This window comes from Saccostrea echinata, unplaced genomic scaffold, assembly GCF_033153115.1.
Source record: "Saccostrea echinata isolate AGI-Se365-2 ecotype Australia unplaced genomic scaffold, CSIRO_AGI_Sech_v1 ptg000001l, whole genome shotgun sequence".
NCBI classification, from domain to species: domain Eukaryota; kingdom Metazoa; phylum Mollusca; class Bivalvia; order Ostreida; family Ostreidae; genus Saccostrea; species Saccostrea echinata.
In genome coordinates, this window is record NW_026889750.1 from 17,490,064 (window position 1) to 17,562,152 (window position 72,089).

Below are 72,089 nucleotides of genomic sequence, written 5' to 3' on the forward strand. Positions count from 1 at the left end.
TCAGTTTGTAATATTATAATATCGATTTGAAACGCTCTTAATTGCAACATATAGGTCATAAAATTCTATCTAAAGCTTAAAAGAATACAAACTTCAAATCTGTGTCTATCTTAAGCAATTCTTTTAAAAAGAGGAGAAAACTTGACTTGTTATTATTTATTTCATCTTCTTGCACATTATCTTTCATATTTAAAAGGAGTTATATATCATAAAATCTCTCAACAATGTACAAGTGTTACAAAAATTATAACAAACAACAATGGAGTTATGTGTGTCGTTGTAGATCTTCTTTAGGAGACATTTAACCCTGTGTGGCCTTTGGCCCTCCACCTGCTCCACCACCCATCATACGCCTCAACATCATCATCTGCATCAAATCGTCCATGGCCATCATTTCCCCGCCTCCCAGCATCATCAATCCTAGTAAGTTATTTCCTCCGAACATTCCCCCTCCTGGGCCCATTACTGTGGATAAATCAGAACAAATACTCAGTATAGTGCTAAAACGTGAATTCACAGCAGATTTGTTGAGAAGTTCTTCTAACGCCTTGAAGGAGGTTTTCATCGATTTAATTTTTGTTACAGGGCAAAATATATCGCTATCATATATAGTTTTTGCAGTTATTTCAATCTTTCCATTTGGTTATTTGAAATAAAAAATATAGATGGAACTGCATATCAGATGTAATTTTCCCCAAAACTTATTTATTGGTAGCTGCGTTTTGTCGTAAGAGTTACCTCTAAAACTCCAAATTCAATGTGCTAGCAAGCAAGATTTATTCAAAATTGTTTGGACCAAAACATGCAATTACATGTATGAATACAATAAGATAAAAATAATAATAATTATAATAAAAAGACGATTTAGTGAATATGAGGGGTACTTGTTTATCAAAAGATACTTACATGACTTCATCATCATATAGTTCATCATAGTTTCTGAAAAAGAAATGTCATTACTAAAATACACAATGAACGACACAGCATGATACATTCATCTGTAATAAAGACTTAGGCCTTTGCATAGTATCTGTTTATTTGCATGTACGTTTCTTTCTGAATGCTTAATACAACCCAATAGATATGGTTCTAAATCAACGATTGAAGAGTTTCTATGCCTGAAAGTTCTCCTGAGATTCATGAATTTCTCAGCTCATCAACATGACCAAGTCAGTCCCCCAAGGAAAGAGAAGATTTTGTAAAGGTATATTCATTTCTAATAAAATAAAAACTTTTCCAAATGGGAGCTGATCATTGGTGACACAAATTTAATCATTTGACAAAGAAATCATCATAGTAAACTTGAATGTTTTTTAACCAGTAAAGAAGATTATAAAAGGTGTAACGAATTTTTAATGTATAACCAGTTTAGCCCATCCTCGAGGTCTGAACCCTGACAAGAAATTCACAGTTTTGGTTGACGGCAAACTGAGCATCATAACATTATAATCATGTTTAAAAAATTGTCTGCTATATGTCTCAGAGTAAAGATTTTCAGATCTAATAAGTTTTCAATATATGACAAATTTATAGACCCACAATGGGGTCTACGTCATGGGCATGAATTTCACTACTAGTAGATAGATAAGAGTTTATTACAGTTTGCTAGGTGGTAACCCAAGAGTAAAGAATACTACATATATTATAGAGTAAAGAATGTAAATTACTCAATCAAGGAAAATATTACAAGTAAACTTTCTATTTTTGTAAATTACAATCAATATCGGTATCACTCTATATACTGATGAGCGACTTTCTCCTAGAGTTACTATATCACTATAGGAGACCAAAGTGTTCATAGCACACCTGACATTCCAGATGACGGCTGTTGTCTTGAAGCCCCCCTGGATCTTGATCTCTGGCACCACGCACAACCAACCAGTAAAAGAGCAGCAATTAGAGCCAGAAAGGTCTTCATTGTAATCTAAAATCAATACCCAAATAAGAATAATGCCGATAGAAAATGATTATGGAGATCTTAATAGGAAATAGTTGCATTTGACATTAGTTCTTTGGGAAAAAAAAAACTTTTTATCTTCAAATCACTGTAATTTACAAGTGCAAATTACAGCATATGAATACATATTCAATGTCATCTAAATTCCTGTTTGCCGTTTAACCACAGTGCTTTGAATATTATATCAAATGTATATGATATTTTTCAAGTTTATAATTTCCCTCCTGAATGACCTCCATGTTATTTTTCAGATACACTCTTCAACGCCTGAACGTCAGCAAAAAAGAAATCAGATTTCAGATATTAATGACGTTGCCTCAAATTAAGGGATGATGAATACATTTTTATCATTTTATAGTGTATTCAGGTAAGGTTGTGACTCAAAGTAATGCAAGATTTGTTCGAAGTTTCGTTTAGGTTTTCTGCTCAACCAATATTTTAGAGTTGCACTAATTAAATGTTTGAAATAAGAAAAATCAGAGCGAATATTATACATGTACATATAATTGTTTTCCTCTTCCTAGAACTTTATTAAAATCATATTTTTGAATTGTTGGCGAGACTGCATAATTTAGTTTCTTCTAAATTAATAGGTGAAAAGTGACCTTCTTCTTTTTAAATCAATATCTAGAGATGCCGTGCTTCGTAAATGCATCAGAACTCCTTCCTACCAAATAATGAACAAATCTATCATAAATTCATATATTTATCGAGCATCAAAAGAAGTGATATGACGACACGTGATATAGTTCTGACAGTTAAATGATATGTTTGACTCGTACGTCACATAAATCTGTCCGTCTAGTTCTGTAGTATGCTCACTTTTATTTTCACAAAAATTATTTGGGATCAGGGAGGGAAAATAAGATAAACTTTATTTCTTTGAGCCCATTGGGTGTCTTAAATCTTAACTGAAGAACTGAAGAAAATTGTAATCTCTATGTATATCCATTAGAAAGACATTATAGGCCTATGCCAATATTTTTACGTACTGTTTTTTGACTACTTTAAGAATTATTTTAGATAATTGGTCGGTTATCATGAGAAACTAACAGATCTAGTTGGTTGACAGTTGCATAGTGCAAAAAATACTGGAGTCACAAGTTCTAGCGTCAGTTTACTGAATTTTGTTACTAATCCAAACTGATAGAAAAGAATATATCCACTGCTTTCTTTCTTTTTCTCTTATGAAAAAATACAACACCAAAAACATTTTAAAGGTAAAATACATGCAGCCATAACCAGAATTACGGGCATATCAGGTACTAATATTACACAAGAAATTATTTTGAAAACAATTCACTATCCGATACTGAGTATATCATTACATTCGTTTTTTTTTAATTATATTAAAATATAAAAATGATGTTTTAAAAAGTAAAAGACGATCCAGGACCAAGAAATAAAAGCTAGTAAAATACTTCAAGCAAGAATGAATTCAGACCTGCTAAACATTCAAAAGAAACAAAAATTGATGCATAGAAATTTTATTTAGCTCCATGGACCCTCGTGCCCATTAGAATGACTCAAATACAAAATCATGATTGTTGAACATTCTAACGCTTATCGGAGGAAAATACACGTTCTCAAAATTACCAGTATCCAGCGGAATTGTTTAGCGCTATAGTTTGAAAATTTATTTGAAAAATTGCAGACGGGATTATTCATCAGTAAATACCTAAATTTTAGACTGAAAAAGAAAGTTCTAAATATTTACCTGTCTAGTATAATGCAACAATGTAGGTCAGTTTTCAATCCTTTCTGATTTGACATATGATATGCACTTCGGTATATAAATAATATTTCCCTGCAATTAATATATGGAGGTATATTTTTATTTATCATTTATTACATTCCCTTGTCCGCTGTTTTGACACAAATCGCCCTGCTGTCAGGTGCGTGACGGATAACCATTCCTTCAACATGCGCAGGTCCATTTCAATAGGCTTGACCGTATTGGTCGGTTTTTCCTTTATTTGTGAGTGTGTATATATATTGTCCTGCGAAAGGTTACCGGTACTTGCTCGCACTGCTGATGAAAGTAGTACATCAAAACATAGGCAGGATTCATTAAACACTTTAGGCCGGAGAGCAACAAATATTTACGGCGTAGTAAAAAAAAAATATGCACGTGTATAATGTAGAAGTTTGCTAGAATATTAATATAACTTATAGTCTCAAAAAATGACCAAAGAAATATAAAAAAAAAGTTGCATAATGAGATACAAGTAGACATAAATATAAGACAGGGCGATAAATTAGATTTAGGCTGAGTTATGATGCATGGAATTGTTGGACTCGTTATGGTATACATCTAACTATATGCATACTCTAACTGCTACGCAGTCCTGCATCTTAATTACATGTAGATGTTAAGATGAAAGTAGAAAGAAGTATTTCTTCGTTTCATCGAATTTTTTTTATCGAGTTTTATACTACAGGGTGAACGAAAATACTTCATGAAAGAGAGCAATAATCCAATATATGCGTGCAATTAAGAATTATATGACTGTTCATTTAAATTGCATGATTTAATTAATACTCATTAATAATACGCACCATAACTGAATTATTGCTCTTATCAACTGGATTAATGATATCATTTCATTCAATATATACGTGCATCCATTCTTTAAGAGAGAGAGCATTTTAAATTAATAATGACATTTTTAACATATATCCGTCATTGAAAAATTATCTTTTATTGCTGCTCTCGTTGAAGAAAAATATATTTATGCGCATCAATTCTGATAAATTGAAATTTTGTTTATATTTCACTTTAACTTTATATCAATTGATATATATTAATTGCATTAAACAGATAAAGAAATGATTTATACCTAGCTTTAAAATTGATTTTGTGAACTATAAATCTACCGCTTTGAAGAACATCATCACTTCAATATATGAGATCAATGATTGAATTGTTTCGCGCATCAAATCAATTATTGCACGCAATAAATGAAATGATTTTCGCATCAAATCAATTATTGCATGCAAAAAATGAAAATTTTCGCATAAAATCAATTATTACACGCAATAAATGAAATATTTTTGCATCAAATCAATTATTGTTCACATCTATTTAATCGAAAAGCGTTTCAAATTTTTAATGTACTTATTTCAATTAATGAAAGCAATAATTGAGTTTATGCTACATGCATCTTCAAATATAAATGTAAAGATATCCTTAAATATTTACATTTCCAATGTCTTTGTCCAAGATAAAATTACAAATTGTAAAAACTCTTTATTTCTACATAAATCTACTGGTTCATCGATAGGCGCGGTTAAAAAAAAATCACGTGCGGGGCGGGACAAATAGAGACAGAAGCGGGGCTATTAGCACGGGAATTTGCAGAATCAGGAGCATGTAAATATAAGGAATAACTGTCAGATTTTTTGGATTCATGACGATGATCAATCGATTGGCTTGCGTGATAATTTTATGCATAAACGCCTTCGGCGTTTATGCAAATTATCACGCAAGCCACTCGATTGATCACATCATGAATCCAAAAAATTAGACAGTTATTCCTTAATTAAATTGCACTCAATATGCACGCAGATTATCAACTAAAAGAGAGCAGTAATTCAGAAACTGCACTCATTTACACATAGAATTATTGTGCTCTCCAGCTGTATAAATCATTTTGTATCAATTCAATTTTTGATAAATGTCATTAATTCAATTCGAAATTAACAATATTCAACAATTGCAAGCATCAATTTAGAATATTAATCAAATGCTTTCAATAATTTAATACATAATAGTTCAGAATATAATTGAAGGTATCATTGTTTATTTGAAAAGATCTTTGAGTTAATTCAGTACAATTTCTACACTGTATAAATTTAATGTGATATTTATAATGGACAAATGTGATTCTCATGATGATGATAGACTGTCAAATGAAACTGCAATTGTGTTCACTTTCAAACAATATAACAACGTCTCTATTTTACTGTAGTAACCAAAATGATATAAAATCCACTTATGATATACTGTAGCATACATGTATGTGAAGGTACATATATTTGCAAAAATAATATTATCATGTATGTGGATGAATTGTACTTATTCAAAACCAAACTCAGATCTTTGCTACCAACAAGTGATAGAAGTAATAGCACAATGGAATTTTATCTTTAAGAGTTTAAAAAGGTGAATATCTAATGTTACAATTGTATCATTTGTGGATGAAAATTTGAACTCTAATGCTACATTATATCACAAATGAATTTTATATCATTAAGAGTTACTGCCAGTTACTTCTTAAACATCTCATTTAAAGACCACTGTGTGAAGCATAGCACCTAAGCACTGGACAATATTTGTTGTCATCAATACATCGACATGTTCCTCAAGATGGCGTTTTGGATCCTAAAAAAATATATATGTAATACTTTAGTCACAGTGCATTCACAGGAATAATTAAAATTATATACAGAAATTATTTTTTTGCAAAATAAAAACTCTGAGGGTAGTTTGTGAGCTCATTTTTCAAAAACAGAGGCCCAGGGGCCTTAACGGTCACCTGAGTATAAAACAACAATCCATAGAGGATCCACAGAGCATAAAATAAACTGATAGAAGAAGCTTTTGTAAATCTTTGATCGTCCATTGTGGCCCCAGAGTCATGATTTGAACAAACTTGAATCTACAATGTATACTACCTGAGGATGTTTCCATGTAATTTTATCCAATAATGGCTTTGCTGTTCTTGAGAAAAGAATTTTTTCAAGATTTTTCCTTCATATTCCCATGTAAAACTTTGATCGTCCATTGTGGCCCCACCCTACCCCTGGGGGTTATGATTTTAACAAACTTGAGTATACACTACCTGAGGATGTTTCCATATAAGTTTCATCTTACCTGGTCCACTGGTTCTTGAGAAGAAGATTTTTAAAAGATACCATTAATTTTTCACTTATTCTTAATTATCTCCCCTTGCAAGAAGGCATGACCCTTCATTTGAAGACACTTGAATCACCTTAACTTAAAGATACTTTGTGGCAAGTTTAATGGAAATTGGCCCTGTGGTTCTTGAGAAGAAGTCGAAAATGTGAAAAGTTTACGCATGAGGCACACCCGCACGACGACGGATGAAAACAGATAGCAATATGCCATCTGAGTGACTCAGGTGACCTAAAAAAAATCTGTTTGCCTTTTCCATCCTAATACATGTATGATGGAAATATTTTCTGAGGTATGTACATTGTATCCAATTTTAGAATTACTTGTTAAAAACATAATTTACCCAGTAGATCTTAGGATATAGCCTCCCAAAATGCTCTTTTGACCAAAATATTTTTTAAAGAGTACATCAACTACATTCATACAAGTTGAAACACACCAATGGCACCTTTTATTATTCACCAACATTTGATAAACTTCACCTCAAATTTACAATGCTAAAAAAGGTTTTCTAATTAAAATTAATAATTCTAAAAAAGGTTTTCTAATTAAAATTAATAATTCTGGTCTTGTATCATTGATATTTTTTTTTTTGAAATCTATATGAAGATATTTATCCTTGGAAAATTTTTACTAACCAGGTCAAAATGTCTTTTGAAGCTTAGTAATAAGACTCAAAAAGCATCCAAAATACAAGATGCTTGTCTGACCTTTTAATCTTAAGACTGAAATGAACTTATGACTACAGTTCAGAGGGCATGTCGCTGCCTTGCAAAAAATAAAATCAAAATAAAAAAACATTTTGATGAGATCAATTACTGTCAAAAACCATACAAGCATATAGTCATCTGAATACTACAAAACAACACACTCAACGAAGTGCCAGGGATGACCAATTCTAATTCATTGTAAACATAATTTGTTATATCCATTAAGATCATAAAATGTCTTGGGAACTACAGGGAATGAAAATTATGTCACTGTAACTGTGAATTCATTACTGTATCTAATTCCTTTGCATTTATGTGGTCATAAAAGAAACATTCATGTTTTATAACATTTTGGTCTCTTTCTCCAATGAACTTGTAAAATTAAAATATGACAAACATGTAGTAAAACAACAATCTGATTGTTAATATTTACCAATTTTCCAACATTCTTAATTGCTAGTTGTTCCTGAGTCATTGTTTCCTCTTCTTCCAGAGCCTAGAAAAAAAATAGGAACAAAACAAAGATATAAAAGCATGAAAGAATTCTGTTGATTATTTACAGAGAAAAATTTTTACATGCTGAAATGCCAAATATCAAACAACTTCTTTCTACAATAGATGTACACGTATGCTTATATTTTCAATTATGAAATTTCAAAAACAATGGGAATTCTAAGATATGGATTTTGAGTCTATTCCAGTTATCTCATTTAAAGACAATAGAAATAATTGCAAATGATTTGTGTAAAATGTTTTTGACTAATACAGTTTTGTTTTGGGGGGGGGGGGGGGGGGGGGGTTGGCTTTATTTAAACATGTATGATAGGCCTACATACATGCATGACACAGTACAGGCAACAAAGACCAAGTGACAAAAACCAACCTTGTGGTAATTCTTTGCTAGTTCTAACATTTCTTTGACAGTCTTTTCATTATTGGTGCAGTGTGTTTTGTAATCTTCAAGAGATAACCCATCAACCCAGCTTTTCTTATGAAGATTCAGCAACATCTGTAAGAATGAATAAGAAACACTTTTTTTATTAATACATGAAGTTTACACATGTATGTGTAAAAAAAGCAAAAAATAAACAAACAAAAACTGTTTGATGACTTTCAAATTTAGATCTGAAAAGCTGATAAAATAACTTTAATATGTAGTTGAAAATAAATTCTTTGAAAGGTTGGGAAAAAATATATTGCATTTAAAGAACACATTATGTAGGGCAATATACACCTGTAAATAACTGCATGTCTGCATAAAAATATTTACCATAAAAAATTATAGTCTTATACTCTATCAATTATAGTTTTTTCAATACTTTTAAGTTTATCATATAGGTTTAGAACTTAAATTGATACCTTCTGTTCCAATTCGTTTTTTCTGTAATTGATAGCTATGGAATAATAGTGTCTGTTTAATCCATGTATTAATGCCTGAAAGTAAAACATAAAAATATACCAAGAAGCCTAAATGTAGAAAGATTGGCTTCAATTGCACAGGTTTTGTCTCACACATTTCACTTCACTTTTGGAGATATATTAGCCATAGCTGAAAGGATGAGTATAATTCTAACAAAATAATGCACAAAAGTCATGATTAATCTCATGATCTCATCAAAGTTCTATGAGGATAGTAAAAGCAAGAGAAATGACAGCTAAAATCTGCTACACAGCATATTTGTACCTTAGCTAAACAGAATTTAGCTACACTGTATTTTCCAAAAACAACTGTGCTCAGATTTTGACCCCAAATATTGAAGTGCATTATACATCTACATGAACAGATAGAGTAAAACATGCTTATAGCAAAATGCCAGAGATGATTTATTTCGATTTTCTTAAAACTTATTAGTTCATGATACATTTTATAACTACAGGGAATGAAAATTGCTGTATGCATGAATTCAGTAGTATGGTGTCTGCTGTAAAAAGGTTTTTCTGTATTTCAACAAATTTATTTTGCAAAAATCTGTAGAATACAAATTTAAGTAGAAGTGCACCATTCATGATTGCTAAACAAACCTGTATTGAGGGTTTCTGTAAATGTCCAAGATTTGATGTTGTTTGTCGAGGTTCCTGGCCTAGAACCATCATATTGGGGTTTATGAGTCGAAAAGCATCTATTACAACCTGAAAAGAGATAGCTACAATACCAGTCATTCTATCACAGTAATGCTAAGGAATGACTTCAGACATGGAGAGTAAGAATATTTATTATATAAAGACTTTTTGAACTTTTCTTTCAGGAGATTTTCAATTAACATATAACAGACCTTAGGCTTTTGTTTAGGAAAATTAAACTGATAGAATATTTGAAGTTGCAGTAAATATATACATCCTACAGACAACTGTCAGAAAAGTGTGTTGCTGATAATTATATTATAACATTTAATTACCATGGGACTATTTGGAACCTACAACATAAAATTGAAAAAAAATCCCTAACCATTGAATTCACTGCCCTCAAGAACATAAGATATTTACAATTGGTTTGTCTGTTGGATTAATGTTCTAAACTTAAAGTACTTAAGGAACAACTCAGAAAAGTCATCCACAAGAAAATTATGTGGCCAAATGAACTGATTGATAAGCAAATGGACTCTAAAAAGCTGTAACCAAATTCAATGACATTGCATGGTAGACCTCCACACAAGCATCAACAATCAACACACATTTATTATAACACACATACCTAAAAAAAACCTTATTGTAATGAAATTTGGAATGTTAACAGTTTGCTGAGTTGTCTTCTACAATGTAACAAGAGTGTTAGAAACTTAAAATTTATTCAGTAGTTTAATTTACCTTGCCCTTGACACTTTGGATTGGGTCCACTACAACAGCTACAGCTCTTTCAGACAAAGCCTCGAAGCTCTGTTGGGTGTTTATATCTACCCCTGATAACCAGCAACCAAAGCCAGGGTGAGAATGATACCAACCAACCACCATCTCTGGGCTACAATAAAAATATTAAAACACTAAATTCAAAGATTTTATAGCTCAGCTTGGCAAGTGTCTTCAGAAAAGACAAAGTCTCGCGGCAAGGAAATCCTCAATAATACCTATATTATATTCCAGTTAATTTTGAGAATTCATTGAATGAGGATGTATTTATATTTTATATGCATTCTGTAATTTTATATATATATATATATATATATATATTAGGGATGTCAATTTTACTAGGACAGCTTAGTCGAATAGTCGGTGGCTTTAGTCGAACGATAGTCGAGTACTCGTTGAAATTTAAATTAAGTTTTCATGTCATTTTTTCATATTTGTCTTATTTGTCTTTAACCGACTGCTAGCCTGTACAATATTTAATCTATGCTATCACCATTATATGACAAATTATTGAATCGTTAGCATTTATATTACGTAGTAATAAATATATGTATCCAATGTATTTGATTTTAAATATAATATTTACTGCACATTTTATCTATATACAGAACATCAAATGCTCGTATTTATCCTTTCTTTTCCTGCTGCTAGTACATGTACCCATTATTGATTTCTTACCTGAAGCCATTTGAATGCATCTTGTCAGTGACCCATGATTGTTAAACAATTAAAGCGTAACTCTTATAAAAACAAAGAGAGCTTGCAATAAATTTTAATTATGAGATTTTTCGCAAACAGTCAATACAATTTTAAAATGATTGATATTAAATCAGAAAAAGGACACCTTTAAATTATGCTCATAAATGTCACCCAGTTTACTTGTATTTACAAATATGTAACAGCTGTTTAATTATTCTTCATTAATTGATAGTTGCATTAGGCCAAACAAAAAAATATGTGTGGTTCCGGTTACACTTCCAAAAAAATTAGGGTAGGTAGGTAGGGATTTTTTTTTTTTGTTTTTTTTTTTTGTTTTTTTGTTTTTTTGACAAAATGATTTTCTTAATTTTTTCTAAATAATACTTATCACTGCTTTGCAAATGGCATTTAGATGTGGTGTGATAATATCCTAGTCAATATTGGTAGGGGACACCTACATGCTAGCTTGCTTTGGATTTAACACTATTAAACACTTGCACTATGTTTTGCAAGGAGGCCGTCATTGCTGAAACTAAAACTTAAACTGGAGCCATTGATGGAAATCGGGGGAAATTCCGGAAAAAATATGAAAATTGCCAAAAAAAAGTTTAGGGTCAGGGGTATAAAATAGGGAAGGTCGGGTAACCGGAACCACACATATTTTTTTATTTGGCCTTATAGAGATCTTCTTATGGAATTGCAGGTTGAAACTACAATTTGGATCTGACATCTATTAAAGTATGCCAATGCATGTTTGCCGAACAAAATAATCCTTTGAACAACAAACGAAGACTGGTTAAGCTTTTCCCTGAGTTTTACTCATGAGAACACTGAACACTGACACGTTAATAAATGAACTGAGCAGATTCAATTTTTACCTTGAATTTAAGATAACTATAGAGTAGCAAATTTTTTAATGAATAACCGACTAAAAAAATTTAGTCGATAGTTGGTATGATCGAATGATAGTCGAGTACTCGAATATTTGTTGACATCCCTAACATATATATATATATGTTATTATATATATATTTATTATTATATACGGTATATTCTATATTTACCGGCCTGTCTGTTTTAACATGTCCAACATTTTTGCTTGAAACACTGGATCCACAGCTTCAACACTCACACCCTATATAAAAAATGAATTCAAAGACCTTCATGAGCTTCATGATAATAAAATCTGGGAGACTACAATTCCTTACAATGGACTGGATTTTTTGAAATTCTTAAAAATGAATTCCTAATATTACTTCCATAATTTTCCTAAAAATAAAAATAGTATTAGAGGACATATTAGAGGTGTTTCTTTAATTTGTGTAAAACAGGCATAAGAATGTACTTTTATCTTGCAACATATACGTATATTTAAATGCATATGAAAAAGTACATACGGTCCCTGACTGCGGCATTGCAAAAACATCGATCACTCGCACTGTATAATCATCGACGAATTCCCCCAACATCAGTCCCATCACTTCCATAGGCACCCCAGCTCGACCATGCTTCAGCATCTGAACAATGGACATTCCTAATTTCCTCAATTTATTACTTATTACATTATGTCATTAATATATACACAATTTACTTGGCAAGGAATCAGAACAATACTTCAAAACAGGTAGATCCACAGATATAAACCTTCAAGGTAAACTTTATTTATAGTTCTCACTCTAACTAATTCAAGACAAATCATTTGAGTACAATGACCAAATAAGAAAATAAAAGGCTGGAATGTGGTGAATTGGCAAACACCTGAGACTCAAAGAAAAATTTCATATCACTAAAGAACCAAGTTGGAGTTTTGAAATTTGTTTGAGTTACCTTTAAAAGAGCTAGAGAGGAAATGTAAACTTGCTCAGCTGTATCCACTGTTGGCGCATCAGTAGGTGGTGCACCCTGAAAGGAGAAGAAGACATATATTAGTAAAATACAGTCAAACCTCTTTATTTCGATCTAGATGGGACCGAGAAAAATTTTCGAGATATCCGAGGATTCAAAATGTCGAGGGTAAAATACTTAAAGAATAAGTGGTTTGGACTTCCAATTCACTTCAACATATCATGGTATTCGAGATATTGGTGTTCAAGATACCGAAGTTCAACTGTATTTCAATAAAATTGAGATATAAATATACGGTATCCAGCTTTGATTTTGCTCCTCTTTTATGTTCCAGTATATATATAAATATACTTAAATAAAAGTGTAGGAGTCTACCAATCTTAAATTCTTTTGGACCAGATATATAGTTTTTGACATCATTGCCACAATCTGACAAATAATTTTTTTTTAAAACACCAAACTAAGTCTGAAGCACCTTATGAATCAAAGACAATGATTCCTCTTGTATATTGCACTCAGGCTGATCTGCCTTTTTGACAAAAAACAATTCAAAGATCTTTATTTCTTTCTTATAGATGAGTTCACAAAAAACAAGACTTTTGATTTTATCTGGACAAAGTCAACTTACACTGTATCAAAACTGAATGTTATATGAGAAATGGGCTTGGAAACAACAGGTATGAGGTCAGTTTCTTGTAATGATGCCGTGTTCAAAGTTTGAGGGTCAAGTTTTTAACAAAATCTTTATGGCATTCAAGTTTAATTTTTGGTATGATGAAAATTTTCACTTGATCATGTTGATAGACTATTTTCCAAATAAAGACAATGCCCTGTACAATTATTTTCTAAAATATAAAAAGTAAAATTGTGTTTCCCTTGCCAAAAAATAAATAAATAAATAAATAAAATTTATCCCCTCACAACGAAGTCAGAGAGGATATAGTAATGCACGCTTGTGTGTGTGTTGGGGGGGAGGGGGGAGGGGGTCGGTGAGTGGGTGTATAACAAAAGTTAAGCAAATAACAGCGTTTTTTTTTCCCATTCTATAACTGGTACCGGTAAACGATACCATTCACAATGCTAAAAAGCATTAATTTTTCCAAATTTTGAGACTAAAAATCCCAATTCAACTGCCAAGGAACAGACTATGATGACATCGTAATTCTTTTTCTTCCTCTTAAGAGATAAGTTGTAATATGACAGGACATGTGTTGTTGACAGCTTAGTCATGCTAGTGTGACTGTCGTACATTTTTGGCAACTTGAAAGCATGACAACGTTGAGAACAAGGGACATTAATATGTAAAACAATGAATACATGTTGATTATTCTTTAAAGCGTGAATTAATAGGTGATGAGGTTAGAATAAATGCAAAATAAATTTCATTTGCTGATATGACAGACAATTTCCGTTTGTTCTATTTCAACGTTATTTTTCCCAATTGGATTGGTACTGGACCCATTCACAATGGGTAGAAAAAATTACTGAATAATAATTCCGGTCAGGATTGACATGCCCTTTAACGAGGGGATGCTTTACTTTGCGGTCCCCTTGTTAATTTTTGTGTCTCTATAATTGTCATAATAGTGTGTAAATTGTGTACTTATTCTTTTAAAATTATAAAAATGAATTGAACACAGATTTATGAATTTACTTACCTTTTAATTACTTATATAATAAAGATGTTAGTATAATGATGATTAAAGTACATAAAGTACATACTTATAATTTCAAAGATATGTTAAAGAGTGCCCTCATGAAAACTTGTCACGACATACAATGATACAGTGCCCTTTTGATTCTTGGATTACCATTAGCTATGGAACATGATTTTTAAAAGCACTTCTTAATTTAAAAAGCAACACTTTATATTTAAGAGCCTTCAAAACCATTTCCAAAACAGTTTCATTTTTTGAAATTGGTTGAAAAATAAAAAAGTTATGATTATTTTTTGTTTTCATTTTTTCACATCTTGAAACAAAAAGTGTTGCCATTTTTTAAAAAAAATCAAAGAGACAAAACCTACTTAGCTACAATTCTTTATTTAATGCAAAGTGCTTTAAGACAATTATATAAACAAAAAATATATATTTGAATTGTTTTCCAGTGTATATAATCTCATGAAAAACAAATATTATATGGTTGCCAGAATTCGAAATGTGGTAACACTTTATCTTTTTCATTCTTTGCTTGATAAAAAGTATGAGAAATATCAATATCAAAAACTTAATATTTCTCCAGCTAGATTTCTTTGTAAATTCAGCATCAGAATTGCCAAAATAAATTTTTTTCTTAAAAATACCCCCCCCCCCCCCCCGAAAAAGGGAGGGGGTACATACACAATAAAAAATTAGGAATAGAATTCTTACTAGGGGGAACAAGATGTTTTTCACAAATAATGATTACTTTGATAAAGCGAAAGGATTAGGTTTAAAGTTATGAAACTTAATATACCATGATCAGAAATTCTGTAAGTGCATCGTAATTAAGCCTCAGCAAGTAAAATAGAAGTTAATAGATCCACAAATTTTTTACATACACATCAAACTCGCACACATTTTATTTTAGTATTAGAAAGTTACAAGAAAAGCTAAACTGGCTATACATAATAATTATTCAAGAGAGTATTGCATGAGGCACAAAATGAAGATATGTTTTATCGTCATCCATGAATTTATGTATTGGAATATTTATGTTAAAGAAGTTAAATGACCCAATTCTCAATCCCATTATTTCTCACTTAACCTACATATACATTACAGATGTTGTTTCTTTCAGTAAGATGTGATGTACAAAGTTCTGCTCGATTTCTTTTGGTTTCTCTAAATTTTATTTGAAGTATTGATGAATTATTTTTATGAAGTAAAACAAATTGATCTAGTTACAGATAACTTAACGTAGAACCTACGTCGTATTACGTCATACTGAGAAAATGAGTTTAGACTGTCTTTTTGGTGTTAGACCCATTATGACGTCATAATTAATTTAATGTTACTTTTTCCCGTACTTTCTTCAAGAATGTCTCATGTAATGAAGTTACACAACTGTGATAATGTGAATGACATGCAACTATTTTGAAGGAAATCAAAAATCCTAAGAAATCTAAATAGTACAATATCTTGATGAAAAGTGTCTGAGACAAAGATCTGTTAAAAATTGTGTGTAAATTTTGGAATGTCTATCATGAAATGACGTGCATTCTCTTTCATAATTATTTGTTAATTATTCATAATGGTTGGTGTATAATAATAATGTTTCCCGAAATTATTAACTTTTTAAATAAAAAAAAAATACATTTTTTGATAAATATTCACATTGTAAATCTGAACGTAACCCCAAAACAGTAATTTAATAATTAAATCCTGTGTAAGTGCAAAAAGGTCAACAAAAGAAGTATGGATAAATAGAGTGTTATCATTCGTTTGCGGGGAAAGGTATATATTTTAATCACTTTTTGTAATCATTTGGGTATGTTCTTCAGCATATTAAAGATTGAAAACATTCTGACAAAGACTTTTGAAAAATATTTACAAATTTAGGTGGTAAATTGACTCAAAAAATATTGAGCACATTTGCCTACATTCGTTGAAATGTGGACTTAATCTTTTATGTCAATTGAATAAAAAAGAATTTATTCTTGAATAATATTGCTTAATATGGTTCAGTTAAATAAAGTCTATAAACGACGATGTTTGAAGAAGTATTTTAGTGATTTATTATATTCTCTTTATTACCAGTACCCATAAAAATGGATAAAAATATGTAGTCGCTGTGTAAAATTATCCTTCCAAGTTGCACAGACTGCACTACATTTAATAACCAAGAAACATACCATATATCTTTAACTGATTGATAAGCGAGAGCTAATTTATCATTTTGAAAAGTTTGAAAATCTTTTGACAAAGACTTTTCCGACATAGGTTCTACCTTAAGGGTTGTTGAGTTGGCTTGGCTTGAAGGGGGAGGGGGTTAATGATAAAGGGAACTACCGAGTAAGTTATAGGCCATTTCTGTGAGTGTACCGGTGTATTTTGAAACTTTCGATCTCCAATTTTTAATACAATTATTTTAGCTTGTGAAAAGCAGACGGCACTGAAATGTGACGCTGAATATGACCCTCATCGTCGTACATCACCTTACAAAGTCAAAATAAACTAAATTGTTGAAAGCAAGATATTCACATGATGTTATGACCATTTGGCACCTCGCAATTTACTAAAATCCTACAAACCCCTCATGCTTTCGTTTTCCTTAATGACAGCAAAGGGCAAATAACCCTGTCAGGCAAAAATAGTCCATGTGATCAAACGTGATTTGGTGTTGAATACAAGGATTTAAAATTATTTTTAGATTGAATTCTCATAGAAAGTACTTTTCTGTTTTATTATAATCAGGTTTTCTTGGTGTATATTCTCAAATTCAATTTTTTCTCTTGAAACGAATATTTCATTATTATTTTTTTCCCGCCGAATTGATGCAAATTATTTATTTTCATCGATATACACTTGCAGTAATACTTCAAGAAGGTTTCCGAAAAACTTTTGCAACTGTACATTTCATCGTCTTACTGTATCAGTCCGTAACACACGACCACCCGATCGTTTATTTTTCACGCCATTTTTTGACAACACAAATTTAGCAAATATTAGAGTTATCGCCCGTTGCTTTTCCGTCACTATTACCATACCCTTTTTAGAGTCGAGATTTAACACTAAGCAGATGAAATTAGTTTCACTGAAGTTATTACCTGTCCTAAGCCTGGCATTCCACCGCTTAGACGAAGCAATCTGTCCATTTTTAAAGTTTATAATATATTGTCCAAGTAGAATTTTGGTGATATTTCGAAAACAATTTTTCTTTATCATGCACCACAGGATCTTCTTTGGCGAATGTAAAATACAGAATGATAAAGACGATGCAGAAATTTCCGGAAATGTTGACGAATAAGGGTACTGAACGTCTTCTTAATTAATGATTGACCAGTCACCTTAATGTTTACAATACCAGGGGCCCGTTTTACAAAAGAACTTACGACTAAGACCAAAAACTGTAGTTGATAGTAAACTTTTTACAAAATTAATTATTCTGTTTAAAATTGCTTTTGTAAACATATCTTACTGCATTCCTTTTAAAAAGATTAAAACCATTGTCAATATAATGTTAATTAGAAAGTTATATGCAAAATTAAATTTTGGTCTTAGTCGTAAGTTCTTTTGTAAAACGGGCCCCAGGAATTTTACGTATCAAAGATGTCTGACGACGTTTTTTTTTAATTCTAGGGTTTCACTGGCGGATCCAGTAATCTTGAAAAAGGGGAGGGAGGGGGGACCAGTTTGGGGTCGGGGTAGGGGCCCACGACCACACCAAAAAATTTTGATTTATTATATCTTATGTATATCTTGGACACAAAAGGGGGGCCTTGCCCCCTTCTGAATCCGCCAGTGGGTTTGCGAAGAGAAGTAGATGTAAGCGAAAGCGTATATCTACTTCTGTAAGGAGAATACATGAATCAACTCTAGATATACATAACTTACACCCTTTTGAAAATAGAGTTGGTCAGGGATTTTTATAAAATGTTTGGACTGATATTAAGATTTATGAATAATATAACGGTTAAAAAATTATTACAGACACAAGTCCCCGTGGAATGATCTTAAAAAATTGATATTTACAATCTATATATACACAGTGAAAATATGCAGAATTGTAATGCTCACTTCTCCGTCTAAGGAATTTAAAGCCTGTAAACATTTTCTTAGAATGTTTAATATCCTATGGTTGACATTTATTAGACTTACATAAGAATTAAACTGCAAATGTTACTTGATGTAAGTATAATTGACTCAGTTTGAAACTATAAAAGGATATATTTTCAATAGTCCATGCATCAAGAATCAAACTAAAAGGTTACTGAAAAAAAAAACATACACAAAGGAGATGGGTAAACAAGGTGTGCAGAATGCCTATAGCTTTAGATATATAAAAAAAATCATATTCAACCTGTGAATTTAGCATTTAGAGTAAAGTTGTCATTATTGAAATTCATGAAATTGTGATAAACAAAACTTTTCTGAGGAAAATTTTCTTGGCAAAAATTATTCTGTTATTAAAAAATAATGTGGTATTCGTGGGGTTAATCCTAGCAATAAAAATCCTGAGTATCATTTTCTTTCGAGACTAACACGCTAGCCATTACGCTACGCAGCTCCTGATTTGTGGCATTTAAATCATGTTTGTGATATGACCTTTGAAAGATACGAATGTTGTATCATAAAAATGTAATTTTAAGGTACAGTGGGTCTTTGCTCCATGTTTTCGTTAACCAAAAAAATTATATTTTTACGCAAACTTCGAGAATAATCCTTCAAAAAAAAAAAAAAAAAAAAAAAAAATGGTGTGAAGACCCACTCATGTCGAAAAATTGTCTAATTGTTTGAGAAAATGATCCTTTTTGCCCTTTCAAAGGCAAATAATTTCAATTTTTGTGAAATTTTTGCAAATTGAGGAGATTTTACATAAAGTATACTTTAATGTTCGATAAAATATCAAAGAAAATTTTGTTATAATTGAAATTTAATTTTTCACCTTCATATTTGTCGCACTATAGGCATTTTGCTCGCTTTGTTCGCCCAACTTCTTTAGACTTTTAAAAGAAATCATCATTTTGAATCAAACTATTTGTTTGGATTATATAGCCTTCTGGTGTTTTATTGTGTGAAAAACTACAATAGAGAAACTTTTTAATTTTATACCATGAAACGTACATTGACTTCAATGGCTTTGTCCTAACAAAAATTTACTATAGTTAACTATAGTTTACTATAGTGAAAACTTTGATACTTTAATTTACTATGAAACTTTACTCTGGAACTTTTTTTGAGATTTCAAAGCTTAAAATCTCTAAAATTCGATAACAGTAATGTAAAATTTGGAAATAATGTGTGAATATACCAATAGTATTTCAATTTAATATACAAAATGTGCAGGTATGAATTGAAGAACAAAAAATATAACGCTCTGAAATCCATAGTAAAAAAAACTTTGATTTACTATAGTGAATAAAAACTTTGATACTATAGTAAACTATAGTAAACTATAGTTTATATATAGTACTTTTTGTTAGGGTGTGGACATGACCTCCCCCCTCCTCCCCCCGAATAAACACCCCAGGTCCAATTAAGGATATTTCTAGTTGTCTTCTTTTACAAATTATTCTTCTAACACACATTTACAATGTATTCCATATACCCCACCCCCCCACCCCCACCCCAAAAAAATAACGTCGAATAAATACCCCAGGGGCCCGTTTCGACCAGTCGCAACTCTACGCCGTCGTGAACTCGGGACTAACCCGAAGATTTGGGCTTCATTAAAGAGTGGCTATCTTTAAGCCGGACTAAAGTTAGGCCAAAATTTTACGTCAGTACTCATGAGTAGGCGTAAGTTCGGGCGTAAACATAAAATAGAGACCTGTAATTAGTTACAAAAGATTTGTAACATGTACGTGTAACCAGGGACCTATATACTAATATTTAGGTCCTTGGTGTAACCTACACGTACACGTTTACTAGCCGTGAGCTAAAAATTACTTCAGCTACATGTACGCGTAACACCGGAAGTGCTTATAGCAGACGTCGAAACCTCAGGAAAGGGAGATTTGAGGTAAACAATAAACAAATTAACTTTTTAAGTCTTGAAATAAGTTATGAAAAGGGAAACTAGAAAATATTTCCGAATTTTAGAACAGCGGGAGTGGGGAAATGTTCTCTCTATAAAATTACTATGCCAAAAGGCTTTAGAGTTTGCAGAGATGTTGAAAATTGAGGGATTTCACTTCCTGTAATATTAGTCTTGTCCCATGATCCCTTGCACTTCGTTATTGGGTTGTCCCATGATCCCTTGCACTTCGTTATTGGGTTGTCCCATGATCCCTTGCACTTCGTTATTGGGGTCATGTAACGGCTGTATCCATGTTTAATGGCGGCGCCCATGACGCATCTGAACGTACGAAATTCATAGCCTGTGAAAAAGATTGGAATACCATCGAATAAACAATTTTTCACGTAAACTGCGTGTACGTATTGATTTTTCCGGTTTCTGGCTGTCTTTTTCTGTGTGTAGTAGGACGTGACAAGCCTTTGTTACTTAAATTACTTAGAAATAAATATGTAAACAAGTTTTGCTCTATATTTCGTAACAGTTCAAACAAGTGTTTAGAGGCGTAGCTTAGTTTTTCTTTCACCATGTAAAGATGTACTTTTGGATGCTTTTTAAATTTTCAGTGCCCAAATTTCCAAGACATTTCGATATAATATATTTTGAGGCTACACTACGTTCGAATTTTCTCCAACATGTTGTTGCTCGCGTGTATCGACATATATCTGACAGATACAATGTACACACTTACCATGCTTGCAGAAATACTCTGTGTGTGTAATGGAGGGGGGTGAGGTAGTATTATTAGCCTGGTTGTCTTTTTAGTTCTTTGGGACATTAACCAGTTGTTAACATTAACTAATTAATATGAGATAGAGATATGATCATGTTTGGCCTTTTTCTGACAAAAGAATTATACTTTGGACACCCTGGGGATCTTTTGAGTTCTTCTCAATACATGTTGCAGGCAGCAAGAAATGTTCAAGGCACTTTCATTGTTGTAGATGAAACCCATTGTGTTTTTGATTGCAAATTAATCACAAGTTGTGTTCATACTTTCATCAGCAAGAGAAAGCCTTTAGCAAGTAGGAGGACAGTGTTTTGAATGCCTGCAGATGTGTATAACCCATCCAACCACCCCCATTTTATTCATACATTTAAGAGAGCTACACACTGTAAAATATATTGTCGCCCGAGTGGCGCAGGGGTTAGAGCGTTTGTTCTAGAGTCGTGAAGTAAGGAGTTGATCCTTACATCGCGGGTTTGAATCCCACTGCGGGACGTGGAGACCGGTCCTTCGGATGAGACTGTATAAACCGAGGTCCTGTGTAGCAGTAGGTGCTGGCACAAAAAGATCCCTCACTGCTTAATGGCCCTGAGTGCCGAGTATAGGTCCAATATTTGCAGCCCTCCACCAGCAAGTGGTGGCATCTCCATATGAGTGAAAAATTCTCGAGAGGGACGTTAAACAACAAACAAACAAATACACTGTAAAATATAAACTCACATTTGTATGGCTTTGGAGTGGAGTTGGAAAGGCTGCTCATTCCTTCTATTATTCTGAACACATATGATTTTTCCCTTGCCATTTCATGTTCAGCATCCAAAAGAGGTTCATTATTTTAGAACTGAACCTTCTATTTTATTTCCAAAATTCCAATTTAAAACAATTAAAGAAACAAAATGCCACAGCAGAAAATTTGCTTTATTTTGAACACTATTGTGACTTTTAAGATTTGTCTAATATATTTTAGCTAAATCAAGCAATGGTGAATAGCATATAGCCAGTCTTGGTTCTCCAATACTGTTCATTTTTGTAATTAGAAATAGGGGGTGGCCAAAGACAAGTAAAATGATTGAACACTGATCCTAGCTGGCCCACTTTCTAATATGGAAGGTTTGAATGCAACTGCTTCTTTGCAATCCTTATATATTCATTTTTAAAATGAAAAAAAAACATACAGATTTAATACTTTATTACAGCTTATAGACAAGTTATAGATAAAGCTGCAACACCATTCTTCTTTCATGTGTCCTTACAGTAGTGACCAGTGATGACCTGGAGTAAATAGAAGGAAATCAGTATAAATACTCCTGATTTTAATGAATAAAATAAAATACACATGTTTTGAATCTCTTACCAAAACATATTACTTTTCATCCTGTAGATGATCTCAACATGATATCTTTATAATACAGTGTCCATGTTGATGTTTACAACCCGATAATTTACAATTAACACTCTAAGCATTTTATCGCTAATAATGCTTTTAAAAAAAAAACTGAGAGAAATTAATGACATCTTCAAACCAGAATAGAGAACAAGTGCCAAAATGAAAATGCATGTAAAACTGAAACAAAAATAAAGCTTTAATATTATGTAAAAAACAAGATGTGTTTGTGAAACACTATGAACCCGGCAGCAACAAAGTTCGAAAAAAGCTATTTTTAGCATATAGGTCACAGTCAAGGTCACAAGGTCATTGACCTTGGTGTCATTTAAAAGAGCTTAATTAGTGGAGTAAGCATACCCAATATGAAGTCTCTATCTCTCATGGTTCAAAAGTTATGGTGAAGGATAAAGTTGACAACAGACAGACAGGACAAAAACAATATGCGCCCCCAATCTATCGATCCGGGCGCATAAAAAAATTGAAATGCAAGGTAAAGTACATGTATTTTATAACAACACAAATGTACGTAATTTTCTCATAAATTAAGGAATACTTTAACATATTTGCAAAAGGATATCAAAATAAAACGAACATAGTTGCACTGAAATTCATCATTTATATGCACATACCAGTATAAAAATCTTTATTAAAATTCCAGTTACAGATGATCCACAGGGTTCATAAAGTTTTCGAGCAGAATCATTCCAAAATACATTGGCTCCAGTTTATGGCACTTCTTTGGCTTCAGGAATGAATATCTTCAGAAAGCATATTTTTCAGACTTTAATCCTATTACAAAAAATTAATGTCATCTTTTATGTAGTATGACACTATGTATTCCATTTTATGCTGTAGACAGGTATTTAATTTCTGAGTTTTAATTTATCTAAAAGTACAACAATAAGAGATAAAAAGAGTGCCTGAAAATGTTTTATTAGGGGTTGCAGTGGATTTGGGGGAACTCAGACTTGGTTCTTCTTATCAGTTATGGGGGTCTACATGCATTTTTTTCCTGAGAGATAGAGAGAGATCCTTTTCTGTTAATAATGCAATTCACGAATTCAGCTACAAGTATTTTCATATGAACAGAAACAGCTGAGAAAGGCAAGAATGCCTCAAATATTTGTTAAAAATGCTGATTGATTTAATCAGATTTTTGCTTGTTAACTTAAATGACATAATAAATTATCTTTGAGTATAAAATAATGTTAATAAAATTCGCTGCATGCATGTGTACTTTGGAACTGCCTAAAGTATGTCAATAAACGCGAGCAACGACATGTTGGAGAAAATTCGAACGTAGTGTGGCCCCAAAATGATTTATTTCGAAATGTCTTGGAAATTTGGGCACTGAAAATTTAAAAAGCATCCTAAAGTACTTCTTTACATGATAAAAGGAAAACTAAGCTACGCCTCTAAACACTTGTTTGAACTGTTACGAAATCTAGAGCAAAACTTGTTTACATTTTTATTTTTAAGTAATTTAAGTAACTAAAGCTTGTCACGTCCTAATAAACTCAGAAAAAGACAACCAGAGACCAGGAAAATCAATACTTACAAGCAGTTTATATGAAAAATTGTGTATTCGATGACTTTCCATTTTTTTCCACAGGCTACGAATTTCGCACGTTTAGATGCGTCATGGGCGCCGCCATTAAACATTGATACAGCCGTTACATGACCCCAATAACGAAGTGCAAGGGATCATGGGACAAGACTACCTGTAATATCTGCTCCTTCTCGCCATACTCTTCGTCAGTTCCAGATCTTTGAATAAAAAGTAAAGTATAGAATAGGAAACAAGAGGCCCATGGGCCGTAACGCTCACCTGAGTCACTTTGACCCTGCTATATATTCTTCAACAGCTGATTTTCCCCTTTAATTTCATATTGTGGAACAACATCTAGCCATACGAGAGCTATGATTTAATCTAAGTTGAATCCACAAAAGTATTTGGATGCTTCACTATCAAATATTTACAATAACAAATATTTTTCCTTAAGATTCTTTGCAAAGATCTCATGAACTACCATGGGATGAGTAAGAATATTTCCATTGTGATGTAATTGAAGTCAAAAAATAGTGCAATTTTTTTTCCAAAAATTATCGTTGAATGACAAAAATATGTTTGAAGTCATCAGAAAAATAATGTAAATATAAGGTATGAATTTAATTTTTGAGAATTCATGAGTACATGAACTACAAGGCTTCACGCCTGCATATTTATGATGAAGCGCTAACGCGCTTCATGAAATACAATGTATGCCTGCGTGAAGCGTCGTAGTTAATGTCCTCATGAATTCCCAAAAATTAAATTCATCTCTTAATACAATCAAAATGGTTCTGTTGTTTTGTATTTTTTCCCCTGTACACACGCATTATATAAAATTTTGATCTCTGATTTCGGCCCAACCCTAAATCCAAAGATCATAATTAATGCATATATTTAGTTTGTTTGCTCTTTAATATTATTGAGGGTGGTCTTGACACTCTTGAAAAAAATCTTTAGAACTATACAATGTATTAATCTCGTGAAAAACTCTGATCCCTTATAGTAGATCTTCTAATGTGGCCCAACCCTACCTCTTGAGGTCATGATTTCAACTTGAATCTATACACTACCCGTGGATGGGTCCATATAAATATGACTAATCATGGCTTTTCTGTTTCTGGGAAGATTTTAAAATATTTCCCCCTGTATATCCCTATGTAACAGTTTGATTGCTTATTTAAAAAAAATAGGAGTGGCAGGCGAGGAAGTCAAATACCAGCAAGAAATTGTAGACAGCTTAGTTTGGGGAGACGGAGGTGGGGGTGGGGGTCAAGGAGACAAGATGCAAACGATGTAGAGCACAAGAAAAGTGCGCGGCCATAAATCTATCCTGTCGAGATCGACAGCGCGCTGGCATCAGTTCTTTGGTTATCGTTAGATGTAACGGACATTGTACTTGGACGAGAAAAGGATAAGTAATTCAAAAAATCTAATCCCTTGGTTATGCATTTAAAAAAAAATCACTAAAACGTGTCATATGGTACTTGTAAGTAGATAGCTTCAAAATTCAGGTACATAATAAAATATACTAGAACGGTCGGTGGAGTTTGATTAGAGCAAGCAGATATGCGCACTGCATGTTATTGCTTATGCAAATCGGGAAGTTAATTATTATGAGCAAGTACATGTAAAGTTTAACGATATGTATTAATACCTATTATTTAGGGGGAAAGTTTTTGGTCATATTATGTACACAGGTACTCCCCCCCCCTTAATTTCGCTCTCTCTCTCTCTCTCTTCGAAAAATCACATATTAAAAAATCGCCCAAGGAAAAGAAAGTTGATTAACATATTTTGATTATTTTAATTTTCAATCAACTATTCGGGTTAAGATATTCAGTGCAAAGTTGATTTTTTTTATTAACGTCAGTTTCATACAAGCGCTTTTAAACACTTCCGGTATACTGAACAGTATTCTGAGTAGTGTTATGAGTAAAAACTGAAATGGCAGACAATCCTCTTCCAAATATTTCACTGATTTTGAATATTTCAAGACACGAATTACTCGTAAAAGGAGAAAAATGTTTCTTTGTGAGTATTTACTATATTAATTGATTGTTTTGCACGTGAAATGTATTTGTAACAGGGAGAGAGATTTGCTACATGCATGTGTTACTGTAATAGTAAGTTTAACGGTAAAGTTAAACATCATATCATACCAGCGGCCGATGGATTTATAAAGAATGCATGATTTAGTATAGATAAAGTAAGAAATTAGTCTATTTTTGTTGAAGTCATCCCTTAAGTTTTTTTTGTTTTTGTTTTTTGGTGTTTTTTGGGGAGGGGGGGCATTATACACTTACATAGATTTGACGAGGTGAGCTTTTGTAATTTGGCAAGATTATTGTCATTAAGCACTGCATGTACGCGTATTTATAAATTTTATAATGTATAATTTTATAAATAAAGTTTTATAAATTCGTTTATGTAACCCTGATCAATACAAATGAGAAAATAAGGTATAAGGCCTAATATCCAGAATTTAAAGTCGCTTGATCTGATTATAAATATCTAACTAAAAAAAATCTGTTCGTTCGTGAAAAATAATTCTTCTATAGAAAGTTTCCACTTTCGTTAAATTTTATTCTGAAAGTCGATGTGTTTTAAAAAGATTAATATCAAATTTTTAAAATTTTAAAAATATAATGTTGGGTCACACATACACATACACATACACACACACACACACACACACAAACAAAAGAGAAATCGAGAGAATGCAAACCTTACGCATGTGCAGTGTCTTTTTATGCAAATCGCACGATGGAACTCAAACGAACACGAGATAATCCAAAATAACTGGGCTTAAAGATAAGCCCAAACAGTGAAAAGAGACAGAAAGCAGTAAATTTATATAGGAGAGAACACAAGGGAGGACATGCGGGAATCGCCGGAGCTGAACTGCAATTCAGAACATAATACAATTTATGTCAAACAGTAATTTCACGTGTTTCTCAACTCAGGGTTTGTTTAGCTTTTCGAAATCACGTTGTCTTGCCCATTTAAATATCCATAGCGTGTTCGTTTTGTCAACATGGTTTTTGACAAAGATTTCTTTTATAATATTGTTTTTAACCGAAATAGAGCCAGTTAGATGATTGATTTCAATTTTTAAACATATTTTATGCATATATATATATATATATATATATATATATATATATATATATATATATATATATATATATATATATATATATATATATGTGTGTGTGTGTGTGTGTGTGTGTGTGTGTGTGTGAGGGTGTGTGTGTGTGTGTGTACTTTTATTGTGTAAGAAAAACATGCGTCTCAATCGGACCAAGTGGCTTTAACATCTGCTTATTTATATGAGATGTATATACATGTATTTTAGCATTCTACGGACATGAACAAAAACGTCTTAAAACGAATGCAAAAATTAAAAAATATCAAGTATGTTATCGTAATATATGGCATTTTTATAAACATGTTATATATAAAATGTTTTTTTATTGTTATTATGAACATATTAATAATGAGTATTGATGACTGAATGTTTTTTAAGACGAAAGTTTAGTTTTCAGCCAAATTATTTACACCCGACCTACGAAAGATCACTATATCGAAAAAAGGATTGTAAAATTGGATTAAGATACTTCATTATTTTAGTCACAGTCTACTAATCAGTTAACAATATTAATTGCAGAGCCGGTTTTATCTATTAGCCCAAGAGTTTTAAAAACACGCATTTGTATATACTTCCGGTACCATGAGCAGCGTACCGTGAACAGTATTCATAGTATATAAATGGCGGACAATTCTTTTCTAGATTGATATTTCTATAATTTCAGTGCTCCTAAAGATTTCTTGATACGGATTACTCATACAGAGGAGAAACATTGTTTTTTGTGAGTACTTTTGATGTAAAATGTTGCTTTTGCATGTGATATGTATTGCGTAACACGGAGAGGAATTTTTAAGTGGGTTTAACGGTAAAGTTAAACGAACAGTCATAAAGTGGCCAGTGGAAAGGATGATGTGCCAAAACTACGTTTTGCTGCTTCTTTTTGTACGACGAATTATATTTATTCTGCAACGATTTTAATAGTTTTCAAACAAGAATGAATAAATACGACGCCTTTTGAATAAGCTAAAAATAAATTTCAGTATCTATCCCTCTAATCATGCTTCTACAAATGCTATTCATTTTTTCTGATAAATTTAAAAAGGTATGCATGTTTAAAAATGAACCTGGGCGTGGCATTCATGTCCTATGAACATTGAACCCTGGGCGTGGCATTCATATCCTATGGACACATTTCAAGTTTTATCTATACCACGGAATTTTGAAATTGATTTCTATTTAAGCTACTGACTTTCTGGTTGAAATTGTCTATTCTTGTTAATATAATTTTGTTATCTATGTCATCTGTATAAACCTGGATGTGGAAACTAAATTCATATACCCTCTAATATTTTGTATAAGTGGATTCACATGCATTCCTTGGGGCATATAGTTTTTTTTTTCACATCTGTCTTTCATCTTTCTTTCCTTGTTCGTTAGTCTTTCCATTTGTCCGTCTGTCACACTTTGCTTTAAACTCTCCTCATTTTCTGTCAATTTATCTTACCAAATTCTTGAATGAATACTTTACACAACTTTATACCCAGATACGTCTCTGTGAGAGAATTTGAATCATACTTACTTAAGATATCATATGTAAATTTACTGTCTCAAAACAATGAGATTTAATTCATTTAGCTGCTAGTTTAAGCTAAGATAATTCTAGTTATAATAATAATAAAAAAAAAAAAAAAAACAGTACTATTTAAGATGAATGTCAATTAAAAATAAAAATTATCCTGATCTTTTTTCACTGGAATTTTTATTAACTGTTGTTTTTATTATAACTTAATCAAAGCATTTAGATTTCTCCTTTGACATCCTGACTCTGTTTTAACAGGAGGATGGTAACATTAAACGGGATCCCAATATGAGGAACAACTTCCATAATTGTCACCAGAGGGTGGGAAACAGGGCAGGGAATCAACTGCAGGCAAGTAGAGAAGAAACTGTAAGATTTGTGTGATAAATTCTGTCATGTCTGGATTTTGTTGACTCTTTCTCAGTTTAATTACTTGACATCTGGGTATTCTTATTATCAAGAAGAAGGAGCAGAAGAAGGACGAGGTTCATCATCCAGGGAGCCTAGCTCACAGAAATTTTTTTTTTCTTTTTTTGATTAATACCCTTGTCCTTTTTTCGGTCTCTTATCCACTGCCTACTCTTATATGACTAACGAGCTTCACTCCCTTCGACTAAACCCTCTCTTACACCCTTTCCTTAGCTAACTGTCCCCATTTGCTAACTTATTTTTCAACCAATTTTCCTTTTCTCTTTTTTAAAATAATGTTTTTGTTCTTAAGTTGTATATTTTCAGGAAGCCAGACGAGGGACAACACAAGAGACATAAGGCCGGCCAAAGATGAAGTTGTACCCATTGTCAAGCTATGAACAGAAATGAAGATTGGCCAAAGTGGTATGTAATATATACTGCATCTGTTAGAATTTTGATTTCCAGTTGTTTAAAATCCAACTTGATTAAAGCAGTTAGGTTTCTCTTTTGACTTCCTGACTCTCTATGTTAACAGGAGGATGGTTACACAAGCCTGGATCCCAATGTGAGGAACAACTTCCATGATTGTCAGCATGGGGTGGGGTGTAGGGCAGGGAATTATCTGCAGCCAGGCAGAGAAGAAAGGGTAAGATTCGTGTGATCAATCATGTCATGTCCAGATTTTGTTGGCTCTTTGTCAGTTTAATTACTTGACATCTGGGTATTTTTATTAGCAAGAAGAAGTTCAGGACCACCTGAAGGACGTGGTGAGGAGGAGTCTCTCTCTCATTCAACTGCAGCCATCATTGAAAAATGAGGTAAGATTTGGGCTCTTCTTCTTGCACTCTTTCCCCTTTGTTTACTTGTCAATTGATGTTGACCTAGTTGGGCTTTGAACTCTTGACTTCCAATTGACAGGATGCAGAATAGAAGGACCCATTCCAAGGAACAGAAGAAGGACCCAAGTCGTCATCCAGGGAACCTCACAGAGAAGTTTTTTTCCTTTTGATTAACAACTTAGCCTCTTTTTCTGTCTGCTATCCCCTATCTACTCTAAAATGACTAACTATCTCCATTCCCTTCCTCTACCCCTTCTTTTACTTCCTTTCCCTAGCTAACTGTCCCCGTTTGCTAACTTATTTTCCACTAATTTTTTTTATTCTGTTTTTGTGAATTTCTGTAATATTTGTAATTGATTGATTTATTACTAATCTTGTGTAAGTTGTATATTTTCAGGAAGCCAGACGAGGGACAACACAAGAGACATAAGGCCGGCCAAAGATGAAGTTGTACCCATTGTCAAGCTATGAACAGAAATGAAGATTGGCCAAAGTGGTATGTAATATATACTGCATCTGTTAGAATTTTGATTTCCAGTTGTTTAAAATCCAACTTGATTAAAGCAGTTAGGTTTCTCTTTTGACTTCCTGACTCTCTATGTTAACAGGAGGATGGTTACACAAGCCTGGATCCCAATGTGAGGAACAACTTCCATGATTGTCAGCATGGGGTGGGGTGTAGGGCAGGGAATTATCTGCAGCCAAGCAGAGAAGAAAGGGTAAGATTCGTGTGATCAATCATGTCATGTCCAGATTTTGTTGGCTCTTTGTCAGTTTAATTACTTGACATCTGGGTATTTTTATTAGCAAGAAAAAGTTCAGGACCACCTGGAGGACATGGTGAGGAGGAGTCTCTCTCTCATTCAGCAGCAGCCATCATTGAAAAATGAGGTAAGATTTGGGCTCTTCTTCTTGCACTCTTTCCCCTTTGTTTACTTGTCAATTGATGTTGACCTAGTTGGGCTTTGAACTCTTGACTTCCAATTGACAGGATGCAGAATAGAAGGACCCATTCCAAGGAACAGAAGAAGGACCCAAGTCGTCATCCAGGGAACCTCACAGAGAAGTTTTTTTTTCCTTTTGATTAACAACTTAGCCTCTTTTTCTGTCTGCTATCCCCTACCTACTCTAATATGACTATCTCCATTCCCTTCCTCTACCCCTTCTTTTACTTCCTTTCCCTAGCTAACTGTCCCCGTTTGCTAACTTTTTTTCCACTAATTTTTTTTATTCTGTTTTTGTGAATTTCTGTAATATTTGTAATTGATTGATTTATTACTAATCTTGTGTAAGTTGTATATTTTCAGGAAGCCAGACGAGGGACAACACAAGAGACATAAGGCCGGCCAAAGATGAAGGGGAAACCATTGTCAAGCTATGAACAGAAAAGAAGATTGGCCAAAGTGGTATGTAATATATACTGCATCTGTTAGAATTTTGATTTCCTGTTGTTTAAAATCCAACTTGATTAAAGCAGTTAGTTTTTCCTTTGACTTCCTGACTATGTTAACAGGAGGATGGATACACAAGCCTGGATCCCAATGGGAGGAACAACTTCCATGATTGTCAGCATGGGGTGGGGTGTAGGGCAGGGAATTATCTGCAGCCAAGCAGAGAAGAAAGGGTAAGATTCGTGTGATCAATCATGTCATGTCCAGATTTTGTTGGCTCTTTGTCAGTTTAATTACTTGACATCTGGGTAGTTTTATTAGCAAGAAAAAGTTCAGGACCACCTGGAGGACATGGTGAGTAGGAGTCTCTCTCTCATTCAGCTGCAGCCATCATTGAAAAATGAGGTAAGATTTGGGCTCTTCTTCTTGCACTCTTTCCCCTTTGTTTACTTGTCAATTGATGTTGACCTAGTTGGGCTTTGAACTCTTGACTTCCAATTGACAGGATGCAGAATAGAAGGACCCATTCCAAGGAACAGAAGAAGGACCCAAGTCGTCATCCAGGGAACCTCACAGAGAAGTTTTTTTCCTTTTGATTAACAACTTAGCCTCTTTTTCTGTCTGCTATCCCCTACCTACTCTAATATGACTATCTCCATTCCCTTCCTCTACCCCTTCTTTTACTTCCTTTCCCTAGCTAACTGTCCCCGTTTGCTAACTTATTTTCCACTAATTTTTTTTATTCTGTTTTTGTGAATTTCTGTAATATTTGTAATTGATTGATTTATTACTAATCTTGTGTAAGTTGTATATTTTCAGGAAGCCAGACGAGGGACAACACAAGAGACATAAGGCCGGCCAAAGATGAAGGGGAAGCCATTGTCAAGCTATGAACAGAAATGAAGATTGGCCAAAGTGGTATGTAATATATACTGCATCTGTTAGAATTTTGATTTCCTGTTGTTTAAAATCCAACTTGATTAAAGCAGTTAGGTTTCTCTTTTGACTTCCTGACTCTCTATGTTAACAGGAGGATGGTTACAAAAGCCTGGATCCCAATGTGAGGAACAACTTCCATGATTGTCAGCATGGGGTGGGGTGTAGGGCAGGGAATTATCTGCAGCCAAGCAGAGAAGAAAGGGTAAGATTCGTGTGATCAATCATGTCATGTCCAGATTTTGTTGGCTCTTTGTCAGTTTAATTACTTGACATCTGGGTATTTTTATTAGCAAGAAGAAGTTCAGGACCACCTGAAGGACGTGGTGAGGAGGAGTCTCTCTCTCATTCAGCAGCAGCCATCATTGAAAAATGAGGTAAGATTTGGGCTCTTCTTCTTGCACTCTTTCCCCTTTGTTTACTTGTCAATTGATGTTGACCTAGTTGGGCTTTGAACTCTTGACTTCCAATTGACAGGATGCAGAATAGAAGGACCCATTCCAAGGAACAGAAGAAGGACCCAAGTCGTCATCCAGGGAACCTCACAGAGAAGTTTTTTTTTTCCTTTTGATTAACAACTTAGCTTCTTTTTCTGTCTCCTATCCCCTACCTACTCTAATATGACTAACTATCTCCATTCCCTTCCTCTACCCCTTCTTTTACTTCCTTTCCTTAGCTAACTGTCCCCGTTTGCTAACTAAATATTTTTCCACTAATTTTTTTTTTATTCTGTTTTTGTGAATTTCTGTAATATTTGTAATTGATTGATTTATTACTAATCTTGTGTAAGTTGTATATTTTCAGGAAGCCAGACGAGGGACAACACAAGAGACATAAGGCCGGCCAAAGATGAAGTTGTACCCATTGTCAAGCTATGAACAGAAATGAAGATTGGCCAAAGTGGTATGTAATATATACTGCATCTGTTAGAATTTTGATTTCCAGTTGTTTAAAATCCAACTTGATTAAAGCAGTTAGGTTTCTCTTTTGACTTCCTGACTCTCTATGTTAACAGGAGGATGGTTACACAAGCCTGGATCCCAATGTGAGGAACAACTTCCATGATTGTCAGCATGGGGTGGGGTGTAGGGCAGGGAATTATCTGCAGCCAAGCAGAGAAGAAAGGGTAAGATTCGTGTGATCAATCATGTCATGTCCAGATTTTGTTGGCTCTTTGTCAGTTTAATTACTTGACATCTGGGTATTTTTATTAGCAAGAAAAAGTTCAGGACCACCTGGAGGACATGGTGAGGAGGAGTCTCTCTCTCATTCAGCAGCAGCCATCATTGAAAAATGAGGTAAGATTTGGGCTCTTCTTCTTGCACTCTTTCCCCTTTGTTTACTTGTCAATTGATGTTGACCTAGTTGGGCTTTGAACTCTTGACTTCCAATTGACAGGATGCAGAATAGAAGGACCCATTCCAAGGAACAGAAGAAGGACCCAAGTCGTCATCCAGGGAACCTCACAGAGAAGTTTTTTTTTCCTTTTGATTAACAACTTAGCCTCTTTTTCTGTCTGCTATCCCCTACCTACTCTAATATGACTATCTCCATTCCCTTCCTCTACCCCTTCTTTTACTTCCTTTCCCTAGCTAACTGTCCCCGTTTGCTAACTTTTTTTCCACTAATTTTTTTTATTCTGTTTTTGTGAATTTCTGTAATATTTGTAATTGATTGATTTATTACTAATCTTGTGTAAGTTGTATATTTTCAGGAAGCCAGACGAGGGACAACACAAGAGACATAAGGCCGGCCAAAGATGAAGTTGTACCCATTGTCAAGCTATGAACAGAAATGAAGATTGGCCAAAGTGGTATGTAATATATACTGCATCTGTTAGAATTTTGATTTCCTGTTGTTTAAAATCCAACTTGATTAAAGCAGTTAGTTTTTCCTTTGACTTCCTGACTATGTTAACAGGAGGATGGATACACAAGCCTGGATCCCAATGGGAGGAACAACTTCCATGATTGTCAGCATGGGGTGGGGTGTAGGGCAGGGAATTATCTGCAGCCAAGCAGAGAAGAAAGGGTAAGATTCGTGTGATCAATCATGTCATGTCCAGATTTTGTTGGCTCTTTGTCAGTTTAATTACTTGACATCTGGGTAGTTTTATTAGCAAGAAAAAGTTCAGGACCACCTGGAGGACATGATGAGGAGGAGTCTCTCTCTCATTCAGCTGCAGCCATCATTGAAAAATGAGGTAAGATTTGGGCTCTTCTTCTTGCACTCTTTCCCCTTTGTTTACTTGTCAATTGATGTTGACCTAGTTGGGCTTTGAACTCTTGACTTCCAATTGACAGGATGCAGAATAGAAGGACCCATTCCAAGGAACAGAAGAAGGACCCAAGTCGTCATCCAGGGAACCTCACAGAGAAGTTTTTTTCCTTTTGATTAACAACTTAGCCTCTTTTTCTGTCTGCTATCCCCTACCTACTCTAATATGACTATCTCCATTCCCTTCCTCTACCCCTTCTTTTACTTCCTTTCCCTAGCTAACTGTCCCCGTTTGCTAACTTATTTTCCACTAATTTTTTTTATTCTGTTTTTGTGAATTTCTGTAATATTTGTAATTGATTGATTTATTACTAATCTTGTGTAAGTTGTATATTTTCAGGAAGCCAGACGAGGGACAACACAAGAGACATAAGGCCGGCCAAAGATGAAGGGGAAGCCATTGTCAAGCTATGAACAGAAATGAAGATTGGCCAAAGTGGTATGTAATATATACTGCATCTGTTAGAATTTTGATTTCCTGTTGTTTAAAATCCAACTTGATTAAAGCAGTTAGGTTTCTCCTTTGACTTCCTGACTCTCTATGTTAACAGGAGGATGGTTACAAAAGCCTGGATCCCAATGTGAGGAACAACTTCCATGATTGTCAGCATGGGGTGGGGTGTAGGGTAGGGAATTATCTGCAGCCAAGCAGAGAAGAAAGGGTAAGATTCGTGTGATCAATCATGTCATGTCCAGATTTTGTTGGCTCTTTGTCAATTTAATTACTTGACATCTGGGTATTTTTATTAGCAAGAAGAAGTTCAGGACCACCTGAAGGACGTGGTGAGGAGGAGTCTCTCTCTCATTCAGCAGCAGCCATCATTGAAAAATGAGGTAAGATTTGGGCTCTTCTTCTTGCACTCTTTCCCCTTTGTTTACTTGTCAATTGATGTTGACCTAGTTGGGCTTTGAACTCTTGACTTCCAATTGACAGGATGCAGAATAGAAGGACCCATTCCAAGGAACAGAAGAAGGACCCAAGTCGTCATCCAGGGAACCTCACAGAGAAGTTTTTTTTTCCTTTTGATTAACAACTTAGCCTCTTTTTCTGTCTCTTATCCCCTACCTACTCTAATATGACTAACTATCTCCATTCCCTTCCTCTACCCCTTCTTTTACTTCCTTTCCCTAGCTAACTGTCCCCGTTTGCTAACTTTTTTTCCACTAATTTTTTTTATTCTGTTTTTGTGAATTTCTGTAATATTTGTAATTGATTGATTTATTACTAATCTTGTGTAAGTTGTATATTTTCAGGAAGCCAGACGAGGGACAACACAAGAGACATAAGGCCGGCCAAAGATGAAGGGGAAGCCATTGTCAAGCTATTAACAGAAATGAAGATTGGCCAAAGTGGTATGTAATATATACTGCATCTGTTAGAATTTTGATTTCCTGTTGTTTAAAATCCAACTTGATTAAAGCAGTTAGGTTTCTCTTTTGACTTCCTGACTCTCTATGTTAACAGGAGGATGGTTACAAAAGCCTGGATCCCAATGTGAGGAACAACTTCCATGATTGTCAGCATGGGGTGGGGTGTAGGGCAGGGAATTATCTGCAGCCAAGCAGAGAAGAAAGGGTAAGATTCGTGTGATCAATCATGTCATGTCCAGATTTTGTTGGCTCTTTGTCAGTTTAATTACTTGACATCTGGGTATTTTTATTAGCAAGAAGAAGTTCAGGACCACCTGAAGGACGTGGTGAGGAGGAGTCTCTCTCTCATTCAGCAGCAGCCATCATTGAAAAATGAGGTAAGATTTGGGCTCTTCTTCTTCCACTCTTTCCCCTTTGTTTACTTGTCAATTGATGTTGACCTAGTTGGGCTTTGAACTCTTGACTTCCAATTGACAGGATGCAGAATAGAAGGACCCATTCCAAGGAACAGAAGAAGGACCCAAGTCGTCATCCAGGGAACCTCACAGAGAAGTTTTTTTTTCCTTTTGATTAACAACTTAGCCTCTTTTTCTGTCTCTTATCCCCTACCTACTCTAATATGACTAACTATCTCCATTCCCTTCCTCTACCCCTTCTTTTACTTCCTTTCCCTAGCTAACTGTCCCCGTTTGCTAACTTATTTTCCACTAATTTTTTTTATTCTGTTTTTGTGAATTTCTGTAATATTTGTAATTGATTGATTTATTACTAATCTTGTGTAAGTTGTATATTTTCAGGAAGCCAGACGAGGGACAACACAAGAGACATAAGGCCGGCCAAAGATGAAGTTGTACCCATTGTCAAGCTATGAACAGAAATGAAGATTGGCCAAAGTGGTATGTAATATATACTGCATCTGTTAGAATTTGATTTCCTGTTGTTTAAAATCCAACTTGATTAAAGCAATTAGTTTTTTCTTTGACTTCCTGACTATGTTAACAGGAGGATGGTTACAAAAGCCTGTATCCCAATATGAGGAACAACTTCCATGATTGTCAGCATGGGGTGGGGTGTAGGGCAGGGAATTATCTGCAGCCAAGCAGAGAAGAAAGGGTAAGATTCCTGTGATCAATCATGTCATGTCCAGATTTTGTTGGCTCTTTGTCAGTTTAATTACTTGACATCTGGGTATTTTTATTAGCAAGAAGAAGTTCAGGACCACCTGAAGGACGTGGTGAGGAGGAGTCTCTCTCTCATTCAACTGCAGCCATCATTGAAAAATGAGGTAAGATTTGGGCTCTTCTTCTTGCACTCTTTCCCCTTTGTTTACTTGTCAATTGATGTTGACCTAGTTGGGCTTTGAACTCTTGACTTCCAAGACAGGATGCAGAAGGGAAGGACCCATCCTAAAGAGCAGAAGATGGACCCAGGTTATCATCCAGCGGGCCTCAGAGAGAAGCTTTTTTTATTGATTGTCCTTTCTCTTATTCTGTCTCCTATCCCCTACCTACTCAAAATGACAGCTATTTTCATCCGTTTTCTTCCTGTCTCTCTGTGTTACCAGGATGATGGTTACGAAAGCCTGGAACCCATTGTGAGAAACAACTTTCTTGTTTGTGAGAAGGGTGAAACCAGGGAGCCAAGCATAGAAGAGAGGTTAAGATTCGTCCAATAATGTCAGCCCTTTATATTTACTGGGCTTTTTCTTTGAGATGAAGGCTTCAAATTCCTATGATATCTTGATATTTTTTATTAGTTGGAGGTGGATAAGGATCACCTGAAGCACATTGTGAGGAGGAGTCTGTCTCCTATTCACCTGCTGCTATGTATGGAAGATACAGTAAGATTCAGACTCTGTTTCTTGCATGTTTTCATGATATTCTTGTCAGTTGATGCTTACCTTCATGCAGGTGAATGTCAGATTATGTTACTTAAATTTTCTTATTTGTTGTGTTGAATCACTGTTAATCTTCTGGCACTGTTTTATTTTTTCCAGGCACTTGGAAGTGGAACACATGAGGACTGACCAACAGAAGAATAGGAGTCCATTGTAAAGATATGATCAATAGCCAACAGTGGCCAAGGAGGTAAAACTCTGCATTTGTTGTACTTTTTTTATATTTGTTTTCAATGTTACTTATCAAAGCAGGATACATGTACTTCTATGACCTCCTGACTTTCTTTGTCAAAAAATTTTCTTAAACAAGTCTCAATCCAAGGTGAAGTTCATCTTCCTCATTTGTCAGGAGGTCTGGAGAGCCAGGATTAAATGCAGGCATGACAGCCAATCAATGAGCAAACTCTGATTCAATATAACTGAATTTCTTTTGCTTATTATCTTTTGATGGAGATGATGATCTTTCGTCAATTATCTTAAATAAGCATTGCAATCAAGGCAGACCTCTATGACGAGGTGAAGAGGTTATCATCACCTTCTAGGAAATGCATCGTGAGCTTGGATGAACTGCTGCCAACTGCTGAAGTACTGGTAAGGAAAATGTATAATGTTAACAATCAGCAAACTATTTTTTGTCGATTTATAAATTAAAATACCGTTCAATTTCGTTTACAATTTTTCTTTTTAAACAGACAAAGAGTAAGGCTGCCCTTGATCTCAAGATGAAGAAGAGACCCTTAACAAGCAGCAAAAGTGAGGAGATATCATAGATCAATCAGACAAGCCAAGAAGTGACAGTAAGATAAATGTCTGAACAATGCACTCTTTATATTTCTATTATTTTCCCACTCTGTTCAGAAACTTATAGCTGAACATGACTCGTAAATAGCATATGCCATTTTCGATAACACTATCTACGATATCAGCACCGGGGTATACCATTCACATTCGTTACACATAACTGCTTTACTGTCAGGGGTATCGGCGTGGAAAGTCGACATGTGTACGTGCAGGTTATCTTACGTTACCTTACGTTACCTTTGTTTACATTTTATTGCAGTAACGTGTATTTGTGTTTGTTTGTATACTGCACTGATCTGTGGAACTGTTGTAAGTTTCTTTGGTATCTTACTCTCCTGCATTAGTTATTTTTGTCGCTACCGAGTGCTATGTAGAATACGTCCGTCTACACTGGTGACGACTGATTACACTGAACAGTGACTAAGTGAGCGGCTTTATATAGGGGCCCTAAGATATAGCAACTGAACAATCGAATATGGCGGACAAATTCCTTTTACGAATCATGTTCAGCTTTAATTTAGGTTAAATTTAAATCAGGTTGTCAGCTTTGGGATATCATTACCTGTAATCATTGTAATAAAACCTAGGGTATAGGGTAATTACTTTATCATGCATCCTTGTTTCTTTTATTCTCACTTGTCAAGGTTGAATTGCTGACCACAATTTATATATAGAATAATAACCACCTTTTGGTTCACTTTAATTAATAAAATGAATTGTGAAATTCATGGCTCCAGGATTAGGATTCTGGTGTTAGGGCAGAGACTTGTTATGGAAATATCACTATCTGGTTGAAGTTGTCAAAATATAAAAAATGTGTTATCTTTGGGCACCACATCTACGAACATAATGTATATTGTCCTCTTCATCCCATGAAGTATTTACACCAATCAACTGAAAGAGCTCAATATTGTTTCATTGCAAACAATATAAATTAATTTATATGGCTTCATTGATAAGGGGTGCATTCAAGATTGTAGCAAATACATAGCTCTACCTAGCCTCTATGATCTTGAGCAATGTGCTAGCATATCCATAACTAGCATTAAATCATACAGTGCGTTCGATACGACCTAGCATATCTAACCTAGCAGCTAAGCTAGCTGCTACAATCCTGAATGCAAGCCTGATATTGAAAATGCCTGTACTCTTTGAACATGGAAATAAAGAGCAAGGGTGCCTCTAAATTGTGAAATTGATAGCACAAGGGTCAAGGGTGCTGGTTCTAGGTCGGGATGCTACTTATCATGTAATGAATATAGTTAAAATACATCAATTCTTTGGATTTTTCTCCTCTGTTCTATAGCAATTATCAGGCAAACGAAGTTCATACTTGTATTAAATAAGATTGTTTAAACTAAATTTGTAAAATTCATGACCAGCGAGACAGGTTCAGTTGCAAGTGCTTCATTGACTATGCACAGGGAAAGTTCTACTCTACTTTGAGAGTAGTTATACGCCTTTGATTATTCACCAATAATAATAATGTAAGTGATAGTCACTTGATTTACTTAAGATAGTAAATAGATAAACATCAGGAAAAAATCCTAATATTTCATTGAACAGGTGAGGCGTGATAAACAGGATTACACAGGGTTTGATATGAATAGTTTATTCTTTCATGTAGAAGCTAAGTACCGTTGTTAACAAATTAAAGATGATAGTGAAAATTAGGAATGTAAATAGTACTTGCATTAACAGTTCCAATGTGATACACAGTTTACATGCTACCCACATTGACCTGTGTAACATCGTGCTTTGATTCTGAACTATTGGAAAAACAAATTTTATAAATAGATGTCATCGTCATCTGATTATTAAAGATAAGCTTGTCAGAAACTTTTCAGAAATCAGGTTAACTATTTTATTCTTCCTTGATCACCCTATTTCTGTTATTTTTGAGCATTAATTCTTCCTTTTTCACTTTTATTTGCTTTATTATATAATTATTAAATTGCTATTCTATGGACTCTTTACAAAGTTGAATTATACTCAGGTGACCGTTAAGGCCCTTCGATCTTTTCTTCCAAGATTACACTATTGTGTGATTTGGAAATTTTTATGATATAAATGATATTGTAAACTTTTACCTTGTTCATTTAAATATTAGAGCTTCCCCGTATGAAATTTAGAGGCGTATTACGCCTGGACTTTTTGCAAATCCTGGCGTACAAGAGATGTATTCTTAAAAATACGGTTCATTTTCAGGCGTACACGTATTTTTGCCAGAAATACGTCTCCTTTTCTCCTGGCGTAAATTCTTAATCCAGGCGTATTTTTTTCTTAGTCTCTTTCGCATAGGGAAATAAAAACTTAGAAAATTTCAAAAGGCGTATTTTTGGAAATCCTGGTGGATTTTCTGACTTAGTCCTTATTATTAAGAGAGCTAGATAAAAATTTTACTTAGACAACTTCATTCTCCTTTATGTAACTATTGAGTTGCTTTTGTGATACATGTATTAAAATTAACCCCCAAAAAAGTATTTACTCCACATGTAAACATTGATTACATTACAATATTGCCTTTGTTGTATTCATTGTATTTATTAAAGCAATTAATTTTAGTAAATTATACTATTTAATCTTAGATTACTGTGCCATCCCTGATTCCCAAATTTAAAAAAATGTTTAATATTATTTCTCTTAACTAAGATGATTTTATTTCTAACAAACTTAGTATATTCTTTCATTAATGTTTTAGTGGCTTAATATAAAATAGCATTTAATTAAATGAATATTTAAGTCCTTAGTTTTAACAAAGCACTATAGCTGATGCTAAAAATAATTTTTCAATCAGTAATTGCATGATCAATGTCTCTATAATAAAACAAAATATAGATGGTATATTCAGATAATATTACATTACCATCTACTTTCTCTTCCCTTAGAGTCTAACCAGTTGGGATTAGGCTAATTACTTACAGATGTGTTGAGCATGTTTAGGAACGACTTATCTGTAATGTTGTAAACCTTTCTAAGAACGGCTTATCAATTTATAACTGGTTTCTCTAGGCAGTTCTATTATCCACCCTAATCTTTAAAATAAAAGTATAATTCATATAGAGAAAACATCTTGTGTAAACATAAATGAATTTTTGTTGTTGTATTCTTTAACAATACAGAATTCTTTTTTCATCAAATTTACATAATGTACTGATTAGATCTCTCGGAAATGATAAAACCGTTTAGGTAACAAGGGGGTTATAAACAACAGCAATATTTACATCCAAGTATTTGCGCCAATTTTAAACCACCAGGAAGGTCATGCCAGGAACAAAGAGATTGGAGAAAGCGGCAACGAAGCACAGATGGTGAAGAAGAGGTGATTATTTTGAAATGCATTGCATAACATTAGATTTTTTTTACCTAAAAAAATAAGACAGATGCATTTGCTTGATTTGCAGAGCCAGATGTTCATGATTGAAATGGGTCAGTATGACATTGAGTATGTTCTTATGTTTTTCTTTCTCCAGATCATAATCCATAGGATAAATCTGAGTTGGGCGATCAATTGAATGATGAAATAGTCCATAAATACTTGAATTTGAGTGAAGAAAAGATCTTGCGAGAGTCAAATGACCAGAATTGCATATTTTCCATAGATGCATGCCAATGAACTGCAGCTGTTGAGTGTAGCATCAGGAATGAAGTGTTTTTTCAATGCCAGGAGTTATAAAACATGAAAAACATCTTTTTCTGAATATTTCTATGAAAATGTGATTGGAGAATATAATAAGAAATGTGAATGACAAAACTGCTTGTGAATTGCATCTTTTGTGCCAAATAAGGAGTACAGAGAATGGCAGGATTAATCGGCATGATTCTCAATAAAGTGATTTCACTGTGATTATTGGAATGTTGCAACTGCTGACTAAACTAATATGTCAATTAATCTTGTAGGTTAAAATACTGTGAAACAGGAAAAGTTAATGTAAATCTAACATGTGATGTGACTGTGATTTGAAACAGTAAATGTTCGATTCTGATTTTTAATCATTTCTCAGTATGATTAAGTATTAATAAAATAAAAATTGTGTATGATTGTAAGCTTAATTTGTCTGATCTTTTTTGTATGTGTTTATATGCACTTAGACTCCTAGTAATCTATGTACTAAAGTACTTTTATTTATATATATATGTTGCTTGTAATCCCCATAGCTGTGATAATATTTAATTTGAAATGAATATTTAAGGCAGGCGTATTTTTTATACAGGCGTATTTATTTTACGGGTGTATTTATTTTACGGGCGTATTTTTTTTTACGGGTATGCTTGAAATCTAGGTGTAATTCTATTGTTAAAATTTCCAGGCGTATTTTGAATTTCCAGGCGTACTCATTTACATATTTCGGCTAAAAATACGGTAGGATTACGCCTCTTGTACGCCCGTATTTCACTTTATACGCCTGCTTTTATGTATTCATTTTAATGGAGAATCCACCAGGATTTTAAGATTATAATACGCCTGGATATTTTTTGAAAATACGTGACTAAAATTTCGTACGGGTCCTTGCCTTAATGAAAGTAGAACTCCATTCTTTCATGAATGATGGAAAAGCACTATTAATTATTCTGTTATCTCAACCATCAACCATTTATCGGTGATCACTGTTATCAAAGCTCTACAATGCAATACTGGAGTCTTTTTGGCATCATTTTTCACAAGTAACTGTTTTTATGCCTTTTCCGTATCAGTTTGCCTCCCCAGTGTTAAATACTTTCTGATGCCCCTGATTTACATAAGATTTCCATTAATAATGATAACAGTTGAACTGAATAAAATTTAATGCATAAAACGTGAAAAATATAACAATAGCGCTGCATTTATATACATGTTACACAAATACATGTACCATTGTAGTTGCTCCTACATTTTAAATTTCTATTTGGTAGGTTGAGGGGAAAAATTATTATTTTATAAAAACAGCTGATAAGGAGCTTTACAACCTGGCGGACAAACTCTTCCAAACGGTGGATGGGACATTCAGGTATGGATAACAACTTCATTTAGGTATACTATCCTTTTTGGTGCTGGCTGAGTTGATTGTGAAATTTATTTCAATCTTACACATTGACAGGAAATTAAGAAAAAGGAACTTGTAAGGCAATCCATGCGGAATAAAGAGGATGCATTGTTTTACTGTGCCTACAGAAGACAGAAAGCAAAGGAGATGTATATATTACTTTTTTTTAAAATGGACACATACAATAAATGAACTTACAGAATCTAATATCTAATCGACGATGCTGCATGAGCAAACGTTGCATAAATTACTACAAAACTTCATCTGTCCTTCATAGCTGTATATGTAACATTCATCACCCAAATCAAGAAATCACCCCATCCGACACCATCATAAGTAATTGAGTGACTTCTGAGGTACATAGATCATGCACTAGCTACTGAATTAAAAGAATTCTCAGGGCTTCACTTCAAATTTTTGCCATAAGGAGTGTGTGTCAATGAAGCTGAACAACAAAGACCAGAGATGTTATATACTTTTCAGCAGTGTAAATAAGAATGAAGAATAATCAAGGTGACTCAGTTTTTCCTGATAATCGGAATGTTGTGTGAAAAACAGTTCATATTACTTCTGTGATATATTTTATGGAATTACTCATGAAAGAACAGACTGGAAAACAAAGGCTCGCTCAAGTCATCAACAGAAGTACCTTTAGAGTAAAAGATCAACTACTGACCAAGATTAATTAGGTTAACTGTTATAATATCTGAAATTGAGACCACCTGTGTTTAATAAGAATCATTTAAGAAAGTAGTCAATCATTTTCGAAGTTAATTAACACCAACTTCACACCAAAAGTAATGAGCTCTAATTGATATACATTTTTCTCCTTCACTTTTTCCTTTTTTAAGTTTATTGAACTAAGTTGACCTAAAATTGTTATTACACTTGTATACAACTGTATGTGTCTTATACATCGTTTTTTTTTTCTTTTTGAACAATTCTTTTAATTTTATACATGTATAAAGATGTTTTAAGATGTTATTTAAGCTTAAAAGCAAGGGAGGTATTTTGATCAGTGCATTTCTGAATATTTATACTTAACAGAAACTATTTTCAGTTCACTGAATTTCAAAGATATCCTTAGATTGTTTCTATACTTAGGTATGTCTTTGTATCTATATGAGTTTTTTTTTTCTTTAATTATTTAAGCTTAAAAGCGGGGGCCATTTTTTAATCAGTGCTTGTCTTCCTATTAAAGCTTAAAAGCAAAGGATGTATTTTGATCAGTTCTGGTCCGAATATTTAAGCTTAATAGCAAGGGAGGCTTTTCAATCAGTTCTTGTATAAATATTTTAGATTTAAATCAAGGAGGGTGTTTAGTGCTTTTCTGATTATTCACATGTACATTTAAATTCGAGGGAGGTACTTAGTGCATGCCTGAATATTTAGACTTAAAAATGAGGGAGTCTTTAGGCTTGAGTCATGTCAGTTTAAATGCTGTGGAGGTATTCATTGCTCCCCTGAATATTTATGTTTACAAACGAAGGAGGTATTTAGTTCTTGCCTGAATATATAAGCTTAATGCGAGGGAGTTATTTTGTGCTTGCTGAATATTAAAGCTTAAATGTCAGGAAGGCATTTAGTGCTTGTATGAATATTTAAGCTCAAAAGCAAGGGAGGTTTTTGTTGCTTGTCTGAATACTTAAGCTTAAAAGCAAGGAGGTATTTAATATTTGCCTGAACATTTAATATTTAAGGCGAGGGAGGTATTTTTTGCTTAATATTTAAGTTTTAAAATGAGGAAGGTACTGAGTATTTGCCTGTATATCTAAGATTAGAAGTGAGGGAGGCATTCAGTGCTTGTCTTAATATTTAAGCTAAAAAGCGATGGAGATATTTTTTTATTTTGCTTACCTGAATATTTAAGCTTACAAATGAGGGAAATACTTTGTGCTTGCCTGAGTATTTAAGTTTATAGGTGAGGGAGATATATAGTGCTTGTTTTAATATTTAAGTCATAAAGCAAGGGGAGTTTAAGTGCTTGCCTGAATATTTAAACTTAAAAAGGAGGGAGGTATTTGATGTTTTTTGTGAATATTCAAGTTTAAAGACAGGAAGTATTTTTGCTTATCTGGATATTAAAGCTGAAAACCTAGGAAAGTAGCTAGTACTTGTCTGAATATTTAAGTTTAAAAGCGAGGGAGTATTTTGTGCTTGCTTGAATACTAAAGCTTAAAAGCTAGAGACGCATTTTGTCTTTCTTTTTTGTAGATTAAAGTGAAGAATTTTTTTCAGTAGTTCCTTGCATTGAAAGATATTTTTTTTTAAAATTTCTCTCTTTTTCTATGTAGTTTTCTATGTAGTTTTTTTCTTTTAGGTATGGTGTGTAAAAAGACTGACCAGTCCCCATCCTCTCTTTTTTCAGAGGAAAAAGATGGCAGGAGATATCTCAAAGGCTATAAAAATCCCCCCTCTGTACCTCAATTTAACTGTGAACATTGAAATTTTGACTTCTTTTTGAATAAATAGAAGTCTCCCTCGTATAGATTTTTACTTAGACAGCATGTCTTTTTTTTAATTGCATTTTTTTAAAAGTATTATCATATACTGGGTAATTTCTGTCCCTCAAATTGTTTGCAATTTCCCCCTGCTTTTTCAGTTCAATTTAAATGGCAATTTGATATTTCGATATCTTTATTTTTCCAAAACTGCAAAATTCTACAAAAATTGAATAAGTGAAAATTGTGAAGATAACGAACAGTGATCGATCTCATAAAAACCTACAAACAGCACAAATCTATGAACTGGGCATAAAACACTGAACCTCGGAAATTCAATTCCAAAGGTGGAATCAGGTGCCTAGAAGGAGTAAACATCCCCTGTTGACCGGTCACACTCGCCGTGAGCCCTATGCATTATTCCATAGCCGGAATATTCCATAGTCAACTTCAGTCAAAAAAGGCATGACAATTTTAATGAAATATATCAGTCAAAATAAACACAGAAATTACCCAATATATGGTATTTTTTAAGTAAGATATTCTTTCTTTCTCTCTCTTTTTTCAATGTTTTTTTTTTTCTTTTTGTAAAGCGTATTTCTATTCATTAATATTTTTTGCCAAGCTTAATGAAGCATTCCTTTTGTCTGCTATACATTTAAAGATTTTTAATACATGTAATGATTTTTTAAAGTTTTTTAATCTCCCTCAATTAAAGTTGTTTTTCTTTCAGTGGTGTGTTGTACAAAGGACTGATCAGTCCCCTTCCTCTCTTTTTTCAGAGGAACAGGATGTCAGGAGATATCTCAAAGGCTATACCAATCCCACTTCTGTACCTCAATTTAACTATGAACATTGAAAAGTTTGTTTTCGTTCTTAATGAGATGAAGACTGTCTCACACAGATTTTTACCTTGCACATCATTTGAAATATATTTTCTTAATTTTCTTAAAGTAATATACAATATATCTGTGACTTAAATCGTTTGCAATTCCTTGTGTTTTCTACATTTTCATTTCTTTTCAAACAACAATACTATATACTAAAGTAACCGCATTATTCTTGAAAAAAGCACACTGAAATTTCCGTTATAGTTTTTTTTAGGTATACTTTGTTTTTATTTTCTTCTGACTTTCCTATTTTATGATAAGATTTCAATTTTTTAAAACTTCTGTCTTCAAATAAAATTAAAATATTCCTTTAAAAGAATGTCTTTTTAGATATTCTTTCTTTTTCTCTCTTTTTGTAAAATTAAATGAATAATATCTCCTGTCTTTCCTCTAGATTAAAAGTTTTTTGTAAGGTTCTCTCCCTCCCTCCCAATGAAACACTCAATTTTCTTTTACCTTTTTTTTTATTTTAGGTTAAGATTTAAAAAAAAAAACTCTGTCTTAATTAAGCTTAATTGTTCCTTTTCTTTCAAGAATGTTTTGTTAGATATTCTATCTTTCTTTTTTCTTTCTCTTATTTTTTTAATGTAAAGTTAAATAAAGCATTCTTTATTCTTCTGTCTCTCCTCCATTTTAAAAGTTTTTTTCGTAAGTCAGATACTTTTTTTTTCTTTCAAGCATTTTTTAAATTTTGCTCTTATTCTTCTTTCTCTTATTTATTTATTTTGTAAAGCTTAATTAAGCATTTTCTCTCTTTTGTCTTTTTTTTTTAAATTGCATAGTTCTTTTTTATCACTTAACATTTTAAGTTAGTGTTTTTCCCTTTTCAAGAATGTTTTGTAAAAAGAAAGACTTGTCTGGCCCCTTCCTCTCGTTTTTAGAAGAGCAAGAAGTTATGAGATATCTCTCAGGTATAAAAACCTCCCTCTCTATAATCTTATAGCTATGAACATTGAAAAGTTTTGCTTTTTTCTGAGTAAAGGAAGTCAACCTCGCACAATCTTTTTTTTTTTTAGAGAGCACATCCTATGAAGTATACTTTCTTTCTTTTTTTTTTCTTTTCTAATTTTATCATATAATGGGTAACTTCTGTGGCTTAAATTGTTTGTACTTTTTTCCCTATCTTCAATTCCATTCAAGCAGCAATACTGTTAAAACTAACAAAACCTAACAATTGGAATGAAATATATCATTAAAAATAAACACAGAAATTACCCAAAATATGGTATTTTTAAAGTAATATACCGGGTATTTTCTCCTTCTTTCTTTCTCTCTTATATTTTTGTAGAGCTAAAGAAGCATTTTTTTTTTTTTATTTCTTTTTAAAGTCAAGAATTTTTCTTTTCTTTTTTTTTTAAATTTCTTAATCAAATTTATTGTCTTTGTTTTCCATCAATGATATTTTGCTTAATATTTTATATCTCTTCTTTCTTTCCCTTATTTCTACTCATTTACTTAATATTTTTTAAAGACGAATGAATCATTCATTTTTTTTTATCCGTTTCAAAAGTTTGAAGTACATGTTATGATTCTTCAAGTTTTTTTTACTTTAAGTTGTTTTTCTTTCAATGAGGTGTTGTATAAAGGACTGATCAGTCCCCTTCCTCTCTTTTTTTTTTCTAGAAGGACAATATGACAGGAAATATTTCCCAGCCTCCCGATGCAACCTCCCTCAATACCTTATTATAGCTATAATCATTGGTATTTTTTCCCCTCTCTCTTATTTTTAAAAGTTAAATGAGGCATTCTTTTTTTTTTATTCTGACTTCCTTTTTTATGTTAAGAATTCATTTTTTTGGTTATTTCTGTCTTAATAAAATCTAAATATCCCTTTTTTAAAGAATGTTTTGTTAGATATTCTCTCTCTCTCTCTCATAAAATGAAAGATTTTTTTTCTGTCCTTCCTCCACTAAACTATTTTTTGAAATATCTCTCTCTCTCTCTCTCTCGATCGATCGATAAATGAAACACTCAATTAACTTCTAACTTTTCTTTTTTATACGTTAAGATTTAAAAAAAAATTATTGTCTTAATTAAGTTTAATTGTTCCTTTCCTTTCAAGGATGTTTAGTTAGATAATTTATCTTTCTTCTTTCTTTCTCTTATTATTATTTTTTTTAATTTTAATGTGAAGTTTAAACAAGGAATCTTTTTTCTTATCTCTGTCTATCATTTTAAAAGTATTTTTGTAAGTTGGGTACTTCTCTCTCACGATTTTTGTTCTTTGTTCACTCTTCATTCAATTTTTATTGGATCTCTTAATTAAGTTAAAAGTTTTTTCTTTCAAGCATATATTTTTTTTCTCTTTTTTCTCTCTTTTGCTCTCTTTTTTCTTTCTCTTCTTTATTTATTTGGTAAAGCTTAATTAAGCATTTTTTTTCTATTTCTTTTTGTATTTTTGAATAACATAGTTCTTTTTTTTTCGTTTTCTCTTTTAAGTTAGCTGGTGATTTCCCCTTTAAAAGGATGTTTTGTAAAAGAGACTGGTCAGCCCCTCCCTTTGATTTTTTTTCAGAAGAACAAGATGGTATGAGATATCTCCCATGTGTAAAAACCTCCCTTTACACCTTATAGCTATGAACATTGAAAAGTTTGCTTTCTATCTGAATAAAAAGAAGTCACCCTTGCACATTTTTTTTAAAGAGCACATCATTTTAAGCATATATATATATATATTTTTTTAAAAAACAATTTTATCATATAATGGGTAACTTCTGTGGCTCAAATTGTTTGTACTATTTTCCGTATTTTCAATTTCATGCAAGCAGCATTACTCTTGCTGTGACTTTTAAACTGCAAAATTCTACAAAAATTGAATAAATGAAAACGGTGAAGAAAACGAACAGTGATTGATCTCATATAAAAATGTACAAACAATACAAATCTGTGAACCGAGCATAAAACACAGATCCTCGGAAACGCCAAAGGTGGAATCAGGTGCCTAGGAGGAGTAAACATTCCCTTTCGACCGGTCATACCCGCCGTGAGGCCTATGTGTATTGATCAAATATACAGAATATTCCGTAGTGAAATTTAGTATAAAAACAACTAATAAATAAACTAACCAATTCGTATAAAATATCTGTCAAAATAAACACAGAAATTGCCCAGTATATGGTATTTTAAAGAAAGACATTCTTTCTTTCTTCTTCCTTTCTCTCATTTTTTTTGGCAAAGCTTAACGAAGCATTTTTTTTCCTTTTCTTTTTCTAATGAAGAATTCTTTTTTTTTTCCATTCCTTATCATGTTCATTGTTCTTTTCTTTTAAATGATATTTTGATTGATATTTTATTTCTCATCTTTCCTTCTCTTATTTCTACTTATTTACTTGATATCTTTTATAGCTAAATGCAGCATTTCTTCTTTTATCCGTTTTAATAGTTTGAAGTATATATAATGATTTTTCAAGTTTTTTATGCTACCTAAATTTAAGTTGTTTTTCTTTCAATGATGTGTTGTAAAAAGGACTTCTTTTTCAGAGAAACAAGATGGTATGAGATATCTCAAAGGCTATAAAAACCTCCCTCTGTACCTCAATTTAGCTATGAACATTGAAAAGTTTGCTCTCTTTCTGAATAAAAAGAAGTCACCCTCGCAAAGATTTTTATTTAGAGAGCACATCATTTGAAGTATATTTTATTATTTTAAACATTTTTTTCATATAATGGGTAATTTCTGTGGCTCAAATTGTTTGTACTTTTTTCAGTATTTTCAATTTCTTGCAATACTCTTTAGCTGTGATTTTAAGACTGCAAAATTCTGGAAAAATTGAATAAATGAAAATGGTGAAGAAAACGAACAGTGATTGATCTCATATAAAAGTATACAAACAATACAAATCTGTGAACCGGGCACAAAACACAGATCCTCGGAAACACCAAAGGTGGAATCAGGTGCCTAGGTGGAGTAAACATTCCCTTTCGACAGATCATACCCGCCGAGAGACCTATGTGTATTGATCAAATTGACGGAATATTCCGTAGCCAAATTTAGTGTAAAAACAAAAACCTACCAATTTGGTATGAAATATCTGTTCAAAATAAACACAGAAATTACCCAATATATGGTATTTTAAAGGAAGATGTTCTTTTTGTCTTCTTCCTTTCTCTCATTTTTCTTTTCTTTTTTTTTTTTTTTTTTTTGCAAAGCTTAACGAAGCATTTTTTTCTTCCTTTCTTTTTCATGTGAAGAATTCTTTTTTTATCCGTTCCTTATCATTTTCATTGTCCTTTTCCTTTAAATGATATTTTGATTGATATTTTATATCTCATCTTTCTTTCGATAATTTTTACTTGTTTACTTAAGAGCTGGGTACGTTAAGACCGATTTACGGCCCTGTAAAATCGGCAAAAATTAAACGCACGTTTACATTCTATCAATTGTATCAAATAACTGTTAAGGTTTCCCTGTGTGTGAAATAGGAATAAATTTTTCTCAACTCACGTGCCCTTTCATTTATATAACGTTCAAAACCGGTCTAATATTCCGGAATTCCCCTATTTTGGACGTTTTTCTCCTCTTCAAGTCTATATTTCGATATGGCCGCATCCGAGTATGTATGCGAAACTTTGCAGAAAGAACAAATACACTACAATTTTTAATATTTAAGAGAAAAAATAACCTTACAAAAGTGCGGCCACATCCGTTTTGACAAAAAATTGAAGTAAAAAATGCTGCATTTTTGGATGGACGTCACCTGTTCTCCACAATAAAATCTATATTTTTAAAGAAATTAATTGTTCAATCTATATCTGAGGGGTTTATTATTTTTTTTATTGTCTTTTAAATTCAATTCTGCATTTGAAAAAAATTAATTTAATTTAATACAATTATTTATGAAAATGAAAACCATAATTATGAATTTTTCTCAGTGAAATTTACTATGGGACATTACATGTAAATTAGTGACGCAATGCATTGAAAAAAATGACGTCACAGAGAGCAATCATGTTGAAAATATGTACTTGAAACAATTTCTTCAGTCTTCGCAACTATGATAAATATTCAATCAATATTTACAGCGTGAAAAAGTAATTTAACGACATAAGTTGGGATGGTTCAGACAATCAATTTACATTTAACACTACATGTACCTCCAATTAAAATGCGCGTCTCCTTCATAGTGGACATTGACTTTATTTGACTTTAAGAAAAGATTATTTTTAACATTTTTGTTGGGAATCATCAGCTTTTTTAAGCATGTTTTATTCGTTTTTAATTTATATATGTCTGGGATTCATGAATGTCAAAAGACAATAGCTAACTTTTTTGGGGGGGGGGGGTTAGATTGGAAGCTTGGATTACATGTATAACAGACATCATTTGAACATTTCTTTTCAAAACTTATCCTTGTCACTGTATTGTTGCAGATTTTTATTTGACAAAATTAATTATATCAGAAAGGATTCTTGTGTTTTATCGCATAATCAGAATGTGTTTTATATAGCCTATGACAAAATACTTCTAAATCTGCCACTGCCGGCCTACATTTACTTATTGAAGGTCAGCAGCTGGGAATGGAAAAGTTCTTACATGTATTTACACTTATTAATTATATATACATTTATCATGCTGATCGGAATATTGACATCAGTGTTTTCAAGTAAAATTGAGTTTAATTTATAATTTACAAAGAGTTTTAGATAATTATGTTGACCAAGTTTATAATGCTTAAAAAACGTATACAGTGGTGTACGCTTTCGGTATTTTCTATGAAAATTTAAGTGAAACATGATACAATCAACCTTTTTTATTGTCCATAAATAAAGATTATCTGTTCCCATGCAGTTCTGTAAGAAATACAAACACGATCTTGCATTACTTGTGGACAAGACACCCCCTTTCCGCTCCATATAATCGATGGTTTAACTCGTTATTTTTTTTTTCTTCAGAAATTGTTTTCCTAATACATTTTAAGGCATTCCAAGTCTTGAAATGAAAAAAAAGAAAAAAAAAAGATTACTCTTTAGATATTTATCTGTATAAAAAAAAATGTACATGTTAACTACATGTACACTACTGTGAATCTTGAAGTAATTAAGCGAGTATTTTTAAAGGATTTTATCCAGATTATCCATAAAATAATAGTACCCGGTAATATATTTCATAGGAAAGATGTTTAGTATTCCAATAGATGTTCATCGGGACTGGAGAAGCGTCCTGTCCAATATCACCTCTGTGAAAACGGCCTTGCACATTATCGCTAAATTTTAAAGATTCAACGTCCGTCTGTGTTGATAATCCGTTCCAGAAAAAAAAACGAATTAAAAGTATTTTATTGTTACTACAAGGACAAATGCACAAGGAAATGCCCCAGAGAGTTAATGTATGCAAAGCAAGTGATAAAATTATCATTGTCACCGAAATAATTATATCAGATACATGTATCTACGGCTGTGTAACATGTAAACATAGGGAGGAGTTCTAAAGAAAATCTTTATCTATTTTAATGCAGTTTTTGTCTTAGTAGATGACGTGATGTATCGTCTTGCAATTCATGTCAGCAGTTTGTTAGGTATATTTTTTAAGATTTTTTTTTATCAGACACTTACATGAAAAAGAAACATAATCAAGCTAGTGATATAATCCGGGAATGGCAAGGATAACTCTATAAAGAAGCACTGTGACGTGTTTTGCGTATTGTTCCCACAAGTAACAAAATAACATAAGATTTCGTATAATTTGATAACTGAACTAGAAATAAAATCTCTATGTAGCTTATAAAAAGGGACGTGAAAGTGAATTTTGATTCTTCTATGTGAGTGTTCAGTTATTCTGCTTTTCAATTATTTGTATTTTGTCTCTATGTAAATAGAAGGGGGGAGGTTTACTGATAATCAAATTATACATGTACTGTAATGAGTATCAATAAAAAAATTATATCAAGAATTTGATTTAAAACTAAATACATCCCTTTCCAATTTCCTTTGGCTCCCCACTGGACTGTGACCGTTGATCGATCTTTTACTGATCGATATCAATGCAAGTGTCTGCCGTTTCATGCTGCATTGCTTTGAAGACGACATGCGCATATTTTCATAGCTGACGCGGATAAACTCTATATGCAAATCATACATATAATATTATATCCTTATTTTTTTTAACTTTTAGTTTTAGGGAATTATGCCCGTTAGAGTGTACTACAGGCTTCTGAATCCCTTTCCTGTCGAATTCACTATGCAGATTTAGGCATATAATTTTCGATTTTGTGAATCAAGTAATGAATATGTACATGCAAAGTAATGTGTTTGTTTCTAAAATTAAATTATTAGCATTGGCTATATAAAATATTTTGTTCATCGTAAAACTGATCTAAACAAATCGCACACCCTTTTTTAAGCCTTCGGAGATTCAGGGTTTTTATTTGAAGCAAAATTTTTAAAGGTCTGTAACGCAAGTTATGATAAGACCATTCCAAGTTTTTTTATGTGCTTTGTACGCGGACAAATGAGTTTTGAGGTTATGAAATTAAAAAGAAACACAAATTAAAATTGATAAATACAAATCTTTGAAACGCAAACACAAAGTTAGCTCAAATTAAAATCAACAAATACGAATCTCTGAAATGCATTTTACTCTTCTGGGATTGACATCTCTCTTTTTTAAGTGGTGTATTAATTTTTTGTATTTCAAAAAACTAGTAGTTAAACTAAGTTTTATGGCGAGGAGAGGTCTTAAATGATAATAAGAAATTCTAGAACTGTTCTGAAAATGCTGCGTTTTTCCCCTTTTGGTTTGTGTGTTTTCTCGGATAGGAAGATAGGTTAGGACGGACGCTCAACAAAGAAAAAACTTGGAATGGCCTCATTAATCAGGACTCATATAACCGGTCTCCTCTTGTGGTTTTAACATAGAAAGTAATTGTGTGTATGTTGGGGATTGTTCCTGGTTAGGGTATTTTACATGAACCGTGCAGTAAAGCGGATCCACTGGAATGAATACAATGTAAATAACGATCTATAAAAGAAATCCTATCATCAGAGAAAATTTTTTAACGCAGTTTAAGACACCTCGTAACCCCGTAAGAGTGAGTAATTTATACGTTTATCAAAAAAAAAAAAAAAATAGAAAATACGAAATTAATAGCGCTGCAATTTGTTGGAATGGAAAAGGGGAGCGATGTTGATGGCTTTTTCATTGCCAAAAATCCAATTTTGACAACTTTATATGGGACGTTCCAATTTTCTTTTTAATACTGATTCATGTATCTTTAATAATTTTAATGTAACTTCATAGACAATGCGGAAAATGATTGAAGAAATCATTAGGACATTTTTACATTAAAAAAAAAATGATAAATTTGATACGAGCACAATTTCAAAAGAAGTACTACCTTGTCTCGTCTGTATGGATGAATCAAGCTTCATTACTTGTCTGATGAAATTGTTTGTAATAAAATTATATTTCCTTTAAATTATTTTACTCCTTCCAGCTATCAAAGATACATTACGATGAATTGAAATAAAAGTTCAAAATTGTTTTCTGGAACATAAGGCAGGTTAAAGTAAATAGTTTCCAGTTCAGAGAATTGACAGATTTCTTTTAACGTAACGTTAAAATCAGTAACGCCGTGATGACGTTATCACGTCAAAATTTGTAATTTCTAAAGAAAACTCCCCATTTTTCTAGACCTCTGATGGAAAAACGGTTTGTGATAATTAAAAAAAATAAAATGATTTTGAAAGGACACATCGTCGGCTTGTTTGTAAAAAACTGAAATCAAATTTGGAGACAGGGCCGCTCTGTTATACTTAACGTACCCAGTTCTTTTTTTTTTTTAGCTAAATGGAGCATTTCTTTGTATTTTATCCGTTTTAAAAGTTTGAGGTACATGTAATTTTTCATGTTTTTTTAATCTACATGTACCTTAATTTAAGTTGTTTTCCTTTCAATGATGTTTTGTAAAACGGACTTCTTTTTTCAGAGGAACAAGACGGCTTCAGATATCTCAAAGACTATAAAAACCTCCCTCTGTACCTCAATTTAGCTATGAACATTGAAAAGTTTGCTTTCTTTCTAAATAAAATTAAGATTAAGTTATCCTCGCAAAGATTTTTATTTAGAGAGCATATCATTTAAAGTATATTTTCTTTTTTTCTCTTCTTTTTAAAAACAATTTTATCATATAATGGGTAATTTATGTGGCTCAAATTGTTTGTACTTTTTTCGTATTTTCAATTTCATGCAAGCAGCATTACTCTTTTGCTGTGATTTTTAAACTGCAAAATTCTACAAAAATTGAATGGTGAAGAAAACGAACAGTGATTGATCTCATAAAAATCTACAAACAATACAAATCTGTGAACCGAGCATAAAACACAGATCCTCGGAAACACCAAAGGTGGAATCAGGTGCCTAGGTGGAGTAAACATTCCCTTTCGACCGATCATACCCGCCGAGAGACCTATGTGTATTGATCAAATAGACGGAATATTCCGTAGCCAAATTTAGTGTAAAAACAAAAACCTACCAATTGGTATGAAATATCTGTCAAAATAAACACAGAAATTACCCAATATATGGTATTTTAAAGATATATTCTTTCTTTCTTCTGTCTTTCTCTCATTTTTTTTTTTTTTTTTTTTTTTTGCAAAGCTTAACGAAGCATTTTTTTTCCTTCTTTCTTTTTCTAATGAAGAATTCTTCTTCTTTTTTTGTTGTTGTTGTTGATACATTCCTTATCAAGTTCATTGTTCTTTTCCTCTAAATGATTTTTTGATTAAGATTCATCTTTCCTTCTCTTATTTCTACTTATTTACTTAATATTTTTTTTTCTAGCTAAATGAAGCATTTCTTCTTTTATCCATTTTAAAAGTTTGAAGTACATGTAATGATTTTTCAGGTTTTTTACTCTACCTTAATTTGTTTTTCTTTCAATGATGTGTTGTAAAAAGGACTTCTTTTTCAGAGGACAGGATGGTATGAGATATCTCAAAGGCTATAAAAACCTCCCTCTGTACCTCAATTTAGCTATGAACATTGAAAAGTTTGCTCTCTTTCTGAATAAAAAGAAGTCACCCTCGCAAAAATTTTTATTTAGAGAGCACATCATTTGAAGTATATTTTATTATTTTATTTTTTTAAACAATTTTTTTCATATAATGGGTAATTTTTGTGGCTCAAATTGTTTGTACTTTTTTCAGTATTTTCAATTTCATGCAAGCAGCTATACTCTTTTGCTGTGATTTTAAAACTGCAAAATTCTACAAAAATTGAATAAATGAAAATGGTGAGGAAAACGAACAGTGATTGATCTCATAAAAATCTACAAACAATACAAATCTGTGAACCGAGCATAAAACACAGATCCTCGGAAACACCAAAGGTGGAATCAGGTGCCTAGGTGGAGTAAACATTCCCTTTCGACCGGTCATACCCGCCGAGAGACCTATGTGTATTGATCAAATATACGGAATGTTCCGTAGTCAAATTTAGTGTAAAAACAAAAACTTACCAATTGGTATGAAATATCTGTCAAAATAAACACAGAAATTACCCAATATATGGTATTTTAAAGAAAGATATTCTTTCTTTCTTCTTTCTTTCTCTCATTAATCTTTTTTTTTTTTTTTTTTTTTTTTTTTTTTTGCAAAGTTTAACGAAGGATTTTTTTCTTCTTTTTCTAATGAAGAATTCTTCTTTTTCTTTTGTTGATACATTCCTTATCAAGTTTATTGTTCTTTTCCTTTAAATGATATTTTGATTAATGTTCATCTAGATCTTTCTTTCTCTTATTTCTACTTATTTACTTGATATTTTTTATAGCTAAATGAAGCATTTCTTCTTGTATCCATTTTAAAATATTGAAGTATGTAATGATTTTTCAATTTTTTTTACTCTACCTTATTTAAGTTGTTTTTCTTTCAATGATGTGTTGTAAAAAGGACTTCTTTTTTCAGGGGAACAAGACGGCTTGATATATCTCAAAGGCTACAAAAACCTCCCTCTGTACCTCAATTTAGCTATGAACATTGAAAAGTTTGCTTTCTTTCTGAATAAAATTAAGATTAAGTCATCCTCGGAAAGATTTTTATTTAGAGAGCATATCATTTAAAGTATATATATTTTTTTCTTCTTTTTAAAAACAATTTTATCATATAATGGGTAATTTTTGTGGCTCAAATTGTTTGTACTTTTTTCGTATTTTCAATTTCATGCAAGCAGCATTACTCTTTTGCTGTGATTTTTAAACTGCAAAATTCTACAAAAATTGAATGGTGAAGAAAACGAACAGTGATTGATCTCATAAAAATCTACAAACAATACAAATCTGTGAACCGAGCATAAAACACAGATCCTCGGAAACACCAAAGGTGGAATCAGGTGCCTAGGTGGAGTAAACATTCCCTTTCGACCGATCATACCCGCCGAGAGACCTATGTGTATTGATCAAATAGACGGAATATTCCAAAGTCAAATTTAGTGTAAAAACAAAAACTTACCAATTGGTATGAAATATCTGTCAAAATAAACACAGAAATTACCCAATATATGGTATTTTAAAGATATATTCTTTCTTTCTTCTTTCTTTCTCTCATTAATCTTTTTTTTTTTTTGCAAAGTTTAACGAAGCATTTTTTTTCTTCTTTCTTTTTCTAATGAAGAATTCTTCTTCTTTTGTTGTTGTTGTTGTTGATACATTCCTTATCAAGTTCATTGTTTTTTTCCTCTAAATGATATTTTGATTAAGATTCATCTTTCCTTCTCTTATTTCTACTTATTTACTTAATATTTTTTTTTCTAGCTAAATGAAGCATTTCTTCTTTTATCCATTTTAAAAGTTTGAAGTACATGTAATGATTTTTCAGGTTTTTTACTCTACCTTAATTTGTTTTTCTTTCAATGATGTGTTGTAAAAAGGACTTCTTTTTCAGAGGACAGGATGGTATGAGATATCTCAAAGGCTATAAAAACCTCCCTCTGTACCTCAATTTAGCTATGAACATTGAAAAGTTTGCTCTCTTTCTGAATAAAAAGAAGTCACCCTCGCAAAGATTTTTATTTAGAGAGCACATCATTTGAAGTATATTTTATTATTTTATTTTTTTAAACAATTTTTTTCATATAATGGGTAATTTCTGTGGCTCAAATTGTTTGTACTTTTTTCAGTATTTTCAATTTCATGCAAGCAGCAATACTCTTTTGCTGTGATTTTAAAACTGCAAAATTCTACAAAAATTGAATAAATGAAAATGGTGAGGAAAACGAACAGTGATTGATCTCATATAAAAATCTACAAACAATACAAATCTGTGAACCGAACATAAAACACAGATCCTCGGAAACACCAAAGGTGGAATCAGGTGCCTAGGAAGAGTAAACATTCCCTTTCGACCGGTCATACCCGCCGAGAGACCTATGTGTATTGATCAAATAGACGGAATATTCCGTAGTCAAATTTAGTGTGAAAACAAAAACCTACCAATTGGTATGAAATATCTGTCAAAATAAACACGGAAATTACCCAATATATGGTATTTTAAAGATATATTCTTTCTTTCTTCTGTCTTTCTCTCATTCCTTTTTTTTTTTTTGCAAAGCTTAACGAAGCATTTTTTCTTCTTTCTTTTTCTAATGAAGAATTCTTCTTTTTTTGTTGTTGATAAATTCCTTATCAAGTTTATTGTTCTTTTCCTCTAAATGATATTTTGATTAATATTCATATTTCCTTCTCTTATTTCTACTTATTTACTTGATATTTTTTCTAGCTAATTGAAGCATTTCTTCTTTTATCCGTTTTAAAACTTTGAAGTACATGTAATGATTTTTCAAGTTTATTACCTTACCTAAATTTAAGTTGATTTTCTTTCAATGATGTGTTGTAAAAAGGACTTCTTTTTCAGAGGAACAAGATGGTATGAGATATCTCAAAGGCTATGAAAACCTCCCTCTGTGCCTCAATTTAGCTATGAACATTGAAAAGTTTGCTCTCTTTCTGAATAAAAAGAAGTCACCCTCAAAAAGATTTTTATTTAAAGAGCACATCATTGGAAGTATATTTTATTATTTTATTTTTTTAAACAATTTTTTTCATATAATGGGTAATTTCTGTGGCTCAAATTGTTTGTACTTTTTTCAGTATTTTCAATTTCATGCAAGCAGCAATACTCTTTTGCTGTGATTTTAAAACTTCAAAATTCTACAAAAATTGAATAAATGAAAATGGTGAAGAAAACGAACAGTGATTGATCTCATAAAAATCTACGAACAATACAAATCTGTGAACCGGGCATAAAACACAGATCCTCGGAAACGCCAAAGGTGGAATCGGGTGCCTAGGAAGAGTAAGCTTTCCCTTTCGACCGGTCATACCCGCCGAGAGACCTATGTGTATTGATCAAATAGACGGAATATTCCGTAGCCAAATTTAGTGTAAAAACAAAAACCTACCAATTGGTATAAAATATCTGTCAAAATAAACACAGAAATTACCCAGATATATGGTATTTTAAAGAAAGATATTCTTTCTTTCTTCTTCCTTTCTCTCAATTTTTTTTTTTTTTTTTTTTTTTTTTTTTTGCAAAGCTTAACGAAGCATTTTTTTCTTCCTTTCTTTTTCAAGTGAAGAATTCTTTTCTAAACCATTCCTTATCATGTGTATTGTCCTTTTCTTTTAAATGATATTTTAATTGATATTTTATATCTCATCTTTCTTTCTCTTATTTCTACTTATTTACTTACTATTTTTTAAAGCTAAATGAAGCATTCCTTTGTCTTTTATCGGTTTTAAATGTTTGAGGTACATGTAATGATTTTTTATGTTTTTTACTCTACCTTAATTTAAATTGTTTTTCTTTCAATGATGTGTTGTAAAAAGGACTTCTTTTTCAGAGGAACAAGATGGCTTGAGATATCTCAAAGGCTATAAAAACCTCCCTATGTACCTCAAGGCCATGGCGCATTTTATAGGCATTTTCGCCTTCTCTACTAGTGATTTCTTAAATGCATTGTTTAACCAAAATTTTGTCATATCATCTTAGCTTATACATGCATAAAATCAAATCACACAATAATGATATTTCAATGATAATAGTTCCTTTATATGATAAATATAAACAGCGTCCAGTTTGTATAGAGTATATAGTAAACACCTAACGATGACAAACTGTTGCCAAAGACCACCCTTAATCAGAAAAACAAATTTTGAATAATTTTATTTGGATATGACTGCACTTCATTACATTTAGATAATTTTGGTTAAAGTTGGTCTTCATATTGAAAATGATGAAAATATATATTCAATTTTTCTTCTCATATTATTATAAGATTTAGCAAGCTGTCTTAAATTTATCCATTCGACATCATTGACTTCGTTGGCGCAGTGGTATGATTGTTGGAATGTAAATATGGTGATTGAGAGTTCGAGCCTCAGATTTTCCCATTTATGCTCTTTAATTTTTTTCTTTGTGTATTTTTTCTACTTTTTTCTTTATTATGTTTTTTTAAAATCTTTTCACATAATGGGTAGTTTCTGTCGCTCAAAATGTTTGTTTTTCCCGCATTTTCAATTCCACTCAAGGAGCAATACGTTTTTGCTATGTTTCGAAAACTGCAAAATTCTACAAACATTAATTAAACACAAAAATTACCTGATATATATTCTATCTTCTTATCTCTTTCTCTAATTATTATGATTATTATTATTTTTGTAAAGCTAAGTGAAGCATTTTTTCTCTTCCTTTTTTTTTTTTTAATTAAGAGCTTCTTTTACTTTCTCTCTTATTTAAGTGAGCTTTTAAGGGATGTTTTGTAAAAAGGACCAGTCTGATCAGTCCCCTTTCCCTCTCTTTTTTTTTCCAGTGGAACAAGATGACAAGTCTGGAGATTTCTCAAAGGCTTTAAGCTCTCTCTATACTTTAATTTTACTTTAATTTATGACTATAAACATTATTGATTTATAACTATAAGCATTATATTGATTTATATCTTTAAACATTATATTGATTTATGACTATAAACATTTTATTGATTTTTAACCATTATATTGATCTATAACTATAGAAATAGAAATATTTTACTTCCCTCTGAATGAAAAGGAAACGGTCCTTATGAACTTGTATCTAAACATATCACTGTTACATATTTTTTCACTTTCATATTTTCATATTTTAGCAATTTATATATGAAATACCTCCCTCCATCTGCTTACTCGTTATTTATTTAGATACTGTAATAAAAACTTTTTTTTATTTGTTATGGTAGTAAAATTTATAAATCTGCTAGATAATACAGGGTGTCCCAAAATATAGGATACCATTTAAAATACCTACCACAGTCACATCCCTTGACCAATTTCTTTGATATATATCTCTAAAAATATTTGAATAAGTACAATTTTATAGCAACAAAATATTCCCAAAAAATTCTCACACTTACGAAATTGCAACATAACAAATTTACATCAAACTTTTGCAAAAAAACTGTAATTTCAATCAAAATAGATTATCAAAAGAGCTAGCTACCCTCATTTTGAAACTGTAATTATCAATCCTAGTCTTAAGTTAATGCTGCTTAACCCAGATCAAAAACCTTAACATATATGAAAGGTTTACCTCTGATGAAAATCAAGAAATTACTACCGAGACAGGCACGGTTGTCTCAAGTTAAGGAATTTTGTGCAATGTCTATACATTATCATTGCACACATTGAACGTTATTTAGAGGGCATCATTTTAAAAACCATAACATTTTTCTAAGTGAAGTCATTTTGTTGTTTTCTTTTTAATGACTGTTAAATTATGTGAATAAAATTGGACAGTATATGCAATGTTTATAATGCATTTGTTATAATTCAATATTCACTTCATTAGGTTTTACAGAATCTTGAAATGGTATCATAATATTCTGGGACACCCTGTACAATCGCATCTTCAAAAATATATAAATGTATTATTCTTTGACAAATAAAATTTTGTTAGTATTTTGACATTGATGATTCTAAAATGAGCCCAAATGATTACCACTAGACATCCATTATGAGTAGAAATTTTAACCAGCAATTTTATTTTCTTGTTATCCATGAGTTTGAATTTATTTTATTGTTCAGTACAATGAAGATAAGTCTAAGACTTCTATATGCCTTCTATACATGCATTTTTGATTGCATGTTATCACAATATGTCTCAGTTTTGCAAAATAGCTGAAATACAAATGCATGTATTTTCAATGCATAGTTGCTGGAAAAATATGATCACTGTGTATGTCTTATTCCCAGAATAGGGGTATGTATATGTAAATATGGTTCGTTGGATGCATAATTACTGAAAAAAATATCACCACTGTATATCCGAGTTTTTTTATTACTGGTGGAGAGGCAGGTAGATACATATATTTTTGAATAACTTAAAAAATATATCATCACTGTAAGTTATTTTCTGAATAGGGGAGAAATAATCCAGTTCATTTTCTTTTCTTTTCAACAAATCTAATGCATCATTGCAGAAAAAAGATATCAATTTCCTTCTTCTTCTCATTATTATTAATTGTGGAAGAGACATTCCAGTAAAATATGTTTGCCAAAGAATAATGTGTTTTGTTTGAAAAAATAAATATGGAATTTTTATACTAAGTAAATAATTTTTTTCATATGCCAATAATACATTATTTTTTAAAATTTTATGCAAAATTGCTTGGAAAAAATATAGTGATCATATATTTGGTATTTTATTAAGCAGTCCAATATACAAAATGCATATTTTTTCACATTTTCACTTTTCTCTTTAATTTTGTCTTAGCAAGACCCCACATGCTTATTTACTGCGTAATTTATTTTTATTTTTCAATGTTAGAAATACTTGATACTCTTTACAATATAATATGTTAAATAACTTTTTAAAAAGAAAAGAAAAATAAAATGTAAAGAAAATGTATAAATAATACTCTGATTCTTTGTTTAGCACATATAAATGTTATGCACCTTTTGAAACTAAAATAGAATTTCTGGTACACAAAGGTTTTCTAGAGATTCATTTTTTCTCTAGTTTTTCCAGTCTGAAAAATATGCAAAGAGATTTAATTGTAAAGCATGCGAAGAGATTTAATTGTAAATTGTCTTATTTCATAGGTTTTCTAATTTTTCCTTTCTGAGAAGCATTAAAAGTGATATGATTGTAAAGTATCTTTTTTATAGGTTTTTCTATAGTTTCTTTTTTTCCTAGCTTTTCCTTTCTGAGAAGCATGAAAAGTGATATGATTAAAAAATTATGTATTTTACATTTTTTTTTTTTTTTTTTTTTTTTTTTTACATTTTTTTTTATTTGAGGGAGAGACATTCAGATGCATACATTTTCGAATGAATAATTGCTAAAAAAAAAGTTACTTTCTTAGTAGGTGAGAAACTAAACAAATCATTCATTTTCTTCTCGATAGATTTAATGCATCATTGCACAAAAAGATATCAATTTTCTTCTTCTCATAATTACATGTATAAATTGGGGAAGGGACATTCCAGTAAAATCATTTTTGACAAAGAACAATGTGTTTTGTTAAAAATATATGAAATCACTATACTAAGTAAATATTTTTTTCATTATACTGGAAGAGATATATATTAATACATTATTTTTTTTCAAAATCTTATACACAATTGCTGAAAAAAATATAGTGATCATATTGTAGCATTATTACCTTTTTGGTATTTTACTAAGCAGTCCAATATACATTATATATTTTATATATATATATATATATATATATATATATATATATATATATATATATATATATCACCTTTTCTCATTAATTTGTCTAGCAAGACTCACAATGCTTAATTTACTACTTATTTTATTTTTTATGCAAACAATTTTCATTTTTCTATGTTAAAAGTACTTGATGCTCTTTACAATGCAATGTAATATATTAAATAACTTTTTTAACGACACTTTGCAACTACAATAGAATTTCTAGTACACATAAGTTTTTCTGGAGATTCATTTTTTCTCTAGTTTTCCCGGTCTGAAAAGCATGCAAAGAGATTTAATTGTGAAGTGTCTTTTTTCATGGATTTTCTAGGCTTTCTTTTCTCTCTCTAGTTTTTCCTTTTTGAGAAGCATGAAAAGTGATATAATTATATTTTTTATTACATAAAAAGCTCGTATTTTATATTGTAATTTTTGTGATTTGTGTGAATTTTTTAAAAATTTTTGTGAATATTGTGATTCACATCAAAATAAACTTTGCTATGTGACTTTCTTGACGAGATTTTATTGATATTTCTTGTTACGAAGAAACTGTAAATTAAAACATAATATATGCAGCTTGAAATATTTTTGATTAATTGATACTTCAAAAGAAAATTAAATACCCTTACTTTGCAATGCTAATTTACTAGAGATAATTGCTCTAAAAATACTAAGTAGGTTCCTAGATTTGATCAAACTAGGGCCTGTTCTTTGATGGGAACTTTGTCAAGAATATGACAAGTGTGCAGTCGGCCATCTGCACTGGGCTTTTTAGACCTACGAGCACTCTAATGAGTTTGCAAATTATTATTGTAATTTTTTTTTTCAAAACCTTATATTAAACTTCAACGTTCTAATTCGTAACAAACCACAGACATACTTTCGTTTTCAAATGAAGGTGAACTAGTTTATTTGATTATAGACATATGGTTTAAGTACCTGTACATTTGTACTTTTTCAATTCAAACAGCAAGAAAGTTAGGTAAAACATGTACACGCACATAATATGGGGCATGGTCCCAGTAATTGTTCTACCTAAGTTTGAGAGGTACAGAAAATATGATAGGAGATACCATTTATTATTCAAAAAGAAAACGTGAATTTCAAATAAGACTGCATGTATATACTTTTAAAAATGGAGAAGAAAATAAAAATAAAAGATGGGGATATTCCGCAGTGTTGTTGAGATTTTCTTTTTGTGCTGAACGCAACAATTAACATACTAGTTGTAATCAAGTGGAATATCAAAAGCGAAGTGCACAGTCCAGAAATCAATCAATTCCCTGCGTGTTTGTATACTTCGGCTAGCTACATTTAAACAAGATTTAAGGACCTTGGCAAGTCAGGTTTTTTTTTTCGGATAAAAAAGGTTTAATACATGGTTTTTTTCACTTATAAAATAGTAATTGAGAGTGATCTCCCATGTAGAATGCTCTAAGCGGTGAAAATCAATCAAATGTATGTTACAGAGGTAAACAAAAAGTGTACTTCCTTCAACGGGTAGAATCATCTATACAGCAAGACAGAAAAGAAAAGCAGTAATGGCTTTGTTGTACATTGTATCTTTAAAGAAGAGGCCCATGGGCCACTACGTTCACCTTAGTAACTTTGACCCTGCCCCCCCCCCCTGTAATACTCATTGTGGCCCAATACTACCACGGGGGCATGATTTGAACAATTTAAAATCTACACTACCCCAGGACGCTTCCACATAAGTTTCAATTTTTCTGGCCCAGAGGTTCTTGAAAAGAAGATTTTTAAATATTTTTCCTGTATGTTTCAATGTAAAACTCTGATTCCCTATTGTGGCCGGTGTCTTCTACCCGGCTATTCCAACTTTTTAAAAATCTCAATTCCACCTATTACCACTTGCATATAACATTTTAATACAAAAAAATATAGATTTATAAAAATATATTATTTATTTCATTTTAATATATGAATTTTAGATAATAAAAAATATGGATTTAGTGCATATATTTATTTATTCTATACTCCATGCACACAATGAAATGTCCCAAATAGATCAGGACTTATGCAATGTGTTTTTCAAATAAATAAATAAAATATATTATCAATTTATTTTTTTCCCCAAATATTAGTAAGTTTAATTTTTCTTTCAAATATAAGTAAAAAGTCAGATATATAATTTTAAAAAGCCAATCTACCTGTCCTCTATTCCAATAGGTGTTAATTAATCACTGTTTATGCAGTAATTATTATGTTGATACAGTTAATTATTTGTTTACACAAAAATTCCACCTATTCCCACATAAAATTTTACCTTTTCCTACCTGATTTTCAAAAAGTGGGAATAGGTAGAATAAGCCATTGTGGCCCCACCCTACCCCGGGGGCCATGATTTGAACAATTAAGAATCTACACTACTCCAGGATGCTTTAACAGAAGTTTCAACTTTTCTGGCCCAGAGGTTCTTGAGAAGATTTTTAAAGTTTTTTCCCGTATGTTTCATTGTAAAACTTGGATTTCCTATTGTGGCCCCGCCCTACCCCCAGGGGCCATGATTTGAACAATTTAGAATCTACTATCCCAGGATGCTTTCATAAAAGGTTTAAGCTTTTCTGGCCCAGTGGTTCTTGAGAAGAAGATTTTTTAATGACCCACCCTATTTTTGTATTTTCTTGATTATCTCCCCTTGAAAGGGGGCTTGGCCCTTCATTTTAAAAATTTAAATTCACCTTCACCAAAGGATGCTTCGTACCAAGTTTAGTTAAAATTGGCCCAGTAGTTCTTAAGAAGAAGATGAAAATGTGAAAATTTTACAGACGCGAGTCCTTGATGTTCCCTAAGGGGACGTCCATTTGATTCTGAAGGGGGGGGGATGACAGATTTTGGAGACAATCTGTCCTCGAAAATGTTGAATATAAATAATCTCTCCTCGACAGGCAAGAAAATAAATATTCTGTCCTTCACTATGGCCACCCTCCCTCCCCCCCCCCCCCCACCACTCGAACGAAATAGAGTTTTTTCTTCTCCTTCTTTGGCTTGTTAGGCTTTTTCAAAAAGGAAGAAAATAAATAATCTGTTCTTGGTCATTTTCTTGAAAATAAATAATCAAACTCGAAAAATTAAGCTAGCCCTTCCCCTCAGAATCAAAGTGAAATCGGTTAATAATAGCAAACATTTGATTTTGTACAGACATTATTATTCAGCTAATCTCTTATATAATTCTATTTTAATCTAATTCAAATACACACGTGTAATAAGTATCATGTGTTGTAAAGACATGTATGTAAGGGATTCAACGTATTAGAACGATATTTTCAGCGTCTAGATAACTTGTTTATAGTCTGCATTTGAAATATGTTTGCTTTAATTCAAACGACTCGATATTAGTTGAAATATCTTAAAATAAACACACAAGTTTTCTACTTTACTTGTAGATCACCCTCTACAAGGTCAAAATTATAAATGGGTTGATACACGTAAAAAAAGACGCGTCATGTCTGCAAAGAACACATATTTTGACGACGTCCTGCGTACAGGTTCGGTCGAAATTTGTAACTAAAGGTCTTTACTTGATTTGAAAACGATACAGTCATTCCTCATGAGGAATTTCGATCTAAAGAAGTTTTATAATACAATGCCTGCATTATTTAATTTCACATGCTATGAAGATTTGGGGGAGGGGGGTTAAATACACCCACCGTGGATGTACATGAAGTTGACATGCAGTATTTTAATAAATTTCTTCATAAAAGATTGCCTTATCAGGGATTCATTCGACCACAATCTTTTTGATAATCCTGCATTTATAAATATTTGTTGTATTGTGAGTATGAGGTATTGTAAATCAACTACAATGTATATGATATATATTCTGTCTCATTCACTGAAAAAATCCCATTAAAATATATATTTTGAAAAAAGTAATTTTTAAACAAAAGCACTTAATACTATATTGTTATTTTCTTTAGCTTTGGCTATTTTGTATACTTGAATTAAGTTTAAGGAGTGAAAGCCCCCCCCCCTTCCCCTCGAAATAGGTTTTTCAAGTTTGGGGGGAAAATTACTATTTTTTTTCGCCTTGTCAATAAGTTTCTGGATTTGGGGGGTTGGGGGGTTGGACTGGAATGGAACCCCCAACCCCCACCCAATCTTCGTCCAGAAAAAGTTGTAGACGTTCAAAAGACAAAAAAAGATTCCAGTTGAATTGTTGATATATACAAATTAAGGAGAGCTTTACCTTGAAAGGAGGGGGGGGGGGGTCCGGGGACCGGGGCAATAAAGTCACTCGAAAGCTTCTGAGAATCAATTGTTAGGAAATTTGACTCAGAAATGACTGTTATTTTACTTTTATTACGCCCATGTACGACATTACCTTAATGTTTGAACAATGAATAATAAATCCCTAAAAAAAAATTCAAAATGAATATCGATGATACTTGCCTTTTAAATTTCCTCAGAAAAAAATCGTATGTTTTAAAATAAATACTAAAATCTTAAGGAAGAAACGGAATGGAATACAAGTTCATATCATATGGAAGAAATGGAAAAGAAAGCCTTTTTTTCATAGTGATGCATATTTTATGTTATTCCAACATAAGTATAAATATGTTACACACAAGGCTTTGACACAATTGTGTTCTAAATAGCGATCTTTTTCGATGTAATTTAATTTTGAGTCCCCTTTGTTCATGTGGAATATTAGTGGATACTGATCATTATTTTTTCTTATGCAAAAAAAAAAAAAAAAAAAAAAAAAAAAAAAAATATGCAGAGGCCAGAAAAGAATTTTTCGACAAATTTCTGCGAATGGGGAAATTACATACTGTTGATACTCACACTTTACTCTGGGGAGATAAATCATTAAACGATGTTGAAATGAATACCTGTTCTCAATTGTACAAACATTTACTAAAAAGTCAGGTCGTTTTGGTTGATGCAATAATTCTATACAACTTGTGTATTATACATTGTATTATGAGTTTTTTGTGTTTATTCATTTTAAGCTAAAACCCTTATGTGTAAATATGTTTGATATAATTCATATGTAGGGAAAGGGCGTATTAAGTTTTTAGATTTTTTACCCTATTCCAGTTAAAGTTTATAGACAATAAAATATGTTCAAGTCAAATCAAATCAAGTATTGCGCAATGAAAACTCCAGTCGACTCCCTAAGGACAGATAGTCGAAGAAAACAAGAGGCCCATGGGCCACATCGCTCACCTGAGCACTTTGGATAGAAGTTCAGTATTGAAAAGTTCATTAAATTTATAAGTGGTCACAACCTACCCATAAGTGTGTGTGTGGGGAGGGGATTGATTTAAATAAACTTGAATTTACACGAACTGAGGATGCTTCCATATTTCTACATGTATGCATGACTAATTGTGGCTTTTTAGAAGATTTTTTCTCTAAGTTTTATCTTCTATTGTGGCCCCACCCTACCTCCGGGGGTCATAATTTAAACAATCTTGAATCTATACTACCTGAACAAACTTCTGTATTAATATGACTAGCCATGACTTTGCTGTTCACGAAAAGATGTTTAAAGATTTTTCCTATGTAAAACGTTATTTGTTCGTCGTGGCCTCACACTTCCCCCCGTGTAATGATTTGTAAAAACTTGAATCTACACTACCAGAGGATGCTTTTATATAAGTATGACCAATCATGGCTAAGTTTGCTTTTCTTAGTAAGAAGATTTTTCCAATGTATTCCTATGTAAAACTTTTAGCGCTATTTGTAGCCCCACCCTACCACAGGGGGTCATGATTTGAACAAACCTGAATCTACACTACTGGATGATGCTTCTATAAAGATAAGACCAATCATGGTTTTGCTTTGAAAAGAAGATATTTGAAAAATTTCCTGTGTATTCCTTAGTAAAGCTTTGATCATCTATTGAGGCCCATCCTACCCCCGGGGTCACGATTTGAACAAATTTGAATCTACACTACTGGAGGATGCTTCCATATTAATTTGACCATTTATAGCTTTGCTGTTCTTGAAGAAGATTTTTAAATAATTGTCCTATGTATGCCTATGTAAAACTTTGATCGTCCATTGTGGCCTCACCTTACCATCGGGGTCATGATATGATAAACTTGAAACTACACTACCTGAGGATACATGTACTTCCATACAAATATAACCAATCATGGTTTTGCTGCTCTAGAGAAGAAGATTTTAAGATTTCTTTTATGTAGTCCTATGTAAAAATATGATCGCCCATTGTGTCCCCACCCTATCTCCAGAGTCATGATTTGAACAAATTTGAATCTACACTACTTGAATATGCTTCTGTTATTATATGACTAATCATGGCTTTGCTGTTTACAAAAAGAAGATATTAAAAGATTTTTCCTATGAAAAACTTTGATCGTCCGTTGTGGCCCCACCCTACCCCTGGGGGTCATGTTTTGAACAATCTTGAATCTACACAAAATGAGGAAGCTTCCATATAAATATAATCATTCATGGCCTTGCTGTTCTTGAGGAAAAGATTTTTAAATAATTTTCCTATATATTCCTATGTAAACCTTTGATCGTCCATTGTGGCCCCATCCTACCATAAGGGCTCATGATTCGAACAAACTTGAATCTTCACTATCTGAGGAAGCTTCCATTTAAATATGACTGATCATGACTTTGCTGTTCTTGAGAAGAATATTTAAAAAAAAAAATCAGATGTGTTCCTATGTAAAAATTTGATCGCCCATTGTGGCCCCCATCCTATCCCCGGGGTTCATGATTTGAACAAATTTGAATCTTTATTTTCTGAAGATGCTTTTGTAATAATATGAGTATCATGGTTTTGTTGTTCTTGAGAAGAATTTTTAAAGGTATTTCCTATATTTTACCATGAAAACTTTGATCGCCCATTGTGGCTCCACCCTACCCTCGGGGGTCATGATTTGAACAAATTTGAATCTACTCTACCTGAGGATGCTTCCATATAAATAAGACTATACATGGCTTTGCTATTCTTGAGAAGAAGTTAAGATTTTCAAAGATTTTTCCAATGTATTCCAGTGTAAAACTCTGAAGCCTTATTGTGGCCAACTTTGCCCCCAGGGGTAATGAATTGAACAAACGTGAATCTATACTATGTAAAGAAGGTTTCACATAAGTTTAAACTTTGAG

The 72,089-nt window shown here is 32.3% G+C and overlaps 2 protein-coding genes and 1 long non-coding RNA gene across 3 annotated transcripts; all 3 read right to left on the minus strand.

Moving 5' to 3' along the window:
• Positions 1 to 221: 221 nt before the first annotated feature.
• On the minus strand, positions 222 to 1,918 carry LOC133192947 (uncharacterized). The gene is made up of 3 exons (XM_061328983.1): positions 1,807 to 1,918; positions 907 to 939; positions 222 to 465 (listed from the first exon to the last, which is right to left on the minus strand). The coding sequence occupies exons 1-3, from the start codon at positions 1,916 to 1,918 to the stop codon at positions 302 to 304; spliced, it is 309 nt and encodes a 102-aa protein (XP_061184967.1). The 3' UTR covers positions 222 to 301.
• A 3,825-nt stretch (positions 1,919 to 5,743) lies between these two features.
• On the minus strand, positions 5,744 to 17,828 carry LOC133193057 (26S proteasome non-ATPase regulatory subunit 14). Its single transcript, XM_061329065.1, has 10 exons — positions 17,721 to 17,828; positions 12,956 to 13,030; positions 12,526 to 12,645; positions 12,193 to 12,263; positions 10,391 to 10,541; positions 9,608 to 9,715; positions 8,945 to 9,019; positions 8,469 to 8,594; positions 8,019 to 8,081; positions 5,744 to 6,341 (listed from the first exon to the last, which is right to left on the minus strand). Exons 1-10 carry the CDS (start codon positions 17,766 to 17,768, stop codon positions 6,243 to 6,245), a joined length of 936 nt encoding a protein of 311 aa, XP_061185049.1. The 5' UTR covers positions 17,769 to 17,828; the 3' UTR covers positions 5,744 to 6,242.
• Positions 17,829 to 22,590: 4,762 nt separating this feature from the next.
• On the minus strand, positions 22,591 to 24,537 carry LOC133193160 (uncharacterized). Its single transcript, XR_009721886.1, has 3 exons — positions 24,362 to 24,537; positions 23,433 to 23,592; positions 22,591 to 22,688 (listed from the first exon to the last, which is right to left on the minus strand). It is a non-coding gene; the product is annotated as an uncharacterized LOC133193160 (long non-coding RNA).
• Positions 24,538 to 72,089: the final 47,552 nt, after the last annotated feature.

Excerpts from the sequence above, each read along its gene's own strand:
- LOC133192947 (XM_061328983.1), bottom strand. The coding sequence starts at position 1,918 with ATGAAGACCTTTCTGGCTCTAATTGCTGCTCTTTTACTGGTTGGTTGT. Across the intron at positions 940-1,806 it reads GCCGTCATCTGGAATGTCAG|AAACTATGATGAACTATATG; the intron begins GTGTGCTATGAA and ends TTTCTTTTTCAG. Across the intron at positions 466-906 it reads CTATATGATGATGAAGTCAT|TAATGGGCCCAGGAGGGGGA; the intron begins GTAAGTATCTTT and ends ATTTATCCACAG.
- LOC133193057 (XM_061329065.1), bottom strand. The coding sequence starts at position 17,768 with ATGGACAGATTGCTTCGTCTAAGCGGTGGAATGCCAGGCTTAGGACAG. Across the intron at positions 9,716-10,390 it reads TCCAAAGTGTCAAGGGCAAG|GTTGTAATAGATGCTTTTCG; the intron begins GTAAATTAAACT and ends ATCTCTTTTCAG. Across the intron at positions 6,342-8,018 it reads TTAAGAATGTTGGAAAATTG|GATCCAAAACGCCATCTTGA; the intron begins GTAAATATTAAC and ends ATATTTTTTTAG.